The sequence below is a fragment of the Tribolium castaneum genome, chromosome 7 (genome assembly GCF_031307605.1).
Source record: "Tribolium castaneum strain GA2 chromosome 7, icTriCast1.1, whole genome shotgun sequence".
Lineage (NCBI taxonomy): Eukaryota > Metazoa > Arthropoda > Insecta > Coleoptera > Tenebrionidae > Tribolium > Tribolium castaneum.
This window is the reverse complement of record NC_087400.1, coordinates 16,787,069-16,848,016: the sequence shown is the minus strand read 5'-3', so window position 1 is coordinate 16,848,016 and position 60,948 is coordinate 16,787,069. Positions and strand designations below refer to the sequence as shown.

The 60,948-nt window shown below is 35.8% G+C and overlaps 1 protein-coding gene and 5 long non-coding RNA genes across 7 annotated transcripts; 2 read left to right on the top strand and 4 right to left on the bottom strand.

The window, feature by feature from the left end:
- Positions 1-6,703: 6,703 nt before the first annotated feature.
- On the top strand, positions 6,704-8,659 carry LOC135266793 (uncharacterized). Its single transcript, XR_010334947.1, has 2 exons — positions 6,704-8,331; positions 8,392-8,659. It is a non-coding gene; the product is annotated as an uncharacterized LOC135266793 (long non-coding RNA).
- A 2,473-nt stretch (positions 8,660-11,132) lies between these two features.
- LOC135266711 (uncharacterized) lies at positions 11,133-12,689 on the top strand. The gene is made up of 2 exons (XR_010334859.1): positions 11,133-12,050; positions 12,098-12,689. It is a non-coding gene; the product is annotated as an uncharacterized LOC135266711 (long non-coding RNA).
- LOC107398193 (uncharacterized) lies at positions 12,365-13,385 on the bottom strand. Of its 2 annotated transcripts, none has more exons than XR_010334857.1 (3): positions 13,121-13,385; positions 12,781-13,040; positions 12,365-12,704 (listed from the first exon to the last, which is right to left on the bottom strand). It is a non-coding gene; the product is annotated as an uncharacterized LOC107398193 (long non-coding RNA). The 2 variants fall into 2 exon arrangements; XR_010334856.1 differs by having other exon boundaries at positions 12,366-12,704; positions 13,090-13,385.
- A 7,097-nt stretch (positions 13,386-20,482) lies between these two features.
- On the bottom strand, positions 20,483-21,322 carry LOC135266710 (uncharacterized). The gene is made up of 3 exons (XR_010334858.1): positions 21,046-21,322; positions 20,652-20,786; positions 20,483-20,592 (listed from the first exon to the last, which is right to left on the bottom strand). It is a non-coding gene; the product is annotated as an uncharacterized LOC135266710 (long non-coding RNA).
- Positions 21,323-30,296: 8,974 nt separating this feature from the next.
- On the bottom strand, positions 30,297-34,471 carry LOC107398966 (uncharacterized). Its single transcript, XR_010334962.1, has 5 exons — positions 33,863-34,471; positions 33,712-33,811; positions 32,643-33,657; positions 32,078-32,583; positions 30,297-32,022 (listed from the first exon to the last, which is right to left on the bottom strand). It is a non-coding gene; the product is annotated as an uncharacterized LOC107398966 (long non-coding RNA).
- A 13,910-nt stretch (positions 34,472-48,381) lies between these two features.
- Positions 48,382-49,659, bottom strand: LOC135266764 (uncharacterized). Its single transcript, XM_064358020.1, has one exon. The coding sequence runs from the start codon at positions 49,657-49,659 to the stop codon at positions 48,382-48,384; it is 1,278 nt and encodes a 425-aa protein (XP_064214090.1).
- Between the last annotated feature and the right edge of the window lie 11,289 nt (positions 49,660-60,948).

Below are 60,948 nucleotides of genomic sequence, written 5' to 3'. Positions count from 1 at the left end.
GAATCGCAAACATTCGGAATATAACAAATGTAATAAACTTTTTTCGGACTGAAAAAACATATTAAATTCATTGAAAATTGGCAAAACATATTTTAGGAAATACAAGTAGGCTTTAACAACTGGGCTACATAAGTCGTTGTGGATGAGAGAAGCAACCCCATTTTGATCTTCAAAAGCGGCCATTTTGAATAATTCACTAAGAACGTCCCACATCAAAAGAAAGCGTTCTATGCAATGTGATAAAGCCAACCACCTTGTTTGGCTAGGTTTTAAAAATTTGAGTTTCTCTGCTTTCATAAAATCTTGAAATTCCTCTAAAATTTTCTGCCTTTTAGGGCTTCTGGAGAAATACGTACTTATATTTTGTAAAAGTGTTTCCACATTGGGTGGAATCTTGTCAGCAGCTGAAACTGCAATCAAGTGCACTGAATGACAGATACAAGCACTAGCAATTAGAGATGGATTTTCACTTCGCAAATATACTTTAACGCTTTCTTTAGACCCCATCATGACACTTGCGTTGTCAGCACAATATCCAAAAACGTTCGCCCCTTCAAGATTAAATTCCCTCAAACTTTCTTTAAATAAAGAATAAATGCCTTTAGCTGTTCCGTCATCAGCCCCCATTTCTTTAATATCAAGCAACTGCGTCTTAATCTGTGATTTGCATAAGTATTTGACTAGAATACATAGTTGTCTCTTATTACTTATGTCTGTACTTTCATCCAAAAGTACAGAAAATTTTTGGTTGTGTAATTCTTCTTTTAATTTGTCTTTTATTACAGAAGCCAACACATTTTTTACAATCATTTCTCCTTTTGTGCGTTTTAATGCCATTTTTTTTGCAACTTCACACTCCTTAAAATTTTTCTTGGTTACACTTGTTATGTGGTCGATGGTTCTAAAACTGATGTTGTGTGCTGCTACCATCAAACAGTTTCTTAAAGTGGCATCTATTACATCATGTTCTTCGCGACTTTCAAGAATTTTCTTAAAAGACACATCAATCTTTGAAGTAGTTTTTATATTCTTGACCTTCATCAAATGTTTCTTTGTTCTGGAGTGGTGAATTAGATCACTAACTTTTGTGTTTAAAATTGTGTTGCAAGCAGTGCATGATGCTTTGCTTTTATCATTATTTAATGGTTGTAACCACCCCTTAAACCGCGAATCGTTTAACCACTTGTTCGAAAAGAATTGTTTTCTACTTTTTGTCTTGCTTTTCGTTTTGGACTTCAAAGAAACATCTGCTGTATCTGATTCATTGCTGCTTGAGCCTGATGATTCAATCGGAGTATATTCCATTGTTTTTATAAAACTAGCTACAAATGGGTAAAAACACGTATACAAATTATTGTAAATAATAGAAGAAAATTATCTTACATTAATTTTTCATTCCTTCGCGAAGTCGCAAGACCCAAACTTTTTTACTTTCTGGTCCGAACTAGGAACAAATTATTTTACGAACTGTCAAATGTCAATGTTAAAACCACATAACCTTACTTTTCACAATTAAATTTGAATAGGCAACACACCTTGCACTAGGACGTTCGAATGAAAAAAATTAAATAAAAATAATGTGGTACACCCTGCAATTAGCAGGTTTTGTGATTAATGAAAAAAAAACGCTACATTTGGCTTTAATTTACAAAATCTCCGCTACGCCGCTACAGAGTGTAAAAATCCGCTACTGTAGCGGAATTCCGCTACGGTTGGTCACACTGATACCGCTTTCGTGCTGCTGGTAGAGCTCGGAAATTCTGTAAAAGACATTCCGTACTTCATCGAGTGGGGAGAACGAGCAGTGGCGTACCAAAAAAGCTTTTCTGTGGGAAAAAAGGATTTCGAAGCAACGATTTATAACGAGTTTACTACAAAAAAAGGTTTTTAATGTAATTTTTACTATAAATTTACCAACGAACTATGGTCTGTTGCTAACTGTTGCTAACCTTTAGCTGTTGCTAACCTTTAGCAACAACTGTCACTTGTCATAATTATTGGTTTTCTCTTGGTTTTCTGTTTAAATTGGTGGGTTTTAGTGGATATAAATTTGTCGTTGGGATTCAGTTTAACACAGAATTATTTTCATATACAGAAATTCTCAATGTGTGCTCTATTTCACTCCAAAAAAATGAAAATGCGCTATTGCCATTTTCTCTTAAGAACTCAAATGAGTTATAATTAGTTTTTAAGTACCAAGTTTTTCCAGCAGTTTTTACCACTAGTGTGTGGAGACTGAAGATTAGCACTCTTTAGATATGCGATAGGTTACTTCCAAACTCTAATAAAAGTAGAGAAAGTTTGACTAAAGTTAAGGATTTCCAGAAAACGCATTTTAAGAGGTTTTTTCGAATTTTTTAAATGGCCAATAAATTTATTTATAATGTCCAATAAATGTTGGCCCAAATTTTTTCAGTGGGGTTGAGTTCTGGTTGATATGGAGGCAATCGCAGAACATCAATTCCATGTTCCTGTAACAGGCTGTCTAGAAGGAATGTTTTGTAAAATTCCTTATTTTTGTTTCATTAAGGCTTAGATTTCGGGTTTCAGTAGACCCTCATCTACTTCCACATCCTTTGCCCAGAGCCACCCAATCATTTCTCCTTTTCTTGCTTTTGGACGTTGGAGCTGCCTCCACTAATCTGTTGTGGTAGGAGGCATTGTCCAATACAAGAACGAATCTTGGTGGTAAATTGGGTTGAAGCTGGGTCGTCACCCATTTTTCAAAGTTCTCCCAATTTATTTTGTCGTGGTAATCTTCTGTTTTTGAGCCTACAACAGTTTATTTAACAGAACTATATTATGGTCCTCTACTTACAAACCTGAACTAAATATTAATAGGGAATTGGGGACAAAACCAGACTCGTTCCCGGCACTACCTTTAGCTACAGGCTTACGCAGACCTAGCTTACTCTCGTCATACCACTGTTTTGGGGTGGTACGATTGCGGTTAATATGTTTCGTCTGTATAAAATATAGGCCGTTTTTCTGCCCGATACGGCATTAGTGTTTTTGAATAAACAATTCTTTTCTGACGAATATCATTGCCCTTCATGAGTATTTTGCGATTGTCTTGTGTTTTGCCATACCTTTACAGTGGAAAATTCAATAATGTCTATTTTTTAGGAAAAGCAGAATAAAATTATAAAATAATATCTACTATCCACTAGTAATTATTTATTCAAGAAGGGCTGTATTATATATTACGAGAAGAAAATTAGTTTTTGAGTTGGAAATAGTAGCATAGCGACCAGATGAAAGTTGTATTAAGCAAAAACACGAAGAGATATTTACCTAAAACCAATACGCTTCACAACTTAAGACAAAGTTCTTGATATTCCTTGAAATGGAATGTATGAAGCATGTAGTTTAGCCAGAATACCTATTAAACAATAACTAAGTAATACTTAGTTATTACACTCCAATTCAGTACCAAAGCATATTCCAAAAATGTTGAAATAACACAAATAGAAACTTTACGCTTTTATGTAAGCATAAATTGTATTCTAATGTATATGTTAAAGCTATTGAAACTAATCAATCAAATAATAACAGGTATGCATTCACTTACAACATATTATTTATTAATCACAACACGAATCATCCCAAAAAGAGCTTTGTAAATTTATAAAAATTACCTTTCAATGTCGGTCTTCCTTTTTCAGTGACATGATATTGGTGGATAATTCTTCTTATAGCTTGTTTCTCTCCTTTCGTGAATGTACTTTTGGGGACAGGTCGTGTTAAACGAGGTTTTTTGGATATGGAAAACGACCCTTTCTCTCCTGATTCGATTTCAGAAAGCTCTTTCTTAGCCGACTTGTATAAGTGGTTTGAAATGCCAGTAGCCTGAAGAACGCGCTTTTTAAATTGTTTTAGAGGAATGACTGGCTGATCTTCATCTGCTTCCTTCTTCATAAAGATCATAGTGTTAGCAATGATTTCCCGGGCTTGGGAACTGGTTTTCTCCGTTTACCAAACACTTTGAGGTTCCATTTTGTTTGTACCTATGCGTTTTTTTTGCGTTAGTTTTGTTCTTATGTTTAATTTTAAGTAAGCACTTACTTTATTAATTTATTACAATTAATTTGTTACAGTTATGCAATATATTGAAAAGAATTCATTACTATTTACCCCGCTTTTAACGAGAAATTGTTTTAAAAAGTAGAAGTTATGATAATAAATACAATTTTTTGATGTTACAGAATCAACAAAACGTGATGTATCTTTGTTATGGGTCATGAATTTATGAAGGCATGAATCTTGTGCTTTACATTTGGTTCAGTCTTCAGGTTGCCTCACCATATTGTGCACCTAAGAAAATTGCAATTTCTTATTAAATAAAAAAAATTTGAATTTTGCTTGTCTGACTGTACGTTAGAAAGGTATCGCCCTTATTTTTTTACATTTTTCACTTACAGATAAAGATATTTATTTAAAAAAAAAATTTCCACCAAAAAGTTTAATTCTGAATTTTTACTAAACTACGCGTATTCACATCAGATAATTGTTTACGAAATTAGCGAAAAAAATACCAGTCAGATCTTGAATTAAACGCACTTTTACATCTTAGCTATAAAAATTATTTTTATTTATCAGCTGCTACTTGTAGCGTCGTAAATTTAGGTGACAATGTAACGTGTGGTAAGATTGTAAGATTGCGTTGGGATATTTGAATGCCGGCATCAGTTTTTGTCAATTTTATTGCAAGACTGTAAATAAGTCCCTTTCTTAGCAAAATATAGCATCTTCTAATAAATTACACGTCTGGTTTGCGTCTAAATAAAAAGTCCGATTATTTAGCCAACCAAGTAAAAATTTTTAATCTGATACCAGGGTTCGGTCGGCTAGCAGGTAAGGATTTTCTTTGTTTTTCTTAGATTCTCGTGCAGTTAAATTGGTCGTGGTCGAATTGGTTCCCAATAATCTCTATAAGTATAATTCTGTAAAAGGTAATGGTCGAATTGGTTCCCGGGTGATGGTCGAATTGGCTCCCGCATGAGCAGGTAGGTAAAAAGGATTAAGCCAAATATATGTTAATATTTTAGATTTAAAGCTTGTAGAAATGTTCAAATAATTATTTTCTTGGCACAAAATCCAACAACAAATTTCATTTATTCATGGCTAACTGGTTACTTAAAAAAAGGAGAATGTAATTTTTAAGCCCAATCCTCTCCTGTAAATTTCGTAAAATGTTTCGTCAAGTAATGACTATTAAGACATCTCACATGATGACGTTGCGTTCGTTAATATGTCTATTAATACTATTAATGCATCAAGATAGAGACAAATTTCAAACATAATTTTAACATTTTTCGACATAGTACCTTCGAAACCTTCTTCATCATTTTGGAAGTACTTGAATACTCGTTTTGGAATTTGTAAATTTGTTCATACACTTACAAACGCCATTTCTGTTACCATAATACTTTAATCTGTTTACCTGTCCTACCTGACCGATGGGAACCAATTCGACCATCCCCGAGAACCAATTCGACTATAATTAGAGAGGATTACAGAATTTGGGAACCAATTCGACTCGACCCGTTAAATTAACAGTTTAGTGCCCAAAAACTAAAAAAACTGCTACGACTTTATTTATTAACAAAAAGATTAATAAAAATCAAATAAAAAAAATACACAAATCTGGTGTGTAAAATTTCAGAATTTTTATTTCATTAGTAGTCGCCATTTTCTGGGGTGCGCGATAAGGTTGCGGACAGGCACTTAACATCAGCTATTTAGATAGAGCTATCCAAAATGCTGTTTTACTTTTCGTTAACCAAAATTGTTGCCATAGTGACGTGAGTAAATGTTGCTACAGTTTTAAATCGATGTCTTTAACACATTTCACAAACCAAAGCAAAAGTTTTTCTACAATTCTTTTTGAAAAATTGAATAATAAATCAAATAAATAGTAAAATATATCATTAAAAACAAGTTAACGGGTCTGCTTTTCCTACAATTCCACATTAAGTTATGCATTTTTTTTTGCAACTTTTACGAGCTGCTGCATATTAGATAAGAAGCAACAATTTTTTTAATTTTATTTTTAGTGGTCAGTAATGCTTCTATTATAAACTGTCAACAGCGTGTCCAAGTGTTTTTTTATAAATTGTGAAATAGCAAAATTATATTTAATGCAATATTGTCACGTGTGTGACGGGTGGACAGGGGACAATAATCAAAAACGGAAGCTTTCTTTTGTAAGGGTTTATATTTTCCTAAACCAAACTAACACTAATGTGATGTAAAGATTTACTTACATTGTAGTCACTATCAAGCTCTTCATGGCACCGACCATATGTCACTTTTCACTTTCGACTGATCATCAACGAATGAATCCACGTTTCTCTACGGCGGCCCCGTAGTCCGAACCACCGGAAGGCCGACTTAGCTATTGCTCATAGGTATTCGCAAATTCCGATATCAGCAATAGTTTGCGACATCCTTAAGGTGTTCGACCTAAGAGGAAGCTAAACTTCCCGTTGGTGACAATATATAAGATCGTTGTGATACTATTTTACAAAAATGACCACGAATTAATAATATAATAAATAACTATTATATCCTGACAATACTTTTTTTATCGTATATACCTAGTGGTTGTGATAGGTAATATGGATTTTAAGTTAGTCTTTTTATGTTCTTAATTTTACAATATATTCCATTTCAGTTCATAGTAGAATTTTGCAACAGCGTAGTTGCATTTTTTTATGAAATGAAGCACAAATTGAGAGTTTCTGATGGATTTTCTTAACTCAAAGTGAGTAGCTGGGATTTAGTTTAACCCCGAATTCTTTTCTTATCCGGAAACTCTCAATATGTGTTTTATTTTTCACTCCAAAAATTCAAATGCGTTGTTGCAATTCTAATGAACTGAAATGAGATGTAATTGCTTCTAATGCAGAGAATGCAAAAATACCTTTCCTGATATACAGTTCCTTTGCAACTGATGTTTCAAATTTAATAGTGCAATTTATACAAAAACAATAGTTTCTGAAACGATTTTTTATTATTTTAGTAACAAAATCAAAATATTCATAGATTTGTTCCGTTTAGGCATAAATGCATAAATAGTCGCCACTGTTCCTAAATTTACCCCTAAATTTACGAATGGACTCGTCCGCGACGAGTTTTTGTCTCTGCGCATTTCTACCACCGTGGATGATCTGTCATTTTGCAGACCCTACTGACCAGTGTGGCCAACTTTTTGATTGCGCATTACCGTAACGCGCAATTCAAAATTCCGTACCAAGCTTTATGAATACCGTACATCTGAGGAAGCAGGGAATTTTGATAAAAAAAAATTAAATTCGAATTCTATATTAATAAAAAAAACAACAAAAAATAAACTCCAGAAACATAAACAAAAAATAAATTAAAAAATAAATAAAAAAATTATTCATCAGTATGTAAGGAACATAAAATGACCTCTTCTGCATTATTCATCAGTCTCTAACGAAAATAAAAAGTCCTCTTCTGCGTCAGAATCTGCATTTTCTAAAGCAGAAGCTGTGGCAGTACTTTGAAAACTAGAATGAGAAGCGGATTTTTTGCCATACAACTCGGTGGTTGTCATGCGGCTTAGCATGTCGGAATTAACTTTAAAATCGATGCAATTACCTGACATGCTAACGCACTGTTTGCTTAACAAAACACCATTTAATGTTTCTGTTATGAGTCTATTTCGACTTTTTGTCTTGATTAGATTAGTTTGTGAAAAGACTCGTTCGCAAGCTGCGTTAGAATGCGGTAAACTTAATATATTTAACACAAATCTGGCTAAATCTTTAAATATAAAATTGTCAGTGTCATCCGAAAATTTTAGAATTTTACCCCAAAATATATCAACTTCATCACTTACACTTATAAGTGTATTTTCGGGAAATACATATTGGGGTAAAAGCCGCCACTGATCATCAATAGACTGGCGATCTTCAGTCTTATGAAATCTGTTTAGTGTTACAAGTAAGGGAAATAAAGATGGATATTTTTTTCGAACATCATAAGAAAGAGAATTCTTAGGCGAAAAAATATATAACTGAGACAAAATAACGTCATCAAAATTAAATCGTTTTTTTATTTCCCTACACAAAACCTGAAAAAATTTTTTACATCGATCATAAAAATCATTCAAAGCTTCTTCATTATTGTTTATTTCCGGTTTTTTAATTTCGTTCATCACGTCTACTCCAAGATATAAATTTGAATTTGGTAATAAATAAGAACCATTTTCAGGATTTATTTCGCTTAAAGGTGTTGTTCGCACGTAACGATTTTCCATATAATACAAGAGGAGTTCCGTATACTTTTCTCTAATGGAACTGTGTAAGTTAATTACCAGTACTTTTTCTGACTGAAACAGCGTGTTAAGACTATTAATTTTAGGTAACACAAAATTTAAAAAAACTAAATATAATTTAACAAACGCATCATTTAAACAGTGATAAATTTGTTCGGAAGCCAAAAGTCGTTGGTCTAAATATTTTTCGTTAAAAAATAATTGAAGCGCTGCCCACTGTTCCAGCAGTCTTGAAACTACTTGTCCTAAGGACAACCATCGAGTTTGGGATGGATGCAAAAGTTTGTGAACTTCAACCTCGACGAAATGCTGAAATTGCCTGTATTCGAATTGTCTTTTTGAACTTGACTAAAATATGTATAATATATTAATAAATATTCTCCCAAAGTAAAAAATGGTACTTACCTTAAAAAAATTGTAGACATTTCGAGCCAAATCTTCGCAAGTTCGCGGAAGACATTTACAAGCCTGACTGCTGCAAATATGCAACGAGTGGCAAATGCATTTGAAAATGACAATTCCAGGACATGCTTCCTTAAATCTGGAAGACACAGAGTTGTGTTCTCCCATCATTAGATTGCATCCATCGGAACCAAAACCCACAACATTATCCAAAGGAATTTGTTTTGTAATAAAAGTACCAGTAATTAAATTGTATAAATGTTCCGCAGTGCCTTGAGTACTAATGTCCGTTTCTTCGGTGAATGTAGGGATTAACTTCCACAATAAGGTTTGAACTTTTCCTTGCTCTTCAGAATAAAGTCGGACTACAATACAAGCCGTTTTTGTTACTGCAATATCCGTAGATTCGTCTACCAGGACACTAAATTTTGTGTTTTTTAACGTTTTAATTAAATCTGCTTCGTGGCTTTTAGCAATTACGTTTGTTGTTATGTTTTTGGATTTGGTTTTTTTAGTAGATAGACCTTGCGCTATCTTTGAGTCTGGGAAAATTTTTGACAAAAGAGGGGAAAGATGATCCATTGTTCGGAACGAAATATTATGTTCTGCCAGAAATGCACAAATTTTAATTTCAGCTTCTTTAACATTGTCTTTTTCTGTATTCGAAGCACAAGATTTCACAAAATTTTCCAAAAACGAGGTATTTGATGAAGTTTTAACTGATGCTTTCCTTTGATGTTTTTCAGAATTACAGTGTCTTTTAATGCTGGACAATTCAGCTATAAATTCGTTTCTACAGTATAAGCATTGTGCTTTTGTATTGTCGTTGCTAACTGGACGAAGCCATGGCTTAAATTCTGGAATTTCCAGCCAGGCTTTACGAAATTTCTAAAATAAAAAAACAAACGAATGAAATACTCGATAAGTCTGTAATAGTAAATCTGTGTAAACTTGTAAATACATACAAATCAAATATTTAAATCGTATTAAACTTAAACTTAAAAAATTAAATATTTTTTATTTATTAACTTACTTGTTGCCTATGAAGAATTCCTTTATTTATTTTGGGGGCACTAGGGCCACCAGTATCACTATCACTGTCATTAGTATTATTGGACATTTTATCACTTCAATTTTATGGAGCCTCGAAAATTAAGCCATAGTCTACGTAACCTTACAAAAAACGCGCGAAATTTCGGACAATCCCTTTTATTCTATAAAGTAGAGTTTTCATCATTAACTTTCTTATTAACACCGCTATGTAACAGATGGCGCATTGAGATCAACAATTTGTGAACTTACCTACACAACACCAAAACCACAGAAGTTCAAATAAAAGAGTGCAACTTGAAAGTATTAATTTTTATTGGGGACTTAAGTTTTATCGGCATTTTAATTTGTTCAAATTACCGTATTTTTAATGTACGGTATTTATGCAGTACCGTACACCGTACAATTGACAAAATTACCGTATAAGTACGGTAATTACCGTATGGTTGGCAACCCTGCTACTGACTCTAGTTGAAGTTTGAAGTAGTTCGGATTGGCTATTTTATTAGTGGTTATGGTAAATGTTTAGTTTAAGGCTTCGACCATATATCATATAGACTCGCCGTAAAGCGAGTTTGTAGGCAGGTTGTTTGAAGCCAACATGTATGGGTGCGAGGAGTGAGGGGCAAGAGGAAGCTTACTTCTTGTTCAATGGCAGCTCGTAGTCAAGGGGCAAACAATTGAAAAAACATTACAAGTTTCAGAAATAATTTAAGTTTTCGAGTTTCAAAAAAAATGCCTTAGTTAAAATACTTCTAATTCTATCTTATGACATGTCGTCAGAGTTGTAATATTCAAAAATATTCAGTATCAAAGCGGAAAATCAGAATACGTTACGACGCCACTGGTGTGTTTCCAGATTTAGGTTAACACCTGTATTTTCTTACTTACGGATGACATTACCGATGAGTACCCCTTGTGAATACTTTCTCCTGTATATTTCGACGCAAGAACCAGATTTTACCCATTCACAAGTAAATTTAAGCCCAAAATTCACAATTTTTCCCTTTAATCACAATCGTGAAGCACGAAGTTTGACGAATATTAACGAAACACTTGGAAATATTTTGAATGGACCAATCAGAGAAGGGGTACCTAAGAGTCAAATTCGCGTACCAAGCCTTATTTCCCCTTGCCCCACCTGCACATGTTGGCTTCAAAACAAATCTCACCTTGCCCAGTCTATATGATATATGGTCGAAGGTTTAAGGACTTATTAATGCGCATGCTTAGAAAAGTTGAATTCTTTACAGCGCTGATGTCAGATTGTGCACGTTACTTTCTCATGTGATAGGCAACTTTTACAGCGTACTTGCATTCGTATTATCTAGATAGTTACTTGATTATTGCAAAAATACAATTTTATTCATATAGTCCGGGACATTTCTATATGAGATACGTCATACCGCATACCTTGACGCGAGACTATATAGAGCACAAAAACTAGATAAGAGCTCAAATTTAGGGAACTTGGCTGTTTGATGTGTTTGACAGATGACAAATGTAAACAATAATAAAAATTTAAATATTTCTTTATTGTAGTAAAGTACAGCAAAATGTACCAACTAGAACACTTAAAAACAAATGGAGAAACTTTCAAATGCTTTGAAGTACCGTTGCTGGAGTACTGTTGAGGTTATGTTTGACCTTGGTATGACTGTCAGGTTTAAAGTTGAAATTTGCATTAAAAAGGCCATAAAAGCCTCGAAGTGACTTTTAGGGTAGTCATCGTCATGTTCCAATTGCATGCCCCCTCTCTGCCACATCAGTAAAATTTGCCAAAGTTTTAAAAGTTTTAAAAAACGACTTTAAACAACAAAAAAGGCCCTATTTTCATTAACAATGAGACATATCTCGCTGCATGCGGCACGACATAGGCCTCATAGACCAATCTCATTGTGAATGGTTTTCGCTGAGATCACTTTGAGAGGGTTTCACTGAGACTGACGTTGGCGGAAGGCTGAAACCTGCGTCGCGACAAGTCTTTGCACCAACATTCGAAAACGCTGTCAATGGCTTAAAATTATGAAACTGTGTCAGTTTTTTTGTGTCTTTTGGGATTAGTCTTTGAGTCCTGTTGCGCCGCATGTAGCGAAGCAGATCTCATTGTGAATGGGTTCTTTAAGAAACAGTTTCAATGTACATACACCACAAGACATACACTGAGACGGCCTCATGCCTCATATCATCGCTTGTAATTGACAGCGTTTTATAGAATGATTTGGAATCATAATGCAGAGATTGTTGCGAGACAGGCAGGCAGGTCTCAAGCCTACTGCAGAAGTCGCTCTCAGTGAGTCCATGTCTTAGAGATGCAAGACCAATTTAGACCATTTACAGTGAGATTGGTGCCCGAGACCTATGTCATGCAGGAAGCCAAACTTCATCGTGAATGGACCCTTTTCAATGGGGGTGTGCTTTTTGAATAAATTTGAAATGGCCTTTTTGAAAAAAGCAGTTGTCTCTCTTTTATTCATCTATTCAACACGTTTGTATTCGATGCACTTACACCAATTTCATTATCAGTGTCTTGATTATCAGGCAAGGGCAAAGTGGAATTGGAGGCAACCCAGAAATAAAAACACTTTAATTTCCTTTATTAGTAAGCTATATTTTTTATAAAAGACGACTACTCTCAGATAGAGACGTACAAAAATGTAAACAAGAGTAAAAGTTGGTTTTTCGCAATATTTCACACTATTCTTCCACACGTCCACAGTAAAATCAGAAAGCGCTTGTTGTTATAAAGCCCTTATTATGTTTTTCGACGATGGCTGAGACTTTGTGACGTATTTGTTAAACGTAAGTTTTCAAATACCCCATGCCAGTGCAACGGAGTTATATTAACAATTTTATGGGATTATTTTTAACTTTACACCCATTCTGCTTGAAACAAGAGTCGCTACCAGGAAATAACAACGAAAAAAGTGGACCCAAAAGGCTTCAGCTACAAATTATAAACACTATCTGTGATTTTTTTAATATTTTTTTTAATAATTAATTAATAAATGTCGTGAACTTACTTTGAAGTAAACAGTGAGCTCCATCTATAACTCATAATTACTTGAACCGCAATTCCCATCATCAAAATGTGCAAAACTGCGATAAGTGAGGTTATGCAGGTATGCACTTTGTTTTCCAGTTTTTCACACAAAATATATCACAAATTACGCAAATCATACAACCAGCGACAGTCAGTACTGTCAGTACGTCACAGCAGCTTTCTCCAGCACAATCACTGACTGCAATTCTGTGTTGTGCCATTCCCGTCTCATCATACAATCTATAATTGTTATATGACAAGTAATGTTTCTACCTTCAAAAATACTTGCGTAAATATTTTATTATCCTGTTAGTACACACTTTTAAAGCAGCCACTGGTTATATAGATTAAAATTATAACATTTCCTTCCTATTTCCTTTGTTATTGTGTTATTGTTTACATCAGTCAGCTGTTTACTGTCATTTTCTAATGCTACCAATTTAAAAAATGTCCCTGTTATTAAAGCTCAAGGACCATAGAATGAGAGAGAGAACATTTTTTGTTCACATAGACGCTGAATATACGTATAAATGTCAGAAAATTCAAATTTTTTATGTCCAAATAGAAATGTCCCGGACTGTATTCACATTTAAACCATATTATAAACTAAATAATCTCACCATAAACTTAAACGCAAAAATTCAATTAACATAAGATATATGGTATTCAGGATGGATTGGTTATTGTTAACAAATACATATAATTATATAAAAAAAAACAAAACAAATAAAACTTTAAATGTAAATTAAATGGGGTATTGTTCCACTATACATAACAAAAATTCATTAAATAAATAATCACGAACCTGGCGAAATTTATTTCGCCAAATAAATTCGTGGAGATACGAAACAAAAAGATCTTCTGACGTTCCAAATTGCCGGCGCAATTTGTGCTTCGTTCTCATCCAGAGATTCTCTACATTTTGGGTGTGAATCTCTGGATCATTAGGATTGACAAAATTCTGCTCATGAATGATAACCTGTGAAATAGATATGTAAATACAACATGTACATAACTCTTGACAACATAATTAAAAAATTGGCTAAATATTTAATAATTAATATGTATATTGTAATTAATAATTTTACCTCGTTATGATAAATGCCACCACCGATTTGGTTTAAGTCATGGTGAGCCCTCCAACCATCGCTCACAATGATTGTGCCAGGTAATATAAATCGAAATATTGTAAAATTCTTAAATACCAAGTAAGTAAAAAAAAGAACAAACTCAAAAAAAATTTTGTAAAATATTTCCTGTTAAAAAAAAGAATTTATAATTTTATAATTAGCGTAAGCGTAGGATAGATGTCATTTACGCAAGGAAAAAGTACCAATCAACTAAAATGCTAACTACCCCAAAACCATAAGCCACGGTCATTTTCACATACTAAGATAATATAAAAAAGCAACTATGTATCTACAAGCCATACCATTGTGCAAATAATCACCATATTTACCTTCTTATTATATTTGTCAGCGTATTCGCGGTACGATCTGGCACTTCTACTAAGAAGCAATGTCCTGTGCCCCTTTCTATGCCCCCAAATACCCAGTGTCCTGGTCACCACTGTCCGCGATGGTTTTTGCGGTGGAAAAACTTGCTCTCATCGATTTCTACCGTTTTCGGTTCCCCATTCACGTCAAAGCCCCCTACCTCTGAAGGATGATCGACTAAAAATTGCTCGCAGATATCTCGGCAAAAAGAACACCAATCTACAATAGTATTTCGGGTATTTGAAGAGATCTCTGCTTCGCAAATTATTCGAAATTGTTCGTCATTCCTTGCCCAACCATAAACAATTGTAACAATTTGCTCCAGAGATAGGTGACTTCGAGAGAAAAACGAATCTTTACGGAGACTTGATGATGCACCACAAATTTTACATTGCCACCGAAATCCATCGCCTAATTGGTGCCGAACGACAAAAGACATTGGTTCTTCACAGGGGGCACATCTGAGGCTATTATGGATTAAACGATGCCTGGCACACCACCGAATAGAATCAGTTATACTTTTGAAACTGAGTCTCTTATAGTTGAAAAATTCATTCCTTATTCCATCATCAGTTAATATTTCGTCTACATTAACAATAAACGTATTCGCGGGTACACCTCGGCCACCCATGTTGACTGAAATAACTTTCCCGCGTATTTGTCCAGCAATTTGGCATCAGCGCTTACGCAAGTGCATTCACTCGCACGCGTCGGATTTGGGACATGCGCATTAATAAGTCCCTAAACTAAACATTTACCGTGGTTCTGATAATATTGGTTTTATTGAATTTGTGTTCATGTAAACGGATAGTGTGGTATGTGAATAATGCAAAGATTTTGTGACTCCCGAGGTAGCATTTGAAAAACGTAAGGTAAGGCTTTGTTAGCAATTAGTAATTTTACTTTGAGGTTATGTAATGGACGCATAAAATAGGTCACCCAGTGGCGTTGTAAAATGGGTAAATTTTTACTTGAGCTACTTCTACAATTTTTGTTTTAAAAATTCTCTTGGTTAAAGATTTATCCCATTCCAGTTCATAGCAGAACTTTGCAATAACGCATTTGATTTTAGAGTTTCTGGTGTTTTTTTTTGGCTCAAAGTTTCTCGCTTGGATTTAGTTTATTTATTATTATAGAATTCTTTTCTTATACAGAAACTCTCAATTTGTGTTTTATTTCACTGCACAAAATTTAAATGCGATGTTGCAAAATTCTACTATTAACTGAAGTGGGGCATATGACCCATGATTTGTGACATTAAAAACCGGAGCGTTGTTTTGTTTAATTTGTGTTTAAAAAAATCGCTACTATACATGCAGTTTTTAGCTGCCTGCAGTCGTTTCCAGGTTTTGAGATTTTTTATGTCCAATTCTGCCTCTGTTTTTTGAATTTTTTTGCCAAATTATACATAAATTTCGCTTTCGGAGTCGAATGTACCCGATGTACCCATCTGTTAACATTAACTGATTTAACTGTTTGTTGCACAGCACTTTAAAAAAAAACACCCTACTTGCACAAGAAATTTTTTGTTTCAATTCGAAATAAAAAATCATGAATCTAAGTTCAAAATGCTGTCAAAACTAGGAAAATATTAATAAATAATATTTTTTTATATAAACAATTAAAAATTGGTGTTACATTGTGGTACCACCATGCAACTTAACATCGCAAATAAAATAAATAATTAAGTAGGAAAGATGTTTCAAATTAATAGCAAACATTGAGAAAAGTGTTTATTTACTAGAGTGATATGAAGTAACAAAATTTTTGTTTTCTTTTAAACAAAGTGGCACTTTACAGAGAGTACACATCCACCTAGTTCGAACTTGTTCCGTTTTGGTACTGCAGTATCCACATCTTCTCCTAGTTGTAGTGATGGGTAAATGGGAAGCTTCTCTTTGTCGAATACCTTCAGAAACATATGGTTTGTGTTGTTTTATAGTTACGACAGTATCAATCTTCCGTTTTGTGTTATCAACCGTCATTAATGTTTCACATAGAAGATGTTCGATCACCTTTCGTCTGAAATTCTTCATGCTCATTTTGGGCAAATTTAGCTGCTCATAAATAATATGACTGTTCACAACACACGCATCTATAGAGTAAAAAAAATGCGATGCCACCATTTTCTACTTTTTCTATGAATTTCATAGCACGTCTTCTTTTGATCAAATTTATCGACAGCGTTCATATGTGCGTTATAGTCAGTTAGCAGGGTGGGACAAGGAACATCTTCAGCTTGACAGTTGTCGTATTTTTAGGATTGTGAAAATTTGAAATTAGAAATACAGACCTCTTGTCCTTTCACTTCACTGCAGTTAGTTGCATACGTTAGCTGATTTCATAGATTATAATTAATCTATGAAGTTAAGCAGCATTGACCCCTGTCATTCCTTGGATGGGTGACCGGATAATGTAATGCCAAAACATCGCAACTAACTTCGTCTTTCGGAGGAGACATTAAGCCGTCGGTCCCGGTCATTGCTAGTTAGAGTGGTCGTTTGATGAGGTCAGAGGCTGTAGATGCGACCTGAAAACTCTGGCACTTGGGTGATGGCATTATTACCATACGCATATTTATATTTATTTTTTTTACTGCAGAAATTCCTTGGTTATTCACAAAATAGTCATATTCGCCCCTTTTCACTTGTTTATCCGACCTAAGCGTTGACAAATATTCGCGGTTTTTATTTATAGTAGGACATGCATTTATTTTTTTATCTTTTAAATCTTGTAACAATTTGACAGAACTGAAATAGTTATCGAAATATATTTTGTGTTCCTTATCTTTTAAACCAAAGCATAAATCTTCATCGACCCGCGGTCCCAACGCCTTCTCTGTGTTGTTTTCTTGTTTTCCTGTGTAAATTTGGAATTTGCTTAAATATCCTGCACTGTCAGCTAAACACCACACCTTGAATCCTCTTTTTGTAGGTTTTTTGGGTAGGTATTGCTTAAGGGAATTTCGCCTCGTAAACTTAATCATTGATTCGTCTATTGCCCCAAATTCAGATAATCTAAAGCAGATTTTGAACTTTTGATTCAAAAAGTCTACAAATGGACGCAAATTGAACAACTTGTCGAACCCAGGTTGACCTTTCTTACCATAATTGCATTGTCATTAAAATGAAAATTGCCAGTATCCACGTAAATCTGTTTACAGGCATTAATTGACTGATATATTCGTTATGAAGATCAGGACAAGAAGACCAATAGTCTATAACTAGGAAGAACCTTGATCCCCATGAACAAATTTATTCCTAAAAATCCCTTAAATTCGCTTTTGGTAGTTGGATTGATGTTGGTTGATTTTTGTTTAGAAAGATTCATTTGATTTGCATAAAGAATCGTCTGAAAGACGATGTTCTAAAAGGCCATCATCAACAAAAGGTTAGAACAGTTGTTCAGGTGTTGGATTATTCATGTTTCGAATAAAATCGGCATGCGGACTTTTCACCCTCGCTAAACACAACCTGTCTTATAAAATTAATTAAGTATAATTCAGGGTATTTTTTTTAATTTTTACCGTAATATTATTATCAATAACATTCACTTGATTTCCATTGTCGCTATCTTCGTCAGAAGTATCAGGTACATCAGATACCGAACCACTCGGAATATCTTCATAAATATCTTCCTCGAGTTCTCTGTATCGTTCTTACTCCGTAAGGTCCATCAGGTTAAATGTTAAGGCTTCAGGGTACCGAAGCGATTGTTGAGAATTGGTGTACTACAAGTTGCATACTTTTTTTAGACCTGTTTTCAGTGACAGCTGTCAATCATCGGATAGGCATCCGACCTTCGCCTCGGGGTGTCTTGTCCCTTCTCATAAAATGCAAATAATGTAAACAAACTGAATTCCACTATCGCCCATGATAGTTTCTCTTATTTCAGAGATTCAAGCAACATACAGTGAAAAATACGTTTTTTATTTTGTTAAAAAAATTTGATACTAAAGAATAATAAAATACTAGCATAGTTTTGTAAAAAATAATACACCATTACACCATTTATTTATTGGGTTTTATGTTTTAATTAACCGAATTCTGTTCGCTATATTATGTGTCATGTGCATTTCTAATTGGATCACTTGCATTGAAAAAATATAAAATAAAAAAATTAATTGGTGAAACATTATTGTTCTTTCAGAAAACAGTTTAACTTTAAAGAAGTTACTAGGAATATCTCATTAAAATGATGAAAACTTCTTTAAACCCGCTTTTTCGTCTGATAATTTTATCCAGGTAATAAATTCTGAAAAATACATTGTTGTAAAAATTTATTGTAACTATACCCAGTAATAATTATAGTACAAATAACGTATCGAGAGATTGTAAGATCCAGTCTTAGGGATATAATTTGTTTACGTTACGCCTAGTAAAATAAATGATACTTTTATAATTATGTATTATTTTAGAATTTAGGAATTATTTCTCGTTTTTTTATTAAATTTATACAATTTTTCTATAACTAGCTTGCGAAGATATAGCTGCGTTACTCTTACATTATATAAATTTTGTGTATTTCTTTAAAATATAAGTAAACATTGCTAAAGGTCGGGTACCTGAAACTGAAATCACATGTAAACAAAAATGTTTATTAGAAAGTTTAGAAAGTTTTTCATAAGCTCATGAGTCATAAGACTTGTATTTAGTGGAGGGTTTAGGGTGGTGGTTTGTACTTATATATAATCAAAACATATAGTTCTACAACTTCTTTACTCTTTGAGTCTTTGCAGAGTGCTGGTCACTTTCTTGCCCCACAGTGTTTTGTAATAAGTGGTAATTTTTAAACAGTGGTATTTGTAGTTTTTAATTTGTTACTTTGCAGAATATCAATTTTATCTATTTCTTTTTATTTAATTATTTGTTGCGACTGCTGGTTGGTAAGTGTATTTCCTAATTTCTTATTATATCACTTGTAAATAGTTAAAATCTTTGTATATTTAAAATTATGGATAATAATAGTAAACTAAGTTTTTCAAAAAAAAGAAAAACTCGAAAACAAATAATGCGTAATTTTTGGAAAAAACAACGAAAGGGTTCTAAAACGGAATTTCCAAGTAAATCAAGTCTCGCGGAGTGTAGCTTTCAGTCAATTGAATAAAATGTCGCTTGTTAGAGGTAGTTCTGTTGGTTTTTCCCAATGTTTTTCTTTTAAGTTTTTCAAAGCCAAACTTGAAAGCTCATTACACCAATGACCACTTATTAGTTTTTTCAGTTCCTTGATTTCTGTTTTCTTTTCTCTATCATCTTCCCATCTTAAGTTCGGCAAATGTCTCTTTTCAATGACAACTTTTAAGGCTACGTCACATAAGATTTTCAAATTAGTGCCCATATGCAACGCAAGCGAGGGTGCCTTGAACATTTTTGTTTCGGCATTGTAGCCACTTATTTCTTTAGCTGCCGATACCAAATGCCTAAAATTTTCAGGCTTTAAAGCGTCAAAAAGAGTACAAATTGTTCTGTTCATTAATTTTAAAGCATTCAATAATCTGGCCATTTCTCTTATCTTATTTGAAACAACGGTAGCAATTTGTTGTCTTTTGTGTTTATTTAATAGCGTTTCTCCATACAAACAAATTATTGAATCATTTTTCGCTACTGCACTAATCTCGTCTGGACGCATTATTCCAAAAACTTCCTTTTTCAGACGAGATTTTTTCAAAAATTCATCATTTTTTACGACAAGTAATGATGCAAAAGTTTGAGATCTGGCTAGACAATTATTTCCAGGCGTCGCTTCGTCTGGAGGGCGTTTTTTACAACCTTTGACATGCTTATACAAAAGTTTCTTACTAAAGTAACCTAAGCAATATGTGTAAACAAAATACTCAACATCTGGGTTTTTTGAGGTTCTGACAGGATTCAAAATCCCTTTTTCATTCTTTAGATGAAAGTATCCTTGCTTTCTTAATGACTCAATTAGAGCTAAACGTTCTTTGCTCCGAGGTTTAAGACTTTCAAGGAGCTGCACTTCTTTACTCTTTTTGTGGTGTCGAAGTAGATGGCGTGTAAAATGGGTGCTAACATCATTAAAACAAATAGGACATATTGTTGGCCTTTCCCTAGCAGATTGCTTCTTAATATAATCTTGGTTTGGCTTTTGAATACGGGTAAGAGAATCATTAAGAGCATGTGGCTCGGTTTCGTTACAAGGATTTTGTTCAAGTGGACTGCACGTATTTTTTGAACACTGAATATAATGGAAATTAAACACTATTTAAAATAATTAATTCAACCTACACCAGGTAACGAAGTAGGATCTATTTTAATTCGATCTTGAGATGTGGTAATCTAAAAGTAAGTTTCAAAGTCATAATGACGAAATAAACCACAATCTAATAATTATTTACCTGCTTTAGATATGGAATATCAGGAGAAGGCTGGGCAGAATCTGAATCTGACCAATTAAAATTAGTAGTTGGATGTTTATCAGGAGGTACATATTCACTACCAGAGCTCGCAAAATCTTGAAAACTGCTTGTGCTCTTAAAAAAAAACATTTAATTTTTCCTTCAACAAAATTTCAATTTACTGGCAACGATTAAATCTATTTTTTTTAGAAAAACTTTTCAATTTTTAGGTAATGTTTAATTAATAATAATTATTTAAAAATATTACAGAAAAAATAAAAAATAATTTAAGCATCACGTATTTAATAGAAAAAGCTAATTTTTGAGTAATTTTTAAATTAAACAAGATTATAAGTTTGAAAAAACTGCCTATAATTGTTCCAAAAAAACTTACACTTCTTGATTCTGAAGAAGGTGGTCTGGAGTATGTAGACCTTTGACGTTTAGGTAAATGAGTAACTTCACCCACGTCTGTCACATGTGCTGCAACAATTTTGCGTTATCCAGCGTTGGGCAAAAGTATGAAACCAAGCGTTTTGTGCCTAAACTATGTACTCGACGAAAGAACCAATTACTGCATTACCAACTACTTTAAAAATGTGATTATTTTTCAAGAATAAATTTTTTTGAAGCTATTTTAGTTTTCGAATTATTGAAAAAAATGTTTTTTGTCAAATCGTACTCTGCTACGGTGATTTTTTTGGTAAAAGGTTATGCTCCAAAAATAACTTCTAATTTAATAAAATTAATTTTAAACCAGTATTTTTTCTTAAATAAATTATTAAATTTGCCTTCCAAATTCGTACCGAAGCTTCGAATTTGGCCGAAGTGGTTGTATCCCTAGATGTTTATGTTTGCGAAAATTTTGGCGAATCAAATTAGTGGATTAAAAGCATCAATGGATACAACCACTTCGACCAAATTAGAATAATCTTTGGAATGATTTCAGGCCGGAAGTTCTATAATTTATAAAAAAAAACATTGATTTAAAATTATTTTTATTAAAACAGAAGTTATTTTTAGAACATTAGGTTTTACCAAACAAATCGCCGTGGTAGGGTGCCATTAAAAAAATTTTTTTTGAATAACTCCAAAACTAAAAGGAATTTCGAAAAAAAATATTCTAGAAAAATGATGACATTTTTAAAGTAGTTGATGATGTACTAAGTAGCTTTTGCGTAAAATACATAGTTTAGGCACAAAACGCTTGGTTCCAGACTTGCCCAACGCTGTATATTAATAATTATTTATCTAAATTTGGCGTAAAAATGGTAATAAAGATGCATAATTACCTGTTTCATTTTGAGCAGCTAAACTTATGAGAAATTTAGTTCTGTCCATTCTGGTAGTACAAACCAACACACTACACTAAGTAAACTCTCAAATATGTTAAAAAAAGTGCATAATATTTTCCAGAAACCAGATAAGTGCAGCCCTATTGAAGATTTGGATATTTGTAATTTTATTGAAAGGAACTGCGTACTAGGTAAATATTGACAACACTGTCGGGCTTCGTATAATGCGCAAAACCTCCTCAGAATATACAAACGGGACTCATATAGTAAGTAATACATAGTGGGCTTTGTGAAAGCTGAGAAATATGTTTTCAACTGTATATTGAAAAAACTTACTCCTCTGCGGTTGCGCATAATAGTTTTTAATTATAGAATGCTTTCGTGCAGAATATACAGCTCTAAGTACAAAGGAAAGCCCGGGCTTCTTAGTGTCTATAGAACATACTGGGCTTGATAAAGATAGCTGGGTATGTATGTATATATATGTATATATATATATATATATATATATATATATATATATATATATGCGTTGATAACCCGAAATCTTCAAACCGGTGCTTAAATCACGTAAATAATAATTAAATCGATATCAAACGCAGTATGCAATACAGTTGTGCATTCTACAGAGGAGCCTTTAGATGGTCCAAAATGTATATTTTGAAATAAAAGACGGTTTTCATTAAGAAAAGTTTAATACAGTAATTCTCATACCGACACTTTTGCTTGAACATTTGAGAGAAGTTGCGGGTTTCTCAATAGTGTACTCATTTTTTAGGCAAATGTAAATTCTGGATTTAAAAAATTAACTAATAACACGTTTTAAAATAAAATGACAATTTGGAACGTTGTAATTTTTCAAATCAAGGAACTGTGGCATTTTTTTTTTTTTTTTTTTTTTTCTCCGGAGGAGAGGAAAATACGTTACGTACACCCCGGTTTCTATTGTGAGACCGGGGTAGTGTGGGGCTCTCCGACTAGGTGGACGTGTCGGCCTACCCACTAAAAACCTCTCCTCCTGTTCCTCCGCAGATGTTCGGAATCGCTTTCGCATTTCTTCGAACAAATGCTGCTTTCTTTTCCGCTAAGTTGGCAGCCTTCCTTCCCTCCTTAGCTCTTCCCTTTCCTTCGTTCTTATAATATTTCTGACGAGTTGTGAGGTGCTCGCCCAGTTCTCTTCCGATGATAGCATCACTTCCACGAATTCCTCAGCATTGGGCCACGTGAGAGTCTTCTTCATGTATTCGAGCCTTTCTCCGTCGAACCTCTCGCACAAGAAGAGGGTGTGCTCCGGGTCATCCCTGTCCTCACCACAGAACCAGCACCTCTCGTCCGCAGTTTTGCCTATCCTGTGCAGGTAGGTTCCAAAACATCCATGACCCGTCAAGGCTTGGGTCAGGTAGAAGTCGGTATGGCCTTGTTTTCTGTCCAGCCAGGGACCGATATCTGGGATCAACTTTCTGGTCCACGCCCCGTTCTGGGCGTTCTGCCAGGCCGCTTGCCATTTCCGGCGGGTCCTGTCCTCAACGGCTTTCCGCGCCCCGGGACCCATCCTTCTGATCTCTACCCTCTCCTCGATCGCCAGGGCCATGGGTTTCGTTCCGGCGATTACCTGTAGCGCCTCGTTCGAGGTGGTACGGTAGGCGCTGGTCACCCGCAGTAGTGCCGTCCTCTGTGCCCTCTCCAGTTTTTCCAGGCTTTTGCTTTTAAGGTGCCTTGACCCCCAGATTTCAGCGCCGTACAGGATCTGGCTCCGCGCCACCGCCACCAGCATCCTCCTCCTGTATGGCTTCGCCCCCCCTGTGTTTGGCATCAGCCTGGACAGGGCTGCCATTGTCCTTTCCGCCTTGGCGGCAACCTCCTCTACGTGTGGTGCAAATCTTAACTCCTTATCGAGCCTGACCCCCAGGTACTTTATGGAGGTTTGCGGAGATATATCTTCGCCCATCAGGGAGAACTTAATCTCACGCGGCCTCCTTCTGCCCGTGAGTAAAGTTGCCTCTGTTTTGTGCGCTGCCACACTCAGTCCAGTGTCCTCCATCCACTCTGCCACCTTTTGTAACGTCTGGTTTACCAGCGCCATCATCTCCTCTTCGTTTCTGGAGGACACCAGGACGGCCAGGTCGTCTGCGAACGCCAGCGTCCTCACTCCTACGGGCATCTCTAGCCTAAGCACAGCATCATACAGGACGTTCCATAGAGTCGGGCCCAAGACCGAGCCCTGTGGGACGCCGCACGTCATCTCGACGTATTCCTCCCCTTCCCCCACCAGGATTCCCCTGTCCTGCAGGTAGTCCTGTATGAGCGCTAACAGGGCTTTGTTGATTCGTTTTCCTTCTAGTGCCTCGATGATTTTCTTCCATGGAGCCGAATTAAAAGCGTTTTCGACGTCTATGGCGACGATGGCACATAGGTCCTTCCGGCCCCAGGTGCCCCGGTTGGCCGTTTCGGCAAACTTTAGTACCTCCTCCATGGCGTCTAAGGTAGACCTTCCTTTTCTAAATCCGAATTGGGAGTCCGCCAGCCCCCCCTTCTCGTCAAGTTCTTTCTCTAGCCTGGATCTGATGAGGTGCTCGAAGAGCTTTCCCATAATGTCGAGGAGACATATTGGCCTAAACTTCCTAATGCCTTCCGAATCTTGCTTCGTTTTCGGTATCAATACAAGTTTGGCTTCTTTCCACCTAGTTGGGAATTCTCCTTTTCCCGCGGATGCATTGATCACCGCAAGAACGTCACTGGTTGCCTCTTCCACCACCAGTTTTACAATCTCGGCTTGGATGCCGTCTGGACCTGGTGCTCTCTTTACCCGGAGTCTGCTCGCTGCATCCCTCAGCTCTTGTTCGCTGAACTCGATCTTCTCCTGGCAGGGCTCCTTTTGCCAAACCGTCCGTTCCCTACGAGGAAAGAGCTTCTTCACGGCTTCCTTCGTCTCCTCCTTGGAGGGCGGCGTCTCTTTTCTGAACTTCCCCATGGCTACCTTATAGCCCTTACCCCAGGGGTCTTCCTCTATCATTTCTATCAGCTCTTTCCACGCCGTTTGCTTCGCCTTCTTTATGTGTCCCCGAAGTTCCTTCTTGGTCATTCTGTACCGGTCTTCTAATTGCTGTATTTGTTCCGACGTAGTTTTCCTGCATTTACGCCCCCGCCCAAGAGTTCTTCTTGCTTTAAGGCACTTTGCCCTTTGCTCGGCAATGTCTCGGTTCCACCAGTACACTGGTCTTTTGTGTGCTGGGTGCCCCCCCCTACATGTGGCAAAGGAGGAGTTGCACATTTCCTCGATCTTTTGCATCAGTGTCCCTGTTGACCAGTGTCTGCCTCTACCACTGATCTCCTTCCTCACGAGTTCTCGATAGATGTTCAGTCCTTCTCCGTCGATTTTCCAGCTCTTCCTTACCCTCTTCGTTCTTGCTTCGTTTTCCTCTTTCGTTTTACATATTTCGAAGTAGATGTCCCTGTGGTCGCTGAGATTCTCCTCTGGGAGTACCTTCCAGTTCTTAATCTTATCCGCGAGGCCGTTCGACGTAATTGTAAGATCTATATTGGAAACGCTCTCCCCTCTCACAAAGGTGGGCTCGTCCCCCGTGTTTTGAATGGTGTAGTCTCTTTGGGCTATCCAATCCATAAGGATCCGTCCCCTTTCGTCCTCTTTTTTGGAGCCCCAAGCCGGCGACTTGGCGTTGAAATCGCCAACAATTATGCACTCCTCTCCGCTGGAGTTTAGTTGGCCTTCTAATTCCCTAAGGAGCTGTTTGAACTCATCCAGAGTGGAGTTGGGCGATATGTAGCATCCATATAATGCGTACCCCCTGTACTCCACTCCCACGAAACCATTTCCAATATGTTTCCTAAGTGCCTCCGCCTTGTTGAATTGTCTGATTGCCACGTCTTTCCTCCTATCCAGCGTCCAAGGGCCCATTTCGGATAGTTTCTTATTTGGTTCCGCCACCACCGCGATGTCTATCTGTCTATCGTGAACTGTTCCGTGGAGTAGCTGGAAGGCTTCCCTGCTTCGGTTTAGGTTACACTGCAACACTTTTATTTTGTCTGGGCGTCCTGTTGGTCTTCCTCGTCCTCCTCCGCCCCTAAGACGGAGGGAGTCGCTGGGGAGTCCGGTTGAGACGCATGGGGTGTCGGGTGGGACTGTCCCGGACCGGGCTGCCCCGGCCCGGTCCGGGCACCCTCATGCTTCTCTGGTGAGGGGGGAGGGAAGGTCCCCCTCTATGTGTGGTTTCGCTGTATCCGTCCTGGCTTCTGGCACTTTACCTACCTCCTCGGTCTCCATCTGTGACATGTGTTTTTCTTCCGTTTGGGGTGGATGTCCGTTCTTTGCTGTACTGATGCTACGGATAAGTTTCCTAACTTCTTTTCTGCGAACGGGGCATTTATTTGATCCCGTCCTGTGGCCCTCCTCGTTGAACTGTGGCATTTGATTTTATGGAACCTGCTATTAACTGTCTTACATTTTGCCTAAAAAATATTTCGGCGTCTAAAATTACAAAATAAATTTCTCTTGAAGGGTAAATTAGTAATCCTTCCTTATAAGATTTCAAGTTGGCCAACTTGTTTAAATTTTGTATTACGGCATTGTTAGTAACTGTTATGAAATCAAAACATCTTTCACAATAAATGTAATTTACTTTAATTTTTTTAATAATTGAACCTAATAAATAATATAATGCATGTTGCTTTTCACAATTTGAATTTTGGGTAACAACACTGCTAAACTGGCTGTCAGAAGTTATGGTTTCAAAATCATCATTTTCATTATGTGTTTGATCATTTAAAATGTTGACTAAAGGATTTTCGTCAGATGCATTATAATTTCCATATTTTGGATGAGCCAAATATTGAGAAACCGAAACCAATCTAAGTGCGGTTTTAAATTCCTTCGCATTAGGAACCGGGTTGCGGGATCTAATGGAAGAAAATAAATTTTCGAGGGCGCCTTGTGTAAATCTACTTAATAATAAATAATTAAAATTTTGGCAACACAAAAATTTTTCTTGCAAGTCTGTAATATAACACTTTGCGTAGCCAACGTAATTCCCGTTTATATGGGTTTCCAGTACCCTCTTGTTCCTACGTAGAGGTGGTTAGTGATATGGATAACTTCGTTCCGAAAGTCCAATGTTTGGATATATTTGTCACTGTTCCGTTTACTTAATCCATCTTTGATATACATTGAACTCATTATGCTAAACCACTTATGTATTATCTCTATAAACCAAGATGTAGTGGAATGTTCTTGACTAATTTTACCTCTTGATATATAGTATTTAATGGCGGCCGAAGTATTGTGGTTTAATATGGCCATTGCGCCCTGTACCTTCATTTTGTCAAAATGATTTGGGATTAAATACTTTATTTTCAGGTAAGGTGCAACTTTTCTTTCAACTTTTTTTTCTTCTTCCACTATGGCTTTGACACTTTCGATTGTAATTTTGTTATTCGTTAATTTATATTTCTTGACAATCTCTTCACTGACAAGAATTTCGTTTTTATGCGTGAGCGTTGTTCTAATATTTTTTAACATATAGGTAGCATGTGACATAAAAAAGACTTTTTTAGATTCGTTATCCTTCATGCAAAAATTTTGAAAATTTTGAGTTTTAGAAAACCATCCCGCTTTAATTTGATTAATTTTCCAAACAGCTTGGTTTTGAGGACTCATGTCCGAAATTACTGTACAAATATCGATGTTTATTCCATGACATTTTCTAATTATCTCATGGATAAAATTATTTACTTCAGTTGCACTGTACGAATTTCCTGTAAAATGATAACCAATAGTCTGCTTCCACCTTGTTATACCAGCAATCATGAACACAAGAGCATGACTTGCTTATTGTTCACTGTGATTTTCTTTAGAATTGCTCAATGTAGGTTTTCCTAAAATGTAACAATTATAACCAGGACTGCTTTTAAGTGTTAAAAAAAAGTATATGGTTTATTTGTAGAAAAATACATATGTTTATGTTTTCTCGAATAATTATTTGAGAAGTTCACTCAAAATCATACATTTTCTGCACAATTAAACAAATAAAATGCTCCCTATATCGTTTTTTTTGTTGTCTAATAAATGAGATATTGAAAAAAAAAGTTTAACTAGATACATACATACTTTTGAAGATTTATAAATACCTATAATTTCACCACTATTATTGTCGTATTGAAATCCAGGTTTATTGGCCATTTCATCCATCAACAAAACAGCATGTCTTACTTCAGGTAATAAATAATACATCTTATTTAGTTTTTACTTTTTAATTCAAAAATTTCGGTGTGAAGTTCCGGTAAACACTTAAAACTTTTGATTTTTCTTTGTAGAGTCCTAATACATGGAATAGGGTAATTCTGTTTCCTTAATTCTTCGTAGCCAGTGGATCTACAAGTCAGCTATAATTTTAAAGATTTTTGTATGGTTTTTGTCGACCAGTTTATTTCGTTACAGTTTATTAGAAGTATTTCGACTTGTTCAGGTTCAAATGTTTGTTTGAGTTTTTTTTTTTAAATACATTATGAATATTATGATCAATCCACTCCTTAATTTTTTATTATCAAGTTCTAACTGGTTTTCGAATTTTTTTATCAAGTTTTCCTATTATTCTTTTGATTTATTCAAATTATCTTCTTCGGTGGCTGTGTAAAAAAGATTATACGTTAAACGATGTTGAAGAGGAAAAATTTTGTCTTTTTTGAATCGAAAAAAGGAGCATATAAAACTGTTGGAATGGCATTCCAACGCAATACTTTTTTATCTATACGCCATTCCAATTGATCTTCCGTAAAATGTTTCTAAAACGAAGAAAGCAATATTGCAAAACTTCTCTGAATCATATTCATGACTGAAGCTTATCACATACTTCGCAAAGTAAGGCATATTCGGATAATTCGCCTCTTCCAATGTTTTCTAACCATTGTTTGCACAGTTCTTCTTTTTTATTAGACGAAGGCAGACGAAAAAATTGTACGCCACTTTTGTTGTGGCAATTAACGGCACAACAACAAGGCATTATTTTCAGAATAGAATTATTGTTAAAATAATTTGTCAAAATGATTATTGTGACACAAAACTATCACTTGATATAAATTAAAATTTTTTAAAGAAATCATCTTGCTTTTTTATTAGACAGGTACTTACATGTTTAGTTTATTAATTTAATTTTTTATTCATTGTTGAACATATTTTAGTTCCGTAACACCTACTGCTAATAGTACTGCAGTCGAAAATTTTAAATTATTGGTCAAAAATCCCATGAAGAATTAATTCTTCAAAACCAATCTTTTGTGTAATTTTGGATGCCGAGATATTTTTTGGACAGAACGTAAATCAATTAATAACAGGTGTAAGAATGTTAAGAATTTTAAATGGTCAAGCAATTGTGTTGATATCAAAGCCAGTCGATACAGTGTATCTACTGGCTTTGCTAGATATGAGAGTTGTTGTATTAAACCTTTCCTAATGAAAACCGTCTTCTAATTCAAAATACACATTCTAAGCAAACTAGTGGCTCCCCATGGGAATGTTTAATTGTATTATACATATTATACGACCTTTAGATTTATTTGTTATTTACGTGAATGCTGCACAGCTTTGAAGTTTTTATGGGATATATTTAAAATTTTGTCTTTCAACACTTAATTAAGGAAAATCATGAGGAATCATGATTAAACCACAGGAAATCATCTGGTGTACAAACTTTGGGGTACGATTTACATCTCTGTATCGGGTGATTCAAAAATATGTGGCATAATTTTAACCACGAATACCCCTCTACAATTAAGAATAGATAGGATAGTATTTACTGACCCACCACAAAAAATTGGAAAATTACCATTTTTCGAAAATTGGTATGGAAAAATGGTTTTTTGAAAATATTTTTGTTACCGTTCATGCGATTATAATGAAATTTTGCATGTCAAGAGACACAAAGACGCTCTTTGATAAGGTGTAAATGGAAATCTTGTGAAAGTATACATTTCCGGTGACAAGGGGGCCCTTCCAGTTTTTAGGTGATAACTCAATTTTTCGGCCTATAAACACGTATTTTTGATACCAAAAATCAACAGCTCAATTATTTTTTAATAAAAATGGAACCCTTGCTTCATATCGCCAAAATGTACCGTTCTCGAGTTATTTGGGATTAAAATAAACTCTACACTGCACTACAGAATAGAAAAGTATAAATTTTGAGCCTACCATTACCTTGGAAACTGTCGACTAAGAATGACACAGCTGTCATTGCTGTCACATTTGATGTCAATTTCATTTAATCTAAAGTAAAATTTGATTATTTCTTGATGATAATAGTTAAAGACACGATTATGTGTTGGAAGAAATAATGCATGAGCTAGCGGCAGTGTTGTTCCTAACTAGAAAAATTTTGTAACGAAAGTAACTATCAAATTGTAATGGTTGGTAATGAATGCGGGACATTTGAAAATAAGAATTAAATAAAAACATTAAAATCTTTTGAAAATCATTTATTCTGTCTAACATAAAAAAATCCTATTTTTAACAAAACAAAACAGGTAATCCTATTTTTAACAAAACAAAACATAGGTAATCCTATTTTTAACAAAACATAACAAAAAAGAAAAAAAAACGATCGATCAAAAGACTTTCCACCAAGCAATCTACAAAATTGCACATAATTATGTTACCCAATCTCATCACCTTACATAAAGCTGCTTGATAGAAGGAATTTTGATTATTTAGTATACTTCTACTATTTTAATATAATTAAAGCCGGAGTTACAGCGTAAGACGCTACTTTTTAAACAACTTTAAGCAAGTTAATTCGTACGAGAACCGTTTCATCGACTGTAACTCCATTTTAAAGAATTCAACAGTTAACATTGTTAAAATGTAATTTCATCAGAATCACAAACCATTTGGCTGTCTGAATCTAAGGCTAAATTTCTTGACATCAGCGATTTTAAAGGTTCAAAATTAAAACAGCACTTGTCTTTCAAAAGATATTTTGTATGTAGTAAATAATTACAAGTAAAAATATTAAGTTTATTTCTATTTTTGGTTTTTATTAAAGATAATTGAGAGAATATTCTCTCTGCCGCAGCGGAGGAGTGTGGTAAACACAACAACCCTTTAACAAAATTTGTCAAATGAGGGAACATATATTCATTCAGTCCGTTTTTTATGTTGAAAACGTAATTCCAAAAGTCTACTAGAGACTTGGAACTGTTCATTTTAATTTCAGACATATCAGATAAGAGTCTCCATTCTGAATTGAGTTTCTCTAAATTAGTGACTAATGTAGGAAATCTACTAGCAAGAGGAACTAGGGTCTCGCATACACCAGACACAGCCACAGCAGGGTCAAAGTTTTGCATAAATTTCAATACATTGTCATCAAAATTAAATCTTGATAATATTTGTTTACTTAATTCAACATAGAAGTCTAAACATTTTATTTTAAAGCTATCTATTTCAGTCTTGTTGATGGGTGTACTATTAATAATTAATTCACAATTTGCTCCGCAATAAATATTATCCAATGTTTTGTAGTTATGAGGAAGGAACTGTATTTTATTATACATAGTCAGATTACTTAAATATTGGGGTTTCATAAAATTTTTCAGTATTGATTTAAATAGACCAGTGATCCTACTATGTAATAAATGTAGCTTTGGCGATTCACCTTGAAATTCTAAATTCATGGTATTCACTACATCAAGAATATATGATAGAAATGTAAAGTATAATTTGAATACAGGATTTTGTAAAGCAGAAAGTATCTGCTCAGGATTAACAAGACAACTTTTATCATAAACCTCATTTGTAAAAAACATCGTCAAAGACTGCCACTGTTCAATAATACGGTCTACAACAGCTTGTAGTGAAAGCCACCTAGTATTACTTAATTTTAACAGTTTATGTTGGCTCACATCAACAAAACACTGATATTCCTTTAATTCATGTTGTCATTTCGAGCTGTGTGCAAAATAAGAAACAATATCTCTAGCTAATTTTTCTATTGATGTAGGTAACTTCTTACAAGCTGCTCCAGAACAAAGAGTTAGAGAATGGCACACACATCCCAGAGCAAACATATCTGGAATTCCTTCTTTAAATTTGGCTTGTACACTAGTTATGTTGCCTTGCATTACCGAAGCATTGTCTGCTGCAAATCCGATCATTTTTGTAAGTGGTATATTATTTTGTTCTAATAGTCCCTTCGTTGCAGTATATAATGATTCAGCTGTACCATTTTCAACCGGAATTAGCCCTCAATATTCATCTTTTATGACATCTCCACTGTAGTATCGAGCTAAAACTGTTAAACATTTTTGGGTGGAAATGTCTGTGGTTTCATCCAATATTAAAGAAAACTAATTGCTTTTTAATTCTTCTGATACCTGACGTAAATGTGCTGGACCAGTTATTTCAGTGCATATTTTTGTACCTTTTTTACGGCTACACTGTAAATGTTTAGCAATTTCTGAATCATAACACACTGAGGCTAGAAATTTAGGTAAATGTTCAAGTAAACGAAATGGAAGGTTATGTTCTGCTAGAAACATGATCATCTTAATTTCAGCTTGCTTAACGCCATCTTTTAATCGTTTCTTTTCTGTTGTTTCTGTCATCAAGGTAGCGATTTGTGGAGTTGCTCCTATAAATTTACATTTATTGAATAAGTCGTTATAAGTTCATATAGAAGTGTATATTTACCTAAACATTTTATTTTTTTAATGTGACTTCTACTATTGCCATGTCTATTTATGTGAGTAATTCCTCCAACCAAAGTTTTATTGCAAACATTACACTGTGCTTGCCCTGTGGCAGGTATTTCTGTCAACCATTTTTTATTGTCTTTGGTTATCCATGATTTTTTAAATTTCTGTTTAAAAACATTTCGTATACGCTTCTTTCGTTTCAATAGAACACCTTCATGGCTGTCGTTGTAAGTTTCTTCCTCTGGTTCTGAACCTGAATCAGTGGCAACAGTGGCAACACTAGGAACGGGTGCTGAAATTGTGGCGGGCACAGTATTCCGAGATAAGTCACGAATTACAAATCTAAAGAAGTTAGAAAATACTAAGTTAACAATTCAAAACTGATTTCTAATACATACTTGTCCATTTTCAAACCATAAGATTCACCACTTCACTGTTCACTCTAGCCTAACCGGTAACCGTCAAAAACTGCAATATATTTTAATTCAAATCAAACATGAGATCAAGGTACAGGAGTCACATGGCTCTGAGGACACAACTAACAAACTAACAACTTATGGCCTGTGGTGCCTGTGGATGTGACCTACTAAGCTTAAGCTCGGGCTGTCAATGTTGTCAATGCTGTCATCTGGTCATCTGTCAACAGTGTAGTGTGTGGTGTCAAATGTAGATTGTCGAAACATATTCTGCCAACATGGGTGAATGTACCACCAACCACAAATAATTAAAAACTCTTGAGAGAATTTGAATACCGTAATGGGAATTTATTTATCAGAAAATTGATAAGGCAAATTTGTAATGAAATCAAGTAATTGTAAAATTGTAGTAATGGCGTAATGACAATAAATAAATTGTAATGGAATCATTACAATTGTAATGTCAGGAACAACATTGGCTAGCGGTAGCCGTCCCGGCATCACAACTTGATCTGATGCCACACCACCAGAAAACGATTTTCCCTCCAAATCGCTGTTTTTATCAATATTTCAATACTTGCATTATAAAACTATCTATAACCTAAATGAAGAATTAAAACGATCAGAGACCAAGAACATAACCTCAACTGTAACAAATCACAAAATAAAATCTTATCAACCATTTATAGTACCATTATTGCAATTTTTCTTTAATAGGAAGTTAATTTAATCCACAGGTTGTTGAAACCTGCGAAGAATAACGCACGGTTTAATGTTTATTTACATTTTTAAAAATTACAAGAACTTCAACAACAATAAGCATGAAAGCAACAAATGCCGCTAGCGCGCTAGCTGGCGCCTATGCTATTTTTCGTAAGCGCGAAAAACAAATCATAAAGTCATAACGATAAAAAAATTCTTTTAGTATTTGGAAGTGATGCTCTGATCACCCCATACTGGTAAGTCTAGTTAAAAAAAATGATCCATGTTATTATTGTTGTTTAATAAAAAAACATTGACTTCATTATTCATATTTTCTTTGATAATCGCGCTTATGAAAAATAGCACTGGCGCCAATTAGCACGCTGGCGGCATTTGTTGCTTTTGTGCTCATTGTTATCGAAGCTCTTGTAATTTTCAAAAATGTAAATAAACATTAAGCCGTGCGTTATTCTTTTGTGGATCAAATTAACTTCCTATTAAAGAAAAATTGCAACAATGGCATTACAAATAGTTGATAAGATTTATTTTGTGATTTGTTACAGTTGAGGTTGTGTTCTTGGTCTCTGATCGTTTTAATTCTTCATTTGGATTATAGTTTTATAATGCAAATAGTGAAGTATTGATAAAACCAGCAATTTGGAGGAAAATTCGTTTTTACGGTGTGAAAACCTTGTGGTGTAGTCCAGTGGCGTGCGGTGAAATTTTGAACAAGGAAGCAATTTCAAAACTTACCTATTTACATATAATGTAACTATTCTCCTTCCTTTTTTAGAAAATTCTGCAATCACGTCATCGTAAAATCGTGGATATTTAAATTTTGTTTAAATTCATTAATAAATAAAAAAGTTATGAGGGGGGTGCCTTTTTCGGTGGGACACCCTGTATTTACGTGTAATTAAACACATACCTATTAGTACATAATTATATTTTAACGAAATATATCTGATAAATATTCCATCTGTTACCTTAAATTTATTTGAATTAATTTTTAATTTTACTAGGGAAGCACCGCTTCCCTTGCGCACATGGACCGCACGGCCCTTGTTGTAGTCTCAGATCAAGTTGTGATGCCGGGATGGCTATCGCTAGCTCATGCATTATTTGTTCCAACACATAATCATGTCTTTTACTATTATCATCAAGAAATAATCAAAATTTACTTTGGATTAAATGAAATTGACATCAAATGTGACAGCATTGACAGCTGTGTCATTCGTAGTGAACTGTTTTCAAGGTAATGGTACGCCCAAAATTTATACTTTTCTATTCTGCAGTGCAGTGTAGAGTTTATTTTATTCCCAAATAATTAGAGAACGGTACAGTTTGACGACATGAAGCAAGAGTACCTTTTTTATTAAAAAATAATTGGGTTTTTGATTGTTGATATCAAAAATACGTGTTTATAGGCCGAAAAATTGAGTTATCACCTAAAAACTGGGAGGGCCCCCTTCTCACCGGAAATGCATAGCTTTTACAAGATTTCCATTTACACCATATCAAAGAACGTCTTTGTGTCTCTTGGCATGCAAAATTTCATAATAATCGCATGAACGGTAACAAAAATATTTTCAAAAAACCATTTTATTCCATACCAATTTCTGAAAAATTGTAATTTTTCAATTTTTTGAGGTGGGTCAGTAAATACTGTCACAAAGGGGGTCAACCTCCTGGTATTCCGTAATTAGTTGAGTTTCGACAGGTCGGTTTTGCTGATGGTAAATTCCATAAAGAATGGTGACCGCCGTTTTTAGAAAAGTCAGCTTATCGAAGCTCAATAAAACTGACGGAATAAGAGGAGCGGGGGGAAGTCGGATTAAGGTTTTTACTAGAGTAACTTCGGGGTGTTCGAGGATTTTCGGAGTGTGAGTGTGACATGTGCCCTACCCTTAATCTGGAATATGGGAAGAGCAGATGACCGCTTAACGTGCATCTTGTAAGTACCCAGCTCTGTATGTAGGCGTAGGCAATAAATATATTTTTTCTACTTGGCCGTTTATCTTAACCCTTACCACGAGTTTAGGCCCGTGACAATACTATCCTATCTATTTTCATTTTTAGAGGGGTATTCGTGGTTAAAATTATGCCACATATTTTTGAATCACCCGATATTACCTAAGAAATAGAAATAATACAATCTAAATTGCTCTTTATTATTAAAATTAAACAGTTCACCAAACTTCGATGCGCTATAATTTCCATACTTAGATGCAGTAAATATTGTGAAACGGAGGTTAATGTAAGCAGAACAGTCTTAAACTTCCTTCTATTAGGGCGGAATCTAATAATTTAGGATAAATTTTCAAGAAAGTATTGTTTAAACCTACCTGAAATATATAATGAAAATTTGGTATCTCAGAAATTTCTCTTTCAAGTAGATACCCGACACTTTATGTTTCTGAAACAATTTTTGTTTGAATGAGGTTCCAGTATACTCACACAGAAGTGCTTCGTAATGGGGACGACTTTGAACAGTCTGGTGGTCCCTTAGTTTAATGTTTTTGGTGTCGATTTATTATTTACGTGATTGAAGCACAGGTTTGAAAGTTCCATAGAATCTGCTCATACCCAGTAATAATCAGAGTTAGAAAGACTACTGATGAACACCAGAATCACTGTGCTCTTTACCAATTTCTCAAAGATGAGAAAGTCTTGACAGTTTTGACGTATGTTCACAATTATTGACAATTTGACGAACCTTTAAAATTACAGCGTTATTACAATATATGTCGAGCTTTGCAAAAGTAAATTGCCTGTTTAAATACATTCTCGATTCAAATCTAATATCTGACGTGACCTTACACGAATATCTCTTTTGAGCATCCCCTTTTAACTATTTTATTTATTGAAGATTAAGCGTAGAATCAGAGACACAAGGCACTTACTAAGGCTTTTCAAGGCTGCGCATTTTATGTAAATAATGCGGTATATGTTGAATTTCGATAGTCGCGCCCTCTTTAGAGTATATAATTGTTATTGTTGCCCTGTCAAGGTCCGTGTCGCTACTTTAGTACAAAGCCAGTAGATACACTAAAGCAAAGCCAGTAGATAAACTAAAGTAGCGACACGGACCTTGACAGGGCAACAATAACGATTATACACTCTACAGATAGCTCCACCATCAAAATTCAAAAACGTACGTCAAAAATGTCAAGATTTTCTCACGTTTGAAAAATTGGTGAATCAGAACCATAAATTCGATGATTGTCTATAATTTCACCCTTGTTATTACTGTTTATGTGTACAGATACCATGAAACCTTCAAACTTATGCTTCACTTACGTAAAAATAAATCAGATCGTCCCTAAATTCAACTGAACATTGGAATGAGAAAGGTTATTACAATGCGCAGTATACAGCACCTCTTATGGACATTTCGAAGAAGGTGCTGGCACAGATTAGGGCAACCTCATGTGTGGTGCTGGCGCTTCAACAGTGAATTCATTCCTTAAAAGAATTTGAACTTTGTATTTAACGAAAAAGCCAAAAACACGTTTCAAAATAATAGTTGTTTGATCTCAAAAAATTGTGATACTTACATTTCTAATTTTAATAAACTCCTCTATAAGTGTTTTTACAGGTTATCGTATTTAATTACTCCAGGATTTTAAATTGGTCGATTTATTTTTTTTTAAATTAAATTTAATTTTTTCCCTCAACACTATTAACAACTGCTATGAAACCAAGACATCTTTCGCAATAAGAAAAGAAATTGTTTTCAATATTACCCGAGAGGTAAACCGCTGAGGAAATCAGTGTACAAAATTAAGTAAATAAAGAAATTTTAAGGAAATCACTTAAAATTTAGGGAAAATCAGAAGGAATCATGATGAAATCACAGGAAACCATTTGGGGTACGGTTTACACCTCGATATTACCTAAGAAATAGAAATAATACAACCTGAATTTCTCTTTATTATTTAAATGTTGTATAACATAGTTGCTGTAAATAAGTGGCTATAAAAAGTCCACCAAACTTCGATGCGCTACAATTCCCAGATTTAGATGCATTAAATTTTGTGAAACGAAGGTCAGTGTAAGCAGAGCGGTCTTAAATTCTTTCCCATTAGGACAGAATCTAATAATTTAGAATGAATTTTCAAGGAAGTATTGTTTAAATCTACCTGAAATACTTATTGAAAATTTGGTATCTTAGAAATTTCTCTTTCAAGTTGGTACCTAACACTTCAAGTTTCTGAAACAATTTTTGTTTGAATGAGTTTCCAGTATTCTCACACAGACGTGCTTCGTAATGTGGATGACTTTGAACAGTCTGGAGGCCCCTTTGTTTAATGTTTTTGGTGTCGATTTATTATTTACGTGATTTAAGCACAGGTTTGAAAGTTCCATGAAATCTGTTCATAACCAATAACCACAGTAAAACTACAGATGAACGCCAGAATCACTGTGCTCTTTACCAATTTTTCAAAAGTGAGAGAATCTTGACAGTTTTGACGTATGTTCAAAATTACTGACAATTTGACGAACCTTTAAAATTACAGCGTTATTACAAAAAATGTCGAGCCTTGGAAAAGTAAACTGCCTGTATAAATACATTCTCGATTTAAATCTATCATCTAATGTGACCTTTAACTAATATCTCTTTTGAGCATCCCCTTTAGCAATTTCATTTAGTGAAGATTAAACGTAGAAACAGAGACAAAACGCACTTACTAAGGCTTTTCAATGCTAGGCATTTTATGTAAATAATGCGGTATATGTCGAATTTCGATAGTTGCGCCCTCTCTAGAGTGTATAATCGTTATTGTTGCCCTGTCAAGGTCCGTGTCGCTACTTTAGTATATCTACTGGCTTTGCTTTAGTATATCTACTGGCTTTGGCGGTTGAGAGATTGCAGCGCCATCATTAGGTGGTCGCGAGCATAATGGCGGGAAATTTAAATGGCTCCAACCTCTACTTGGACATGAAATAATATAATTTTTCGTAATTTTTGCAAATGTTTGCAACAACAGCTTTTAGTAACAAAATACTAAAAACTGTCATTGCAAACATGTGCAAAGAAAACGTAAATGCAGCATAAATAAAAAATTGCAATATTTTAAAAATTTATTGGTGGTGATTTTAACATACATCTATACTGTTTCAAATTAAACACAATGGCCCGAATTCTTATCTCATCATTAATGATGTGATTAGCTAAATACGCTATTAAACTAAACATAAAACGATATAGATTTATGTAAATCTAATGCTGTGGAAAGAGATGCAAACGTTGCCATGAAAGTTAGAGACGTTATTAAATTTAATAATGGGATAAGAATTCGGGCCAATGTTTGTTGACTAAGGGAGGATTTTACAATCGTCAGATAAACCCCGGATAAGTTATTTGTGGTATAATTATTACGGTTGCAATTGTTACAATGTATTTTTCAAAATTTATTCCCAGAATAAAGTTATCCGACGATTGTAAAAGCAGTCCTAAATTAAAATAACTATTAATACACGGGTAAATAGTAAACTTGCTGTTTCAAAACCAATAAACAAACACTAGCACACTTACATTATTTGGAGTGAAATAGGTCACAAATTAGAACTGTGTTTCCGTGTGATTCTCTGAAAGTTAGTACGGCTTAAGTTAAAGAAAAACAGGGAGAAACAAATTTTACAGTAATGTTTAACATTTTTCTTAGCTGTTTAAAGCCAATTTCTGGTAACATATTTAACGGAGAAATAAATCTGAACAGCAATTAAAACATAGCAACAGCAATCACATAAGCATTACCTTATCAACTAACAGAGGTAAAATTTAACTGAATTTTAATGGTACCAGAAACTGGACCTAAACAAAATAAAAATTGGAACGGTTCTATAACATATGAATATAATATTCAATGTATGCCTGAATAAATAAACAAATAAAAAAACAATGACTCGTCTTAACTTACCAAAAAATTAATGAATGAATAAATATATAAATAAATAAATAACAATAAATATCAGTAATTTTCCCCATAAGAACGAAAGAAGTTTATACAAAATCAACCCAACAGTTTTTTGGAGTATGAAAAGACTGAAAGTGGAAGAAAAACTTGTTTACAAACAATATTTGAGCTAATAATGAGGATTGTGCATTGACCAATAATTAAAGGTTACTACTAACATCCAAAGATAAATTGAAAACCAGTCTAAAAAATTAAGCCGCATACGCAAAAGGTTGTTTTATACCATCCCTAAGATACTTTTCTATATAACATTTTGCAAAATTCTTATTTATAATTTTCACTATTTTTCTCCTTTCTTTTGTGCAATTGAAATAAATTGTCAAGCTGTTCATCTAGAACTGACCTCTTTACAAACTTTTTAAAATTGTTTTGTAATGGCTTGTTACCCGCGATTTTAAGATATGAATCTTGATCGTTTCGCTCTGAAAATCCAAGTTCAACTTATTTACGAAATCCAAAATATAGAACAAAAAGTACAAGTATCCCTTATAGACAGGGTTTTTTAAGTTGGATAAAATTGCATCGGTTGAGTGAAGTCTTTCCTCAAACTCTGTGTTCGTGAAATGAAGAATAAGAGCTTCCCAGGTTTCTAAGATACGGTCTACCACAGCCTGCAAATTATTAAATTATTAAAAAAAGAATTGTTAAAATCTACTGACCTACCTGTAGGGAAAGCCATCTCGTTTGGGAGGGCTTTAACATTTTATGAGGCTTCATTTCGAGAAATATTTGACATTCCTCAAAGCTCTCTTGCCGTTTCGAGCTGTTGGAGAAATGGTTAAAGATGCTCCTAACAAATTCTTCGACTGACTTTGGTAATTTTTTCGATGCTGCCGAGGAACATAAATGAATCGATTGGCAAGTACAACCCATAATAAAAACATTCGGCAAAGCTTCTTTTAGTCTTGCTTGGACTCCCGTTTTAGCCCCCATCAGACTGCGGCATTATTCGCAGCAAATCCTACCATCTTATTTAGATCCAAATTGTTCGTTTGTAACAAATTTAACAAGCAATTAAATATCGATTCTGCATTTGCCGAAGTAACTCTCAAAAGACCAAGAAAGTGATCTTTGACTTCCATACCATCGTCAAACCTTATTACTACTGCAAGTGATTTCTGCGTAGCAGTATCAGTTGTCTCGTCCGCAATTAAAGAAAAATATTTGTTTTTGACTTTTGCTTCAATGATTTTTAAATTTTCTGTCTGCAGACATTGTGTTTCTTTGGCCTTTGTTGGGCCACAATTTATATCCTTGGCAATTGCAGAATCTGGAGCAACCGACTTCAGCAAGGGGACAAGGTGGTCCATTAATAAAAATGGTAAATTATGCTCATGTAAAAAAGTCACAAGTTTCAACTCAGAAGAAAATACCTTATCGTTATGAATTTTTATTTCGTCTTTTGGAATGTACTGTAGTGAGACCGTGATTGATGATGGTTGATCGATGTTTAAATGATTTACAACTTATTTTAATTGATTTATTTAATTAATCTTGAATTTTACTTTTGTTTTCTTTTTTCGAAATGGTTTGGCTCGTCTAGTTAATTGATACGCTACATGATCATTTCACTTACCTACGTTGTGTTGTTTTGATGTACGAAGTCACTCTTATAAGGATATCGTAATTTGATCTTAATTCTTATCAGAAAGGGTTCCGGATTTATCCGTAACGCAAGTCCGGATTCAAAGTAGTGTCAAAACGCATGGGAGAAGAAATTTAAACCACAAGTTTCCTCCAAAGTTATTTATTACAAGAATAATGAATATTCCGTTGGATGGATTACAATAATCAATGGTCATGGAAGTTTGATCAAATTTGGCCAATTGTTATTTGTTTTTGTATAGTAATGTCGTCAAAACATATCTCAGAGTCGTAACCACAATTCGTTTGAAATTCCAAGTAAATAGTTTCGAAGTTGCTGAGTGATACGAAAAAGTTTTATTGATATGATATGACGTTAATATTTAACATGAATTAATTTAATTCGATAATGTCCAAATAAATTAACCTACGTTTCAGATGATATTGTTCGAACTCATAGGATCTAGGCAATTGACAACGCGTTTCTAAATTACTTGTACCAAAGGCGGATTATAACATGCTCGCGGAATCTTTGATACGTGCATCGCATTGAATTTTGCGCCCTAGTGCCGAAATTCCGTCTCCGGTAAAAGTCAGGTGATCAACACCTAGAATGAATTTCGAATAAAACCCGGACATACAAGCTTTTACAAATCAATCTGAATAAATGTAGAAGTAATTTCTCTCTAAAGTTTTCCGTCCACGAGCTTTGACAAAGACTTGTGCAGAACTTTGCCATGTCGCGATATCAGTTTATTACAGATAATCACGGATGATTATGTCTGCTCGATCGTCCGTAGTAGCCTGCAAGTACGTGGAAGTACTTGCCGTTGGGACGGGAATTACAACGTCCATTCTAAGTACAACGGGCGGAAACTACGACCTGCCACCGCGTCTTAGACCTTGTTAAAGTTGGGGAAGAGCGTCCCCGGGGACTACGACTCTTCCCATGAAGATGGCCAACTCACGAGCCTGTAATTTCTGATCTGGACGCAAAAGAGAAACACTCTTTTGCTTTATCGCCTAACGCGTTGCGGAAGAGAAATCGTTCTACTCTAAACCTATCCTTAACTAGCAACAAATCCTTCTATTTCGTAATATTTTGGTGTATGCAACCTTAAATTATCTGTGTACAACAGTTTGAATAGCACCGTGGGTTTTGGATTTAGACTTTTGTTGTAGTTGAATATTTGTTTGATGCCGTTTCACTCAAATTTGTCGTAACAGATTTAGAAGTTAGAAGCAAAGAATATAAAGAACTTTTAATATTGTAATTTAAAGGTGGGATGGTTGAATTGAAAAATATGAAATTGTTTGTTGCGAGTTATTTTAAGTTGAAAATGATTTATTTAAAATTTATATAGCTGACGTAGTACGAAGCACAAGAATTTAAATAATTACTGGTCTTTTCGGCATTTCCGATGCTTAATAACTTGGTGGTTACGAGAGAATTTATGAAATGAATGATAATGATCACTATTTCGAAATGACTTAAATGATTTAATATTATAATATTAAATGAATAAAAAAATTAATTAATCCTTTTGAGGGCCTACCTAGAAATTTTAATCCTCCTAACGCAGGGGGTTAGCTGCTTCCCAGGTGTTGTAGTTCGCAGCACTACCTAATCGAACGAACACTAAACTTGTCTCGTTTTTAACTTACTCACTAATCACTAACGCTATCACTTAATTCAAGAATTTAAATTAATTTAATTTAAAATTACGCTTAAATGCACTTAGTACAATTTAGACGCACTAAACGAAGATGTTTTACGAAGTAAACGAAGATGTTTTTTAAATTTATAAAAATTTAAAAGGCAACACGACAATCGACTACCTCGAAAGACCGTCAAAAATCGAATCCCTCCTAAAGTCAAGGGCTCATCTTGCGTAAGCTACACTAACTCGCTTACCCCACTACCCTTGTTAAGTAGTTTCCACATATGCGAAATTTTGCAAATTTGACTCTTATGATGTCTTGGCATTTGATCAAACCTTGTTTAACTTTCTAAATATTATTATTAATTAACAGCTGGGGTGTTTTCCGATTAACAATTTCATTATAATTAAACATTAAATTTGGTAATCGTCGATCTGAACTGAATACAATACAAGAACGCTATGGAATTTCCCCAAATATCCTGAAAGAGAAATTAAACTCCAAAATTGGTTGTTGTCAGGTCTGAAGTTGTTTTTGGGAACACAATGAAATGAATTTTGTGTAACAACAAATTTTGTTTGTTTAAATAACACAGAAAATATAAGGAAGAACCCCGTGAGGAAACTGTAATTTTGGTCGTACTACCCCTTGTTAGATGTCGCCCCCAGTACTACACCGGTACTATTTTAACATTTCCGCGTTTTTCTCCAATTTCCTTAGGGATTTTCCTGTCTACTTTCCTCTTAGGATTATGTTAGTAACGGGCAGCAATCGTGTCATGCAATTTTTTTGCTTACAATAATTTAATTAAATAGAATGATTTATACATCCGAATTTCGACGGCTGCGCCTTAAATATTAGGGTTAAATTTTACATCAAAATGTTCAGAAAAATTTCGCGTGTTTTTCTAAACTACTGGTTTCGTGATCTGATGTTGATTTAACAAAGAAAACGTTAATTTCGCTGCAATTTCTTATAAGGAATGCACATGTGTGCTTGTAATTTGATATTCTTTTAAAAAGCTCTGTTCTGTAACGAATTTGTCAACACCCCCTATTCAAGCGGCACTTGACCAACGTCGTTTTGGCTATACTAATCTAGTTAACAGATATGAATTTCAATCGACCAATTCGTTCTTGAAGTTTTGCAACAATTTGTTAACAATTACGCCGAATAAAATAAATTATTCAATTTTATTTGATGACTGGAGTACACTGCATAAAGACTCAACTTTTTGGTACGAAACGTTACGGGAATTTTTTGAATAAGATGAAATTTTGATTCTTTCTCGAGTTGTTTACTGATCATCAACGTGCCTTAAATTGGCTCATAAATTCCTTTCTTTTTGAAACGTGACTAGTTAATTTCTAAACAAAATTTTGGATTTAATTTTAGGTTTATCAATAAATTTTGGCTATTTTAAACGAAAGTAAATTAATTATGCTTTTGTGAGAAAATCATTGGGTTAGCTGGGCGACTGTGGTGCAGAGCCAGGCCGTCGCCAACCCCCATATCTTTGCATATCCACTTGTTAAAACACATGGCCTTTCGACCACCCAATTTGGCGATTTATAACGTTTTTAACAGTTCTTGGAAAGTTTCGTGGGAACGATAATTTTCTAAACATTTTAATGCTAACAAAGGAATAAATAAGTTAAATTAAAATTTGTTGCAACTTTTGAATTGAAGTTGAATTAATATTGTCAAAGAACTAAACGTTTAAACTGACTCCGAATATTTTGCGCTGGTTAATAAAATAAAATTTTAAATACCGCGATCATCACATTCGCCCCCTGTCTTGCGTTGCTTCGTAGATGCAGCGTAAGACACCGCGTGTAGGTTTGCTGTCCTCTGGTTGGTGGTCGGAATGGTGGAATCACCAGATGGTGGATGCGCCCATAATGTCAGAAACGCTCGAATTGGTAGATACGCCTCGAGATTGGCCCTCATGAACTTCTTGCGGTTTTATTTTAGTCGTCTCGTCGGTGGTAGAATTTCAAATTTGTCATGTTGTATACACCTTTAATTTCGTTCGTCACTGGGTCGGCGATTTGGTATGTGTTTGGATGAGGCTTGGCGATTATTTTGTACGGACCACTGTACAAAGGCATGAACTTGGCGAATTGGTGGGTTCTGGTATCGGAAGTCACTTTGTTCTTCAGTAGGACCCAATCTTCAATTTCCAGTACGGTAACTTCACCCTTTTGGTTTTTCTGCCGTAAGTTCGCATGATGTCTCAAGTATTCGCGAGCCTTTTCATGAATTTCTTCTCTCGTGAGTGGCGGACGTACAGGCAGTAAACCCGATGTGACTGCATCTAGTGGGTTTGGTGGTGTTCTGCCGTACAGGATTTCATATGGAGAAAATCCGGTACTGATGTGTGGCACGTAGTTCAAACAATCTTCGATGTTGCTCAAATGGTTGACCCAACTGGTGTGGTTTTCTCTACAATACGCTCGGAAAATTCTCCCCAGCTCCCGCATTACGCGCTCGCTAGGGTTCGATTCTGGGTGACGAATCGACGAGAGCGTTGGTTGAATGTCGGCAGCTCTCAAACTATTCTGCCAAGTGTTCGAAATAAATTGTGTCCCGTGGTCGCTTAACACACATTTGGGTTTGATGTACCCAGAGAAATCCTCTATGAGACGTTTGGCAGCGATTTTGGCGGTGGCTTTTCTCAGTGGGTAAAGTTTGAGAAACTTGCTGAAGACGTCAATGACCACAAATACATAGGACGCCCCCAATCGTCCTGTTGGTAAAGGCCCATAGAAATCGACGCAAACTAGGTCTCCAATGTGGTCGTAAAGGATTGGCGTTAATGGACCCTGATGTGGACGGTTGGAACTTTTTGTCTTCTGACAAAGGTCACAACTTCGTAGACGTTTCTTAATTGTACGATACATGTTCGGCCAGTAGTACTCGCGCTTCATGGAATTGTACACTTTGGTTGCCCCGAAATGGCCCAGAAGTTGGTGATGGTAATCCACGAGCTTAATTACCAAACTCTCAGGTATGGCCAGGCAAACGTCGTTTGAATTTTGAGATCTGTGAACTAACACATTATTTGTGAAATTATATTGGGACCAAACCCGTTGAGTTCTCGCATCTGGAGCAGCTGCACCGGATTGTTTGTTGGCAATTATTTGACTCAAAACAGGATCATCTGATTGGTGTTGTTTGAGATCGGACATCAGTTGGAGAATTTCAGGTGTGTTGTTGACTTCAAACATTGCAACTATTGGTTGTTCACGTGGATATTCATAACTGGCTTCACCGTCGGACGGGTATCGTGACAGGATGTCGGCAACTACATTATCCTTTCCTTTTACCAACTCGATTTCGTAGTCGTACTGTCCTAGTATCAAAGTCCATCGAGTTAGGCGTTCACTGAGCAAACGACAACGGCTCAGAAATTTCAAAGCTTGGTGGTCGGTTCGGATGATGATTTTTGTGACTTGGATGTAGATTCGAAATTTGTGTAAGGCAAAAATGACGCCGAGTAATTCCTTTTCTGTAGTCGTGTAGTTGAGTTCGGGTCCTTTCAAAGAGCGACTTGCAAAAGCGATCACACCTCGCGAACCGTCTTCCTGAATTTGATACAATTCCGCCCCCAATCCGTAACCAGAACTGTCAGTTTGGACGTAGAATATTTTATTCAGGTCGGGGTAACGTAACAACACAGCTTCGAGGAACAGCTCTTTCACACGATCGAAAGCTTCTTGTTCATTTCGTCCCCATCTCCATTTTTCACCCTTTCGAAGTAGTTTGTTTAAGTCTTGTGTGGCTGCACTGTATCGAGCACAAAATTTTCGATAAAAATTACAAAGTCCCAGGAAGGCTCGAACGTGTTTAGTTTTCTGGGGAACCGGAAAATTTCGGATGGCGCTGATTTTTTCCGGGTCGGCTTTGATACCGTTGATTGTGAGAATGTGCCCCAGAAATTTCACTTCCTTTTGTATGAAATTGGATTTTTCGAGATTTATCGTCATTCTAGCTTGCTTCAATTTTTCGAAAACTTGTCGGAGATGTTCCAAATGTTCGTTTAGCGTTTCGGAAGCCACTAACAAATCGTCGATATAATTCACGACGAATTCGCGAACTTCTGTTCCTAACACTACGTCCATTGCACGACTGAATGAACCCACAGCAGTTTTTAACCCGAAAGGTAGGACTTGGTATGTGTAACTGCGACCGTTGTACAGAAAGGCGGTGTACTGTCTGCTTTCTGGCGAAAGTGGGATTTGCCAGTACGACGATCTCAAATCAATGGTGGACATGTAGCGAATTTCGTGAAATCGACGTAATAATTCGTCAGCAGCGGGTGGTGACTCACAATCGGCGATCATTTTGGAATTGATCATTCGGGCGTCGAGGCAAATTCTCACCGTTCCATCTTTCTTTTTCACTACCGTCATGGGACTTGCGTAAGGTGACGCCTCACGTTTTATCACCCCCAAGTCTAACATTTCCTGAATTGTGGCGTCGACGGCAGGACGTAGAGCAAAAGGTACTGGGTACGGTCGTTTCAAGAAGGGAGTCTTGTCGTGTAGTTTTATTTCGTGAGTGTATTTGTGTGTTAGCCCTGGACGCAAACTAAAGATACATCTGTACTCTTGCAGCAGGTGTATTAATTTCCGTTTCTCGGCCTCAGGAATTTTTAATGGGTCCACCTTGGCTTGTAGGGCACTGGGTGACTCTAAGTGTTGCTTTTTGTTACAAGTCGTGATCGGCGCCGAATGATTGACTTCGATGTGACCAACAAGATCTTCCACATAATCCTCCGGTTCCGGTGGTATCTCCGTGGTTTTTCTAAACGGAAAACTGTGGTGCTTCTCCCCGTTTCTCAAAAGGATTTCGTTGTTATCGAAATCGATGACCGCGCGTTGTTCATTTAGCCAGTCTGCTCCCAAAATGGTTGGCTTGATTAAATTTTTAACGACAAGCGCCACGACGGGGTAGAGATGTTCGTCGATTTTGATTTCCAGGTAACACTGAATAACAACCTGGCAACTTCGCTGGCCGATGGCTCCACGAAGATGGATTGAGGTAACCGGTAATGTGGGCGGTTTGTTTCCGGTCTCGATCAACTTGGACCAAACTTCTTCGGAAATACAGCTGACTTCACTTCCGGTGTCCAAAAGCGCGGTGACTGATTGTTGTTGAGAGATTTGGATCTTAATCTCCGGCACGACCCTTTGTATGTTGTTGTTACCTGCGGCAGCGGATTTAATTATAGAAAAAACATTTAACTTAACCTGGGATGCTCGCGGTCGAGCATCGTTTTCCCCTTCTGTTGACTGTGACGAAGTTGAACGTTTACGTTTCTCTCCCGTCCTCAATTGTTGGTTCCTGCTGTCGCTTTGTGGGCCGTGCTGCTGGCCGGAGTACTTTAGGCCCCGTCCTGTACTCCGCCCCCGTTTCCCGAATTCTTGGAGTTTCGTGATGTTTCACCCTGCGCTCTCGAACTTGTGTTGTTGCGGTTGTCGTTGGGGTTGTTTTTGCGCCAGTGATTGTTGCTGTTGTTTCCGTTGTTATTGTGCCAACGGTTGTTGCTGGTGCTGGGTTGGTTGTTGCGCCATTGTTGTTCGTCACTTGAGCGTTTTGGGAAACCATTTCCACGATTTGCAGGAGCCGCAGGACGAGTTACTTCGTGGCGGTCAATGTTTGGCCGCGGGCGCTTTGGCTCGTTACGCCGCTGGTGGTCTGTTGCGCGGGGTCGTTCCCTGGGAGCGATGTTGGTTTTCTCTCCCGGATTTTGTCCCGGAATTTCTTGAGCTGCCAGGAATTCGGCGGCATCCGTGGTGGTACAGATTTTCTCTAATACCCACAACGACTGTATTCTTTCGGGGAAGTGACGCAGTAATTCATCCAGCAACACTTCCTCCGATAAAGGTGTTGTTAACATGTTCGCCATGTCGACGTAATAAGCAAAATGCGACAGCATCGTGCCCCTGGTTTCGTCATAGCGGCCTGTAGCGATTTGAAATCTGATGTCCCGTTGACGCTTGGCCGACCAGTAGGTCCGGAGAAAGTCCCGTCGAAAGTCCTCGTAACCACGCCACTTCTTCTGGAATATTCCCGTCCAATGTTTGGCATTGCCTTTCAAGCAATCCATGGCGACTCCCAAAAGACGCTGCGAGTCGAGCCCGAAAAAACGTCCATATTCTTCAATGGCTCGTAAGAATTTCACCGGATTTTGCCTTTTCAGGCCTTCGAAAGATGGTCGTTCAGGAGCTGGAAGTGGGCGATCCAGCAAGCTCCGGAGTACTCCGGAAATTGCGGCCACATTGTCTGTTGTGATTGGCATAGGTGGTGAGGCCATCACTGCTCCCGAAGTCGCTGATGTGGTCGAACTTCCCGGCTCTTGCACAAGAGGGCTCGCAAGAGGGGCTGGTTCCGGAGCTACCGGAATTTCCGGGTCGGGTTCTGGCGAAGTCGTCCCGTCGCTAGGTAGTGGAGTGACTTGCCAACCATCGACATCAGCGGCGGCGCTGGTACTTGGACGTACCTGAAGGATGGCTTGCGGTCTTTGAACCGCTGTCGACGTCGATGGCGCCGCGAAGTTTGGCACATTCCTTGGTTGTTGGGAGTTTAACCAACGAACGAACCACGTCGGCATTTCTTGCGGTGGGGCTCCGGCGTTTCCGGTGTTCCTGTTGTTTTCCATGTCGACAACCTTCAATCTCGGGTATCGAACGATCAAATAAATTGGAGTCCTTGAAATTTTAATAACACAGCAGTATCTTATTTACGGCAATTTTCCCCTCGGAAATGACACTTTATGACTTTGAATCCTGGTCACGGCACCAAAAAAAAAAATGTAGTGAGACCGTGATTGATGATGGTTGATCGATGTTTAAATGATTTACAACTTATTTTAATTGATTTATTTAATTAATCTTGAATTTTACTTTTGTTTTCTTTTTTCGAAATGGTTTGGCTCGTCTAGTTAATTGATACGCTACATGATCATTTCACTTACCTACGTTGTGTTGTTTTGATGTACGAAGTCACTCTTATAAGGATATCGTAATTTGATCTTAATTCTTATCAGAAAGGGTTCCGGATTTATCCGTAACGCAAGTCCGGATTCAAAGTAGTGTCAAAACGCATGGGAGAAGAAATTTAAACCACAAGTTTCCTCCAAAGTTATTTATTACAAGAATAATGAATATTCCGTTGGATGGATTACAATAATCAATGGTCATGGAAGTTTGATCAAATTTGGCCAATTGTTATTTGTTTTTGTATAGTAATGTCGTCAAAACATATCTCAGAGTCGTAACCACAATTCGTTTGAAATTCCAAGTAAATAGTTTCGAAGTTGCTGAGTGATACGAAAAAGTTTTATTGATATGATATGACGTTAATATTTAACATGAATTAATTTAATTCGATAATGTCCAAATAAATTAACCTACGTTTCAGATGATATTGTTCGAACTCATAGGATCTAGGCAATTGACAACGCGTTTCTAAATTACTTGTACCAAAGGCGGATTATAACATGCTCGCGGAATCTTTGATACGTGCATCGCATTGAATTTTGCGCCCTAGTGCCGAAATTCCGTCTCCGGTAAAAGTCAGGTGATCAACACCTAGAATGAATTTCGAATAAAACCCGGACATACAAGCTTTTACAAATCAATCTGAATAAATGTAGAAGTAATTTCTCTCTAAAGTTTTCCGTCCACGAGCTTTGACAAAGACTTGTGCAGAACTTTGCCATGTCGCGATATCAGTTTATTACAGATAATCACGGATGATTATGTCTGCTCGATCGTCCGTAGTAGCCTGCAAGTACGTGGAAGTACTTGCCGTTGGGACGGGAATTACAACGTCCATTCTAAGTACAACGGGCGGAAACTACGACCTGCCACCGCGTCTTAGACCTTGTTAAAGTTGGGGAAGAGCGTCCCCGGGGACTACGACTCTTCCCATGAAGATGGCCAACTCACGAGCCTGTAATTTCTGATCTGGACGCAAAAGAGAAACACTCTTTTGCTTTATCGCCTAACGCGTTGCGGAAGAGAAATCGTTCTACTCTAAACCTATCCTTAACTAGCAACAAATCCTTCTATTTCGTAATATTTTGGTGTATGCAACCTTAAATTATCTGTGTACAACAGTTTGAATAGCACCGTGGGTTTTGGATTTAGACTTTTGTTGTAGTTGAATATTTGTTTGATGCCGTTTCACTCAAATTTGTCGTAACAGATTTAGAAGTTAGAAGCAAAGAATATAAAGAACTTTTAATATTGTAATTTAAAGGTGGGATGGTTGAATTGAAAAATATGAAATTGTTTGTTGCGAGTTATTTTAAGTTGAAAATGATTTATTTAAAATTTATATAGCTGACGTAGTACGAAGCACAAGAATTTAAATAATTACTGGTCTTTTCGGCATTTCCGATGCTTAATAACTTGGTGGTTACGAGAGAATTTATGAAATGAATGATAATGATCACTATTTCGAAATGACTTAAATGATTTAATATTATAATATTAAATGAATAAAAAAATTAATTAATCCTTTTGAGGGCCTACCTAGAAATTTTAATCCTCCTAACGCAGGGGGTTAGCTGCTTCCCAGGTGTTGTAGTTCGCAGCACTACCTAATCGAACGAACACTAAACTTGTCTCGTTTTTAACTTACTCACTAATCACTAACGCTATCACTTAATTCAAGAATTTAAATTAATTTAATTTAAAATTACGCTTAAATGCACTTAGTACAATTTAGACGCACTAAACGAAGATGTTTTACGAAGTAAACGAAGATGTTTTTTAAATTTATAAAAATTTAAAAGGCAACACGACAATCGACTACCTCGAAAGACCGTCAAAAATCGAATCCCTCCTAAAGTCAAGGGCTCATCTTGCGTAAGCTACACTAACTCGCTTACCCCACTACCCTTGTTAAGTAGTTTCCACATATGCGAAATTTTGTAAATTTGACTCTTATGATGTCTTGGCATTTGATCAAACCTTGTTTAACTTTCTAAATATTATTATTAATTAACAGCTGGGGTGTTTTCCGATTAACAATTTCATTATAATTAAACATTAAATTTGGTAATCGTCGATCTGAACTGAATACAATACAAGAACGCTATGGAATTTCCCCAAATATCCTGAAAGAGAAATTAAACTCCAAAATTGGTTGTTGTCAGGTCTGAAGTTGTTTTTGGGAACACAATGAAATGAATTTTGTGTAACAACAAATTTTGTTTGTTTAAATAACACAGAAAATATAAGGAAGAACCCCGTGAGGAAACTGTAATTTTGGTCGTACTACCCCTTGTTAGATGTCGCCCCCAGTACTACACCGGTACTATTTTAACATTTCCGCGTTTTTCTCCAATTTCCTTAGGGATTTTCCTGTCTACTTTCCTCTTAGGATTATGTTAGTAACGGGCAGCAATCGTGTCATGCAATTTTTTTGCTTACAATAATTTAATTAAATAGAATGATTTATACATCCGAATTTCGACGGCTGCGCCTTAAATATTAGGGTTAAATTTTACATCAAAATGTTCAGAAAAATTTCGCGTGTTTTTCTAAACTACTGGTTTCGTGATCTGATGTTGATTTAACAAAGAAAACGTTAATTTCGCTGCAATTTCTTATAAGGAATGCACATGTGTGCTTGTAATTTGATATTCTTTTAAAAAGCTCTGTTCTGTAACGAATTTGTCAACACCCCCTATTCAAGCGGCACTTGACCAACGTCGTTTTGGCTATACTAATCTAGTTAACAGATATGAATTTCAATCGACCAATTCGTTCTTGAAGTTTTGCAACAATTTGTTAACAATTACGCCGAATAAAATAAATTATTCAATTTTATTTGATGACTGGAGTACACTGCATAAAGACTCAACTTTTTGGTACGAAACGTTACGGGAATTTTTTGAATAAGATGAAATTTTGATTCTTTCTCGAGTTGTTTACTGATCATCAACGTGCCTTAAATTGGCTCATAAATTCCTTTCTTTTTGAAACGTGACTAGTTAATTTCTAAACAAAATTTTGGATTTAATTTTAGGTTTATCAATAAATTTTGGCTATTTTAAACGAAAGTAAATTAATTATGCTTTTGTGAGAAAATCATTGGGTTAGCTGGGCGACTGTGGTGCAGAGCCAGGCCGTCGCCAACCCCCATATCTTTGCATATCCACTTGTTAAAACACATGGCCTTTCGACCACCCAATTTGGCGATTTATAACGTTTTTAACAGTTCTTGGAAAGTTTCGTGGGAACGATAATTTTCTAAACATTTTAATGCTAACAAAGGAATAAATAAGTTAAATTAAAATTTGTTGCAACTTTTGAATTGAAGTTGAATTAATATTGTCAAAGAACTAAACGTTTAAACTGACTCCGAATATTTTGCGCTGGTTAATAAAATAAAATTTTAAATACCGCGATCATCACAGTACTCATAAAGTTGTTTTGGAACCATTCGAACAGCCGCAAGTTTTTTTTTGTGACATTCGGAAGTTTGATGTCTTTTTATATGTGTAATACTTCCTTTTATAAATTTATTGCAAATGCTACAATAAGGGCTGTTATCTTTATTAATGAGCCAAGAACCAAACGACTCAAGCCATTCACCCCTAAATTTTTGCTCATAAGATTTCTTAATCTTTTTTACAGAAGGTTGGTCACTTTCATTTCCACAGTCCTTGGATTCTAAAGTGTGAGGATCGATCATAGGATCGACATTTTTCTCTTCCAAGACTTTGTTCTCATTATTTTCATTTTGAGAAAAGTTGTTGTTAACACACAAAGCAGTAGCTGTTCTTTCTAGCCTTTGTAATCGTTTCTTCCTTTTTATTAAATTTCACTAAATACCTAAAATTAAATAAAATAAACTGAGCAATGAAAATACCTTTGCGAAATATATATTTACCTGTCCATTATTGATTAATTTCCTGGGATTCACGTGTAAATCAAATCAATTCAGATTAATTCAGACATGTTCACGCAGGCTCACGACGTTTTTTTGTCTCTGTCATTTGTCAATTTGTCATTATCATCTGATCCTCTGCTCGAGCTTACTGCTTAAGTTGTCAAAAGTTATATCACAACACGAGGAGGGAGTTCCGTGCACTCGTGCACTCCGTGCATGTATGAGTCAATGCTAGTATTTACCACCACTTACTTTTAAAGTGATTCTCTCTAATATAAGCAATTAACACTATACATGCAAAATTGTTAGTTAAACAATTTATTAGATGTCAATTAAATGTAGAATTACGAAAATTTCATTACTGTTTTCGACATAGTTCCAAAATCATCACCAGAGGGCGTCTAGTTAATTTTATTTCCGAATAGCGGTGACAAACTATCAAATATTTTTTGAGGTTATGAAGTGTTTAAATTTTGGATTGTTCGTTGGTGGTGAAGGTGTCGTATGGTGTCGTTTTCTTTAAATACAATTAAAATTGTGCAATGTTTTGGAAATTGTTTCCTTGAGGTCTTGTTTATTACGCCAATTAAAATTAACAAGTTTTTTAACGGTTCTCCTTTTGCTAAGTTAAACTCACTATTTTTGGTGCCCTTAGAAGATGGACTTTGTAAAGAACAGTATCTAAAGTGGGAATAAAATAGGCTACAAGAAAATGTGTGGATTGCCCTAAACTAAGATGTAAGTCTTGTTAATAGTTGGAGTCTGTAATCAATTTTATGCATTCCTGCAGGTAAGAAATAAAAGCTCTGAAAGCTGGAACTGAATATGTAGGTACGCAGCCCATCACCAAGAAGCAAGACTTTAAACATCAAATTTGTAATTTTGAGCCAGAAGATCACTCACTCTGTGAATGCTTACTTCGGCTTTATTGATTTATGGACTCTTTAAACAATACATCTATATGCACCAGAATTCAGTACATTATATCTGTAATATACTTACAGGTCACTTACAGTATGTAAGGTTATATAATTTCAATTTTTATGTTATGTTTTAGTAATTTTATTTATGAAGCTTTTGACAGAAATATTGTGAAGAATCTACCAGTGCAACATTATTTTTCATCTGTAAGATTTGAGTAGACTAAAAGAGGTGATCTTCATTAATTTAGTTTTTAATATCAACACTACTAAATCCACTACTTTAAATTTGTAATTATAATATCAAGTACGTTTCACCCTACAGTTTGAAACAGTTAGGGCCGGTTTATAGAATGCTCAATTTAAATTGAACGCTCTGTTAAAAGTTTATTTTGTGAAAGAGAGCAGATTCAATTTGGTCACGTGACCAATTATTCAAGTATTTAATTGCGAATGACGTTAATGACGCTTTTATAAAAGGGCCTTTAGTTTACATTGTTTTTTAATTTTTTAATAATTAGAGTTCAACTGATAAAAAAGGATAAAAGTTTATCAGTCCGCGCACTGCCTTTTGCCTTTTAATTTCCACCATAATTTTCGTTTGTCATTCACTGCCGCTAAAATCAGTATTACTGTCATCCGAATCTTCTTATAGGTTTATTATTATCTGAGCAATCTCATTTCTATCGAACAGCAATTCACGTTCCCACCATTGTTTTATTATTTTATTTGTGTGGTCAATAGAATTGCTCCATATTTGTGGTGTTACATGTTCCAGAACTTCTGTCCACATTTTCACACTGAGTTTTCACCCCCATATCCATCCCGACCCTATATGTTTTGAGTAATAGGTTTTTGTAATCGTAACACTTTATGACCATATCGTTCTGTCATTTTATCCGCAACATAGGGTTTGTTTCTAAAACGATTATTAAATTAATAATTAAAACAATAACACGCTTTTGTCCAGTCGGAAAGGATACTAGCTGTCCAACTTGATTTTTATTATCTTTTCTATGCTGTTTGTTTCATTAAAAAATTATTAGCATTGGTGTAATGCAACTTGAAAATTTTAGGATGGACTAATTAAGAAAACCACATAAGATATGTCAAACGGCAAAAAACTGATTATTTTGGGTAAAAGTTTGTTTATATTACTCTAAAACTGGGTGCACAAGTCCGGTTTTAGAAACGAAGATGAAGCTTCAATATTATGTTTCTGAAGTCATTGTCTAATTTGTTCCTTCTTCCAAGTACTATTTGGACACTTATTTTTCAGTGTACTATGGTAGCTGGCATTGTCCATAATTATTAACGATGGTTCTTCTAAATTTCGCAAAAGCTGGTATTCAAACCAATGTAAAAAGTTGTCTTTATTCATTTCGCCATGGTAATCTGGGTTTTTAAAATTTGATGAAAATACAAGAGAAGGTCCTTGAATAAATCCATCTTTGTTACCCGTATGTAGTACAATATCTCTTAAATAAATAAGATAAAATAAGATATTCTTATTTAGGTTAGAAATAAGGACATATGGCAGAAAGACGGAATTCAGAAAACATTCTACTTATCTGCTTGTTATCTGCTGAAGTAGTTCAAGTGTTATTGGTACGGTGACTGTAATTATTATATTTATTATAAATATTTTGGGTTTAAGAAAAAGACGTTTAAACATTATACTTTTTGAAGAATTTTTTTATTGTGAATTTTTTACTTTTATTATGAATTTAATTTTTATTTTTTTGTATGCAACAATTTAATTGTTTTGAGTGTGAAACACATATCTTTTTATCATAATTCAGATAAAATAAAGAGCCTGATGATCTGGCGATGCAACCCAAAAAACAGATTTCATTTCCGTCTTCATCTAGTTTTAATTACAGATTGCATTTGCAATCGCAAGCTATCTAATGTTGCTCTGACAGTGCTTGGCAAGCTCTGACATCGGTGCTGGTCTTTATTGTCACATTGTACCATGCATTGCTGTTGCTGCAATGAATTTGTTTCCCCAACGTTTCTCGAATAGACAAAATTCTAGTGGCATGATTTTTAAACGTCCTGAGAGGAAACTTAGATGAAATTGGCTTTTTTGCAAAAGAAGAAAACACACAGCTAGGTCTTTGGAAAATAAAGTTCGTGTAGTAGCTTATATAATACAGAACCAACGGGCATCAGCCAGACTTCAGTTTGTTGTGTTCTGTGGCACAATAAATTTCGTTCCTATCATGTGCAGATAGCATACAAGAACTTAGGAAAACTGAATTTTATTATTATTATTATTATTATTATTATTATTATTATTATTATTATTATTATTATTATTATTATTATTAAGGCTCTGCGATCGGGCAGAGGTCGAAACCTGTTGTGCCCGCGCCAATTAGGGGGTTATAACCAAGAAAACAAATTCAAACATCTTACTTTTTCCCTAACGAGAACTTCGGTGCACGAAAATACTAGTGTTATGAGGCATAATAAGCGTCGTAGCGGATCTTGAAGACCATGGAAGAAGGGCTTGTGACAACACTGGAGGGGAGGGCGTTCCAGGAATTAAAAATCCTATTAGTTATAAAATTCTGTCTGACACTTGTTTTAAAATTAGGCTTTTGCAATTTATACAGGTGCCCTCTAGTACAACTAGAATTGATTCTAAATAATCGATGTATAGAGGATTTTTTGGAAGTAATAGCTTGGAAAGTTGTCAGGAGGTCACCTCTTACGCGTCTATGGGCCAGTGTTGGTAGGCGCATCAATGTGAGTCTTTCCTCATATGACGGACAATAAGAACTGCGAAAAGGCTGCCTAGTCACCTTTCTCTGGACCTTTTCCAGAAGTCTTATGTCACGTTGTAGCACAGGAGACCACACGGCGTTGCCAAACTCTAAAATAGGACGTACATAACTCTTGTAAAGCTTGGAAGATGACGATAAATCGGCAAACACAAATGATTTACTAATTAAATAGAAAACCTGGTTTGCCCTCTTCACAATTCGGTTAATATGCTCCGTCCATGAAAGGGTAGAAGAAATTGTGACACCTAGGTCAATACAAGAATCGCTATTTGAGAGAGAGACATTATTGATGCTATAAGAAACCTTGGGGTTATTTTTGCCCAAGTGTAGCACAGTACATTTACTAAGATTAAGTGGAATCAACCAGATCTTGGACCATTCATATATTTTAGAAAGGTCATCAGATAGCACGGAGTTATTGCTACTGCAACCGTATAACTTTAAATCATCCGCATACATCATAACGGTTGATGCTAAATTATATCCTATATCAGCAGTATACAAAACAAAGAGAAGAGAACTAATACAGAGCCTTGCGGCACTCCGCTCATCACCTGCCTGGAAGTACTAAGACTGTTGTTAACACATACTTTGAAAGTTCTATTACTCAGAAACGACTCAATCCAATTGAGCAGTGATCCATTGATTCCATTATGTTTTAATTTGTACAAAAGCCTACGTCTCGGAACCCGATCGAAAGCTTTAGAAAAGTCTAAATAGATGATATCTGCTGCTTTATTAGCATCAATAATATTGGTCAAATCCTCCAAACAACAAAGAAGATTTGACACAATTGAACGACCCGGAACAAATCCATGCTGTTCTTCTGGAATCCTATTAGTGGTGACTAAAAAATCTATTAACTTATCAAAAATGAGCGATTCAAGTATTTTAACAATAACCGAAGTGAGACTAATGGGACGATAATTAAGCGGGTCAAATTTGTCACCCCTTTTAAAGATTGGTTTAACAATGGCGGTCTTCCAATCATTTGGCAATTCACCAGACGCTAAAGAATGGTTCGTTATAGAACAAAGAGGCTTGGTTAGAGACGAAGAACATTTTTTAATTATCAGAGGACTTAAACCATCAGGCCCAGGAGATTTAGTTACCTTAAGTTTATTTAATTTGTCGCGTAGCTTGGCTTCCGTAATAATTATATTATCGATACACGATTCATTGGGTGCAGTAAGAGGGCAAGGAATTGAGGTAGAAGGTTCATCAGTAAAAACTTCGCAAAACTTATCGGGAAACATGTTGGCATTTGTAATGTCGTTCTCACAAATGTCTCCCGACGCGTCTCTAAGTTTTGGTATGGTTACAGGACCATTGAGTTTGGTACGGATGTATTTAAATAGTCTTTTGGAATCGGCAGAGTTAATAATATTTCTCTCGTAACGTGCCCTAGCATCTCTAATGATCTTCGTCAAATTGTTTGAAAAAGCCCTATGATTTTGATAGTCTACTATACTTTCGGTGCGCCTATAAGCTCTCCAAAGCGCTCTCTTTTTATTTATTTGCCTCAATATTTTACCGTTTATCTAAGGCTTCGACGAGGATTGTTTCTTCACAATTTTACGTGAACAGCTCTTTACTAAGGAGTATACCGTATCTTTGAAAATTTCCCACATGCATTCAGTGGACAGATTCAAAAGCACTGCATTCTAATTAATCTTACTGAGTTTCTCATTCAACTAGTCGAAGTTGGTAGACAGTTTAGTTTGACGGTTGACCCGGCCAACTGCAACAAAACACAGCTGAAGATCAACCTTCAGCACGGTATGGTCGGATTTTCCAAGAGGACTGAGATATTCCAAACCACTGACAAGTGATTCGTCAGTAGTCAATATAAGGTCAAGCACCGAAGGTGATTGATTGACCCGAAAGCGCGTAGGTTTAGATATTATTTGAGAGATCCGAGAATCAGAACGGATATCCAAAAAGAGCGGGGAGGATGGCTTGATAGCCTGAGGAGAAACTCGGTTCCATACTATATCTGGCATGTTAAAATCACCAAATATGGGCATTTTCAACTAATTCCCTGACTGGCTGCAACAATTTCGGTGTAGGCGTCAGACTTTCTGTTGAATCACAGGATTTTTTTTTCTTAGGATGTGGTGTATCAAGGTCGTCATCATCTTCTGCATAGGAATCAGAGGATCTCACGCAATCTGGTATAGGGGAAATATCGTCTGTGGGCGGTCGCTTAGATCCAACGTCGGTGTGCGAGACATTAGGGCAATCTTGGGCAAAATGCCCAAGTTGTCTACATTTAAAGCAGACGTCGTCAAAATTTAGAAAAATGCGATAGTTGGTGTCCTCGTATTTCAGAACAAGAGAGGAGGGGAGATCAAAGGAATCTTCTGGTTGAACGTAAACCTGTCTGCGGAAACTTAAAACATGTTTGTATTCTTCATGGTTCAAAGCCGCTTTGAGAAATGACATTTTAGAGACTAAGGTAAATCCTATTCTTTTAACCATTTCTTCAACAATGGGGTGCGGAATAGACGGGCACACATTGGATAGGATAATACGTCTTGCTGGGTTAATTAAACGCCTTACATTTACCACGTTCTCTTTAACTTTAATTGCAGGGTGCTCAGAAATTATTTGATCGACGAACGATTTATTACTCAAGTATATGCAAATCCGATCATTAGACATTCTGGAAGCAAAACTAACATTCTTAGGAGCAACTATATCACCTATAGCCGCGACGTAATCAACCAATTTTAAATCTTTAACGGCACCTAGCACAATAGCTTGGTCCTTACTTGGGAACAAAGACTCAGAAGTCTCCATTGGGATTTAAAAGATAATAAAAAAAAATAGAGAAATAAGGCATGTATTAGCTGCACTCGCCAACCGGCGAGCGCAAAACGGGAGCTCGATAACCAGCCTTCCAAAGAAAACTGATATCTCGCACTGCAAACAATATCAACGAGAATATAAGCGCCGGCTGAGATACATAAGTATGCCAAAATCGGAACAGACTCACCGAATTGCAAAACGACAGATACAGAGCCCAAAAACGAACCGTTCATCTTCACTTCAAGAAGAATTCTTGAAGAATTTGACCACAAATTAGAGTTTTGTCCCTTTATCAGAACACAATTGCAAGTTGGCAATAACTTTATTCAGAAATTTTAATTCAGTGATGAAGCCCAATTTTCTGCCATTGCTATGCTCAGAAAAATTCACTGTGGATAAGTGAAACACATTTCCAATAGTTTTGGTGAACGTTTAGTATGGCATCTTGCATCTTCGTAAATTACATAATCGAGCCTTTCTTCTTCAAAAAAAAAAAAAACAAGCAGGAGACAAAACATT

Bases quoted from the DNA above. Each gene is read 5' to 3' on its own strand.
- LOC135266764 (XM_064358020.1), bottom strand. From the start codon at position 49,659: ATGGAAAACAACAGGAACACCGGAAACGCCGGAGCCCCACCGCAAGAA.